The 72,089-nt window shown below is 47.9% G+C and overlaps 1 protein-coding gene across 1 annotated transcript; it reads left to right on the top strand.

Moving 5' to 3' along the window:
* Nucleotides 1–38,836: 38,836 nt before the first annotated feature.
* On the top strand, nucleotides 38,837–70,214 carry LOC146186515 (uncharacterized). The gene is made up of 4 exons (XM_084605700.1): nucleotides 38,837–39,314; nucleotides 58,835–58,897; nucleotides 64,757–64,792; nucleotides 69,852–70,214. The coding sequence occupies exons 1-4, from the start codon at nucleotides 39,236–39,238 to the stop codon at nucleotides 70,049–70,051; spliced, it is 378 nt and encodes a 125-aa protein (XP_084461826.1). The 5' UTR covers nucleotides 38,837–39,235; the 3' UTR covers nucleotides 70,052–70,214.
* The last annotated feature ends 1,875 nt before the right edge of the window (nucleotides 70,215–72,089 follow it).

Genomic DNA, 72,089 nt, shown 5'->3' with positions numbered 1-72,089 from the left:
TCTCCTCCACCTCCTGCAGACGGGCGAGGGCGGCGCACTCTCTCATGAGCTCCAGGCTTGGCCGGCGTTTGCACCCGCACGCACGCACACACATTTGGCGCGCGGCAGGATCACGTTGAGACTTGTCGGCGGGAGGAAACGTTGCGCGGCCGATGAACGGCGTCGAAATGGCCGATCCGCTCGCGGTTCTGCCTGTTGCTATGCGGTGGCCGCGTCAGCTGTCCCACTTGTCGGTGGAGAAACGTAACAGTGCTAGGCGTAGCTTCCTCGGAAGCAAAACATTCGGCGACTTCTTGCAGATTGTCAACCTAAGCGATCACAGTGCCACGGAACAGATGTCTATGTTCATTGGAGATATTGGTGACGAGCACCTCCGTCTCTCTGCCACGAAAGAAACAAAGACCTCTTGCCACAAACTCCCACGGCGAGTGAGAGGGACACATTAGGATCAACAACCCGGAGGCCGTGATGTGGCTGTCCCAGGTAACTCTGGCGAGGATGCTGGCGCGTGGTGGCACTGTGAGGCTATCATCGGCGACTCGCAGCATGAAGTGGGACCCACGGTACTCATGCTTTTTGGTGGCTAGTTTAGAGGAAAACGTCACCAAGCGATTTGGGAGATCTATAGTGGCACCGTGCTCACGAAGGAAGTCGATGCCAAGAATAACATCGCAAGAGCATTCGCGTAGAACAAAAAACGTTGCGACAAATGTGTAGCCTCGCACCGTAACCCAAGCCGTACACGTATCCAGTGGTGCAACCACATGTCCGCCTGCCGTACGTATGTCTGGTCCGTTCCATGGCGTCATCAATTTCCTCAGCGTCCTTGTAAGCCGCCCGCTAAGGATAGAATAATCAGCTCCCTTATCGACTAAAGCACTGACCTCCTTCGTGTCGACGATAACAGGGATTCCAGGGGGACACGGCCCCGACCAGGGCCTGTCGACGTCGGTTCGGAGTGAAGCGAGCGATGCGGCGGCGGAAGCTGGGCGGCAGTTGGGTGGTTGGCTTCGGGGTGGTTCAATGTTGACAGCGGGTTGGAGTGGAGCAAGTAGTGCGGCGGCGGAAGCTGAGCTGCAGTTGTGTGGTCTGCGTTGGGGCGATTCAGTCGACACGGCGGTGATAACTGGTCGGCGATGCGAACGACGTCGGGGTGATCTGGTCTGTGCGGCGAAAACTGGACGGGAATTTGGCGTTCGACGTCGGGGCGAATCGGTGTGCGGCGGCCTTGCCCCCAAAGGTCGCCGGAGCTATTTTTCCCGACGAGGGCTTGAGGAACCATGGTGTGCAGCGGTATAATGTGGCCAAGAGGGCGAAGAGCAGCGTGGCGAAGGCGATCGCGACTCAAGACGAGGAAAATGTGGCGTACTACGCTGGCGGGTGACGTACTCGGCGATGTCCTGAGCAGACATGGGCATCCTCACGAGGGTGAACCCTCATGAGGGCGTCCTCACCCTCACCTCGTGAGGATCTGACTCGGTGAGGTGAGGGCGAGGGAGGATCGGCGCTGAAAAATTCGTGAGGACGAGGGTGAGGGAGGGCAGAGGCGGTGAGGGGAGGGTGAGGGAGGGAAAGATAAAGAGTATGAGGGGCGAGGGCAAATGCTCTACGAAAGGTGTAGTTTCTGCAGTAAGAAAAAACACGCGGCGACCCGAAAGGCATGGGTGACAACACGCTTTCTCCTTCACTGGGCATATGTTGTATAGAAAACAGATGTAATGGAACGGGACACGGGCGCTGCAGCTATAGAAGAAGCAGGAACGAAAGCCACAAAATTTCCCCAGCTCTCGTGGTAAAGAAAAGTCTAAAAACGACCCTAGGAAGCTGCAGGAAGTCACCGAGAACGATGCCGCTGTTTCCAGCCTCACAGAACACTACAGGACCGGCAAAATACACAGGACCCCCGTTTCTAACTGCTAACGTTTCTTTGCCATTTAGGAAAAAACATGACCAGAAGAAAAAAAAAGCGCGTCTAAAGTAGAGGGGACGCGTAGAGAAAGTTGAACACAAAAGACCGAGGTGGGGTGATCTTATCTGCTGGGACCCTGCCACATGTTCGTTTTTCTCTCGTCCAGATAGCTTGCATGAGTAGCCGACGCATGCGAAATGTTTCTTCACAGTGTTACTTGACTGTTTGGTTAGCAAGGTTTTACATAAAACTTTCATAAGTTGTGTAAATTACAATTCGCAACAAAACCAACGGAAATAATTTGTGCTGATAATAGCTGCAATAAAATAAACCGCAGTTCAATATCTGTTGCAACCTTTGTCATGTGTTTGCAGAAACAAGAAATATTTTCTTATTTATTTTATCATTTTTCTCTGTTGTGAATAAGCAAAATTGTCAAATCGTGCATTAATATGTGCGGCTCGTAATTACAGCGCATTGTTTTTTTCTGCAATTTCTGTAGCATTAAGTTTTACTTTTTCTATTTTCCTAAGACAGTTTTCTTGAGATGAGTGTTAACATAGCATCGATTTGAAAGTAATAACTACAGCGTGTGAGCATTGAGCACAATTTCGCGCAAGAGTTGTTTCATTTCCAGTATCCAAAGTCTATAGAGTGTTCTCATTTCGTGTTAACCTGTTGAAGTCCTGCACTGGAGTAAGGTTCTTTAATGTTCTTTGATTTTAGCATCTGTTCTGTATTCAGAATAAGTTTAATGCATCGAAATGCCCAACGGTCGTAAGGCCGAATGCTGTCATAGACTCACGCATAAGGAAGGTATGACAATACTGTACCGGGTTTAATTCTTTGCCGAATGTGCTTTCGGATTGGGTGCGCAAGGGTGCTTGCAGTTCTTAGATACATGTGTTGCGTTTCGCAAAATCAAAGCATGCTGGAGGTATCAGCCTCGCTATAAAAAAAGAAGGCATTTTAAGCCACCACAGTTAGCTCATTCAAAGGTTCTTAAGAAGAGCATTGCTAAAAACTACCTGCATGCCGCTCTTGACAAATTTTGCCTACATTAAATGACACGTATAGCGTGAATGTCTGGCTGCAAACACTGACCAGTGCAGGATTTGCCTCTGAGGTGGTCACCTTTGTTTTAGAGGACCTTGCCAGGGATATTAGAGATGTAGAGCAGCACCGCTGCGCTGAAGAAGAGCAAGGTACAAGATACGTTGTCATTCCATATAACTATCAAATTTCCCACCGCTTAAAAATATGGCTCAGAAGGGTGACGTATTGGTAGTCATCACTGTACCCGAAAAACTGACTAGCTTGTGCAATATGGTGCAAGGAAAGCACAAGCAGCTAAGGATGCAGTATCAAACACTTAGGCAGGTTCGTGCCGAGGGAGAGTGCCGTCATTAACCATATACAGATCTCCCGTGTCAGAAGCTACACAGAACAAATTGGATGTTGCAGAAACGTCGCACTTCAGAGCTCCACGCAGGAGTAGACGCACTGGCGGGGTGGTGGGGAACTGGCAGTCTATGTCGTCAGTGTCGTGGTTCTGTTCCAAAAACGTGCTCCTCGATTCTGCGAAACGACAATCTTGAAGAAGTTTGCGTTCGAAACAAGCAGAAAAGTATACGAAGCATACTACATTAAGATGGAATTCACCACTTGTGTTAGCAATTGAAGCCTCCGTCGCCTTATCCGATAACTTAAGGAGTCGCACGTACGGCAACGGGCTAGTGTTCTTATTTTGCCATTACTTAATTTGCCAAGATCAGCTTCACTCTAGGGGTGGACCACGTTTATGTCGGCTTTAAACAACTTCTTATTCGAAGCATGGTTTACTGTGCTTGGTACGTCACGATATAAAGCGAATAAGTGATGTAGGCACAATGCTGCAGAATAAGGCTACCGCTAAACTGGAATTTTTAACTGACGTAAAGCAGGGTTTTAAATTCGAGAGAAGCTACAAAACATCAATTCACATTTGGTTATAAAGGTCCGCACTGAGTGCTTTTCACCTATAAGATGGGAGGGTGATGTCGAAGTCTAGCCCTCCAGGACGCTTAGACTTCGAGTAAGGCCCACTGCCTCAAAGCCAAAGCTTCGGACTTTATGAGAACGTTTTAATAAGTGTCCCTACATTTTCTTAACATAAAGATGACCAGCTGGGATACATGCCGCTAAGGCTAAAGTCGCACCAGAGAGCCCCTGTCTTGCATACTGTTAAAACGTCTACCAGGTCTGAAGAAGAGGAAGACTTTAGGGAAGAAGGCTTCAAGGGTTTGCGTGATACCTGCTCTCGAACGCTCAACACTACCTCCCAGCTTCAACGCCCCACATTCACTCTAAGACTGACTCAATATTAATAAACCAGACAGCTGAGATAAAAGTAAGCCCGATTCCGCGTAGTTATGGTATGTCCTAGGATCTCAAGCTGGCAAGTTGAAACTGTAACAGCCCTGATTTTTGTGCACCTGACTGTGCTTAGCCATTTCTGTGGAAGGAAAGAGGCCTCCTCTCTTCCGCGGATTTCCCATGTTGTGCTAGCTGTTGGTCGCTTCTCGTGTAAAGCAGTGGAATGATCAGCGAGATGCCTGCTACTTTTTCTGTCTCGTGCCAAACACACGCATACACCATCTGTGTGTTGCAAACTAAAAACGAAGCAACGAACGCCTCTACTAGTACTAGGCCGCGGGAAGATGTTTCATTCGGCAGGCTACAGTGTTCTACAAGGCTGTAAGCCGGAACATTGTTAGCCGGGGTGCACTTCAGCTTGCACACCCGAGAGCTTTGGTTAGCGGCGCTTCGTTTGAAGATCGCTTGGGAGGGCGACAGATAACGCACAAAACAGTGTGCGCCTAGCTTTGCACCCTGTGGCAATGCGCCGACGACAGGCGCTTGACGCCCCCCCCCTCCCCCTCCCATAGCGAGGGCAGCTGTCATTAGGAAAGCTGTTAAAAAAAAAGAAAAAAAATATCCGAGCGGTGGGCAGACCACGCACGCTGGTCCACGGCTGGGCTCAAAAGGCGGTTGTGGATCCTGAGGCACCGGGTGGAGACATGGATGGACGTGGCAGCATTGCTCTCGGAAGGATACACACGCGTCGATCACCGTGCGTTCCTTTCCCGCTCTCTGTCCAAAGAAAGGGTCTTCCTTCAGCTCAGTCCCCCCCCCCCCCCCAAAAAAAAACAAAAAAAAAAAAAAAAAACAGCGAACGGCAGGAATGGCTGGGGAAGCCCTTCAGTTTGTGTTACTGTGTCCTTTCGATCGGATCACTCAAGTTGTTGACGCTTGTTCAAACAACACTTTGGTGCGCTGTTGCAAATTCTATATGCTCAAGGACGTCCGTGTACTATGTGCGCGAATAAGTTTCCATTGTGGCAGTGTTCTCGGATATTATTGGGAAATGCGCGGTCCAATTGTGAAAGGTGTGTAGGACGTCATGCAGGTTCCGGGTGAGTTTCATATTTTGCCGCTCTTGCCTTCACAGTGCAGACAATCCGTTTTCCGGCTTTTGCATATGCGGGTTTGTCCGGAATGAAGCAGATCAGCTATGGAGATGTGAACTTAGGCGAATTAATGCAGAGTGCTGATTTCGGCCAGTTGGCGCATATGTTTTGCTCTTTTGTTCCCGTTCTGTAAGCGCTGTTTTTTTTTTCATAAGTGATCCTAGATGTAAGCACACTAGTCAGGGAGCATAATCAAACCTTATACATGAAATGCTGGCCTGTTCACTTTGCACATCGTACTGCTCTAGTTAGGCGCTGTCTCGTCCTGTTCTCGTATAACTTTAATAGAATTTGAAAAAAAAAAAAAAACGATTTTACGCAACACTGAGGCGGCGTTCGTGAAAATCAGAAGCGCAACAGAGTTACGTGTTTCACTTTGCGTTTTCGGTTTGTTCTTGGAGGAAGGCGGGATGCGATCGGGGCACATCGTCGGTGGCATTTACGGTGCCGTGTCCTAACAACCGCATTTTTACGCGATGTTTCCCAAATGACACTACATGTACATGTCGGAAATTGTCGCGCACGGCCCCAGGCTCGCATGCTATGTCCCCCCATTCCAACCCCCTCTGCGAAGCGATCGAGGGTCATGATCCCCTGACTCCCTCGAAATTTACGCTTCTGTGTGATAGCGTTTTTTCTGTTACTTGAATTAGATTACATTGTTCTGTTGTCTAATATGCCGTATATGCCTCATGCCTTCCGTCTGCGGCTGGTTAGAAGTTAGAACCTCCTCCTTCCTCATGCGCTGTGTAAATGTATTTGATCACTCTATCTCCTTCAAACACATGGCGTGTAAACCGGTGGACAGGTTTGCCTGGTAACTATGACAGTGGTTATTTTCCTTCCTCCTCGAAGTTTCGCCTTTGATTGGCATGCTTAGAGCACTGACAGAATTGTTCTTTGCACTTTTCATAGTCTGGTTTCCATGTGCAGTGCATATCTTATTCTCAGCAACTGTTGGAACAAGTACCAGATGGCTCTTGCCAGTGATACGCTACAGCATGAATGCAGCCCCGTCATTTATTTAAGTCCATTGTTAGCTTCGAGAAATTCGGATTGCTAAGTGATCAACGCAGCTTGACACATGCCGAAAACAGACGCAGATAAGAATAGTTTGCGCCTACTTAGACTCGCTGTAACGTTGTCACAGATCGAAAGTAATGAAAAAAAAAACTAAAATATTCAAACTGCTGGGCATGAGGTTGAGGGTGAGGGAGGGCAAATGAGATGAGGGTGAGGGTGAGTGAGGACCAGCAATATTTTTTAAGTGAGGATGAGGGCGAGGGAGGGCGAATAAATTTTTTTAAGTGAGGGTGAGGGTGAGGGAGGGTTGCCGATTAGAAATTGAGGGTGAGGGAGGAAAGGCCAAAAAAGAGGGCATTTGCCCACCTCTGGTCCTGAGGCCGTTGACCAGGTCGTGGACGAGGGCTGTTGGGAGCAAATCCTCTCAGGCCCATCTGGCGATAAGGGCAGTGCCGGTAGAGGTGACCAGCCTCACCACAATGGTAGCACAGAGGGCGGTTATCTAGAGCGCGCCAGATATCAGTTTTTCGGGGCACCTGGCGCCGATCTGCCCAGAGGGGCGGCGGTTCCGCAGCGTGTACAGCGACCTCGGGTGGATTGTAAGGCGAAGGAGTAGGAAGCAAGGCTGGGCGGCGTGTTACATCAGCTTAATTGTCACCGGCTGGGTGAGGCCCGGGTGCGGCGGTTGAACGACTGCACTTATCGGTGGCTTAAGTGCGTTCTGGACCTCCTCACGGATTATGCTGGCCAGAGAAGCCGGACCTGGGGCAAATATCCCATGAAGTTGCTCCAGCTCCTCGCGAACTACGGTGCGAATGAGGTCGCGAAGGGAGCTCAGGTCTGCCCCGGGATTGTAGTCGGCGCGATCAGTCGGCGGTGGTGCGGAGAGGGAATTCAGTGGCCGAGAATACTGACTGCATCGCTGCTGTAGCAGTTTCTCGATGATCACAGCTTCAGCCAAAAACGTCGCGACGGTGGCGGGGGGGGGTTCCACACGAGGCCGGAAAAAAAGCTTATCTTTGACGCCAAGCATCAGGTGCTGCGCCTTCTTCTCTTCACTCATGGACGGGTCGGCGCGATGGCAAAGGCGCATGACGTCTTCAACGTACATTGCGACCCCTTCGTTCGGGCGCTGAACTCGAGAGGTCAGGGCACGCTCCGCATTCTCCCGGCGGTCACTTTTGGGGTACGTACCGAGGAGCTGGCTTCGGAAGGCCGGCCACGTAGAGAATGTGGCCTCGCGGTTCTCGAACCCCGTCCGAGCAGCGTCTTCAAGGCTGAAGTAGACGTTTCGAATTTTTGCAGCGTCGTCCCGGCCGTTAAATGTCGCGACCCTTTCGTAGTGAGCTAGCCAGTCCTCGGCGTCTTTGAACTGCTCACCGTTGAATGGCTTAGGGGTACGTGGGGTCTGAAGGAAGGCACAGGACGAAGGGGTGGAAGGCACAGTCATGGTATGGGCGGCCGGTGTCGTTGCCATATCTAGGGTGGAAGATAGGGGCTTTTCGTCAAGAGGGAAGGTCTCGGGGGGGGGGGGGGGGGGGGGGGCAAGCCTCGGAGCCGCCGGCTTTCACGATGAACTGGAGTGGTCACGAGAAGCGGCCACGTCGGGTCGTCCGCAGGAGAAGGGATCATCAATGGCACCTCCACCAGTGTCACGACTCAAGCCACGACTCAAGACAGGGAGCCGTGAAGGTACACGGTACCGTGAAGGTAAGACCCGAGAGTCAGGTTTTCTTCTAGCTGCGATGACAGTGTCCAGCACCAGCGCGCCTCTCGAGCCAACCAACCCTTCGTCGTCATCGGCACCAAGCAGGGCGGTCGCGTGGCGCTAGTCACGTGGCAATATATTTATTGTATTTAGCTTCTTTTTATTTTTGTTTTTTTTTCTTATTTTCTTATTTTTTGTCTCTAGGCCTGCGAGGGACAAAACTTGTTCAATCCGGCCTGCACAGCAAATACTAGTTTTAGACCCCTGCTATTTTCCCTTAATGGCCCAAACCTTACAAAATATCGCTAGCTACAATAAAAAAGCTAGTGCATGCCATAACACACAATTGCACCAGCTGGTTGAGCACAAGCGCCTCCACTACAGCATTGGCCACGGCCTGTCTCGAGGAGGAGCGCGCTCCCCCCGAGATCGACCATGTCTTGACAGCTAGAGCACTGCACGGGCCGTAATTATCGGCCCGGGCCCGGCCGCCTTTTGCGTTACCCGCCCGAGCCCGGCCCAGCCTTCTCCGATACAAAACCCGGGCCCGGCCCGAGCCTGTGGAGACTATGACCTACCCGGACCGGCCCGGCCCGCCCTGTGGGCACACCTGGTCGAGGCCCGAAAAACGAATTTATGAGCTAAACGCGGTTCAGATGCAGATGTTCTTGTTATTCCCAATTTCCATGAAAAGATGCCCTCGTTTCTATAAGTGTGGCCTAAAACTCTTAATTCATAGTTCTGGTGGCGTTGGTTTCTGGTGGTGGTTTCTGTGTCTGCAGAAAGCATAGCGGCTTAGATTCCATGGATGCGAATTTCCCGAACTTAATGCTATCATAAGTTGGTTTTAGTTCTGCTACTGCTGGGTACAAATTTGAAAAGAATATGCAAAACAACTTCGGAGTTCAAAATCGATTCGCTGCTAGCGGTCACGCGATGATATGATCAAAGAAGTCTGCGAAGCCGCTCCTCAGTCAGACGTCTGCTCGATGGATTTCGGTGAGTATTTTTGGGGGGAAGGGGGCGGGGCTCTGCTGGAAGTCCTCGTTTTTATTGATTAACTTACTGAAAAACAAAGAAATTACTAAGGGGAAAAGCGCACCGAGTGCATCCAACATTTCAGTCACAGCCTCAATTGGGGTCCGGTCAAAATTCTAATAATATAATGTATTCCTCACTTCTACGCGCCTATAGTTGCTGCGTAAGTCCTCTGTTACTGTGATATGGGCTTCAATTATTCTGTGAGTCAGCAACAATTATCAAAAAGCACAACCTCGCTGATTCAGCTGTTAATGCGGTCTGCTGCTGTGAAAATATTAAATATGAAGCAGCTCAGTGTCACGCGATGAGCACGAACACCAATTCTCATAAAATTTATTTAGACATCTCCGCTGATCAACAACAAAGCAGCAGTACTTAAGAATACTCTGTTCAAAGGGCAGTTATTCAACTGCGGTAACTTGTAAGTGTAGAGGTTTTGTGCTCTGCGCATTCTTAAGGCGCAGTTCTTTAAAGCCGCCTGTACACGTATACTCCTATGAAGGTTTGTGTCTATCACGGTCTCGTCTTCGTAAGTGCTATTTGTAGCGCTCAGGAAATTTGATAGCCTATCAGATGTTCAATGGTCGATTAATGCAGATTTTTCTGCAAATCGCTTGCGGGTGAACTCAAACGCTCAATGTCGTGCCGTCTTCTGCAGAGCTATATTCAACTGGCACTGCCTTTCCTTGACAACCACGTAAAAGAAAAGCAGTGGGCATTCTGTTAAACTGGCCGGTCATTCGCAAGCCCGAGCCCGGCACAGGCCCATCCTCTCACAGGCCCGCGCCCGGCCCGGGCCCGAGGCTGTAAAGCCCGTGCCCGGCCCAGGCCCGCCAATAAAGTGCTCTACCCGGGCCGGCCCGGCCCGCGGGCCGGGTCGGACTCGGGCTTTCGGGTAAGCCCGAGCCCGTGCAGTGCACTTGGCCCACTCAGTAACGCGGAATCCGCCCCGGCGGTGTTGAGTCCGACGCTCTCCACAGCGCCCCCTGCTCACTGTGTGGAACCACAGCATGCTGCGCTGTCAAATGTTTGGGTCAGTGACAGGGACTCTTGTAAAGTTCGTTTGCGAAAATCTCGATCATTGCGGCCGACAGCAAAAATTGCTGCTAAGCAAGATCATTAATTTTTTTCAGTTATGCGAAATGGTGATCGCGGCGCTCCATCTTTTATTTTAAAAATTGGAGGGGAACGACGGATGCGCCACGGACCTGCCACCAATGACGTGTGCGACGGCTATGGCACGGTAGAAACTCTCGAACATCTACTGCACTGCGCCGCGCTAGCCGAACCACGACGTGAGTTTCTGGCGGCTTACAGAGCTCAGGGGGTGATCCCGGACGCGCATCCCGGACAGCGTAGCTGTGCTCCTGTGGCCGCCGGGCAGTGCGCGCGTCCGCGGCGGGCTTGATGACCCGCCTATTTCACCTCGCCAGATAGTGCGCGCTGTGACCGAACGCAGCCTACATACGCATACAGGATGCGGAACACGGGCCATACACCACCGGCTCGAGGGGAACACCTCAAGGCGCTGTCTTGTCTCCCCTCCTCTTCAATTTAGCCATGCTTCATCTTCCCTCCAAATTAGCTTCTTTTCCCGGGATACGTAACGCACTTTACGCGGATGATATCACAATCTGGGCCACGCAAGGTAACCTGGGCCACATGGAGTCCTGCCTACAGGCAGCGGCAACCGTAGTCGACGACTACGCGACCTACTGCGGACTCCAGTGCGCCCCAGTTAAATCTGAATTTGTTCACGTGCGTCCCTCGCGTCGAGACACAACTTCTGCCCTCACGACCGATCCGGGAGGCCAAGAGATCCGCGTCCTTGGCCTCTTCATACGTACACCATAAACGCAGGGTTGACACCACTCTGGCCAAACTTCGTATGGTGGGAGACCAAGTGGGTCGTATGGTCCGCCGGGTCTCCAACAAGCGGGGCGGATTACGAAGCAAGGATGCACTGCGGCTTGCCCATGCTTTTGTAACGAGCAGAACCCTGCCGTTGTAAGATGGGGAGGGGGATTGACACCCGGAAGTGCCGTGCCCCAGAGTCACACATAACTCATCAGCCCATCATCCATTCAAAACCTCCGGCGAGGTCCCCCCAGGGCCAAGTGGGGTCTGGGAGAGCTTTTTAGTTCGAGGTGAGGGCCCTACCCAGACAAGGGGGCCGCCGCGCGATGCCCCCACAAAAGTGAGGGGCATCTTACGCAAAGACGGCCTGCAGCGCCATCGTGGCATTGAGCCAACGAGGCGGACCTTCATGACAACGTAACGAGTGCCACTAAGGACGACCATTCCCTGTAATAGGATCACAGGGACACAGAGTGTTCCACCCTTAACCGAGAATATCACAGACGGCCCGCACCAAATGTTCGAGAACCTCCGCTCGCCAAGAATGCGACATTCCCGCGGTAGGCAGAACCAGACCTGGTCGCTCTGGGCCGCCGAGGAAGCCAGGTGTTGCGCCTTCGGATGTAGCAAAGAAAATGAGGCATAGCGCTATTTACTGTCCTGAGCTGAAAGTGATAAAGAACATTGTGACCGTCCGACCGCATCGCTTTTGCACAACAAATTTGTCCCAACGAAGGATACCCGTCTTTGTGAGTCAAGTATTTTGTGAAGTGATCAGCTGTTACTGGAGACACTAAACGTTCATTCTGCGATTTACTAGTTTGATGTCACTAGCGAGTCTCCATTGCATGTTTCGCTATAGATGTTTTAGGGTAGTTTGATGTCCCTAGCGAGTCTCAACTGCATGTTTCGCTATAGATTTTTTTATCTGTGAGCTACGTTTTCGGAGACGTTTCGCGTGCTTTTCGTTTCTGGAGGTCATTCATATTAGGTAATGAGTAATGAGTCTCGCAACAATATCTGTGCTTTGCTAATATATGTTGCTCATTTGAATTGTACAAAACAATTCCCTATACGACACACGGACCATGAAGGGTGCCGAACGTGATTGTTATGTGTCAAATTAAATAACCTTAAGTTCTGCAACGTGCGCTAACATTAGGAGCCGACAACAAGGAAAGGTCACGAGAGGGGGGCATCCACTACTTTTCGAGTACAATGGCTTGAGCGGTAAAAATAGCGTTGCGTTTTGTGGATAGCTGGCTGTGCGACTAATACCTTGCAAACATGCTGGTGAGCACGGGTCGCGCACCGGTCTCCCTAGTCACTTTGAGAACTCATCATATCCTCACGGTTTCTGGAGTCTTCCGTTAGCCTACCGTTTTCATTCGCACAACTTGTCTGCACGGCAAGACTTACCCAAATGTTCTCCTCGGCTTAGCACTTTATTCTTTACTACTAAGCAGCGCCTCTCCCCATTTTCTCCACCCCTTGTAAGTAGTCGCGAAAAGGTTCCTTCGAGCGGCAATCTAGCCGCGAATTCAGAGCGTTGGACTCACACCAGAATATCGCCTAAATTTCCGCATTCCTCCCATTCCCAAACGGATGCACCCGAAACACCACGCCTAGAGATGGGCCGACCGGGTTCGTCCATTCGAGAAACGATTCAGCGGACGTCCGGACGTCACGTATAAGGACGCCTCTTACCATTCATCGAGGCCAGAGATGGGGGCGGTAGCTCTCGGCCCTCATCGCAGCTGGTACACAGCCTGCAGCATTCGCAATGCAGAAACAGTCACAACAGCTGAGGAGGATGCCATTGCGCTAGCGCTAGCCGACCCTTATACCAAAGTCGTTCAGTGATTCTCAACAGGCTATTCGCAACTACGATGCTGGCCGTATCTCTTGCCAAGCGTTACACATTCTACGTTCTACAACACCCTCTTCCACATCTCGCTTACTTCTTTGGGCTCCAGCCCACGAGTCGCTCAGCGGAAACGCCCAGGCGCACACTCCCGCTCGAGATCTCAGGTGCCTAGATCAGCCACCCTGCCTCCGCTGACACTAATATCTCACGCGCTTGTCTACTCACCAGTTACACGGACATACTCCAGCACTACCGACTCCAAAGATGCACGTATCCTCCCGCACACCGCAATCGCGAGGCCGTCCAATGGAGCAAACTACAAACTGGCAGCTTCCCACACCCCATCTTATACAGCAGGATATTTCCGCAACAGATAGCCCCCATGCGTAAACACTGCTCAACTCCGGCTACTCTCATACACATGGCGTGGACTTGTACACACTACAACACAGACAACTCAAACACCCCAGAGACGTGGGAGCCTATCCTGCGCACTTCCGAGCCAGCAGACCAACGCTGGCTTATCCAGCGCGCGGTTGAGGCTGCGGCATCCCAAGGGATCCCCGCCGACCTCCTCTAAGCCAGCGCAACGGGTCCTTTGACTGGTCCCCTGTTTTTGGGCGCAATAAAAGAGTTCACCACCACCACCTTGCGCGCTAGCGTAGTTGGAACCGTTAACATGTCATTCCGACTGACGCGCTACATGACAAGAGAAGTACAGACGGGCATGAAACAAAAAGCGCTGAGAGAATATAAATAACTTGATATACGCATCACATTCTAGGCAAGCTCTCACGTGAACGCAGCATATATGACTGCTATAAACAGTTTGCCTGGTCTCGAAAACATGCGTTTGCGAGAGAATAACCTGCGCCGCAACAAATGAAGCACTATAGAACAAGCTTGCATCTTGCTGGGCGCGCACGCCCAGGTATTCTCTCCCCTGATGGGGCTGGGACAGGTAGGTCACCGCCGCTTATGGCGGGGGCTAGCCTGCCACCGAATTTTTCTGTTGTAGGCCTTCATAGCACCCGCCACCGCTTCGGTGGTGGACGACGGCTGTTGTTGCGGCGCGCGCCCCGCCGGGGTGGTGCAGACGCCCGACTACTGTGCCGGAGTACCGGGGTTCGATCCCGACCTCGGCGGCTGCGTTTCGATGGAGGCGAAATGAAGAGGCGTCCGTGTGCTGTGCGATGTCTGCGCGTTAAAGATCCCGAGGTGGTCGAAATTACTCCGTAGCCCTCCACTACGGCTCCTCTTTCTCTCCACTTTCACTCCCACCTTCCTCCCTTCCCTTACGGCGCGGTTGAGGCAACAGCACCTAGACGAACTTAAGGCCTCAGTGCTCTTCCAGTGACGTCACAGGGATGGGGCCTCACCGTTTTTCCGAGGAGCATGCGTGTTTCTTTTTTACTGCGCGAGGATGAGGCAGCAGCACAGTTGGCTGCAAAAGATTTTTATGCGAAGCATATTGCTAGAGGACTGATTTATTTATTTATAGGAAGGGAAAGGCACGGTAACTGTCTCACTTGATTTCTGATGGACACCGCAACCGCGCCGTAAGGGAAGGGAGGATTGTTGTTGTTGTTGTTGTGGCTGTAGGAAGAAGGAAAAGAAAATGCACGGGCCTGCTACTGGCTCTGTACTGAGCCACCGCCGCTGCCTCGTGCAGACAGCAGAGAAAATAGACGAGAAAGAAAAGAGAAGAGGGAGAGAAAGACGCGCGCCGCAACAACGACCGTCGTCCACCACCACAGAAGCGGTGGCGGGTGCAATGACAGCCTACAACAGATAAAAATTCAGTGACAAGCCATCCCCCGCCGCAAGCGGCGGTGACCTACCTGTCCCAGCCCCACCAGGGGAAGCTTCTGTATATTGCTAGAGGTAAACCACAGCCCTTCGTGGCGGTTACACGCCGTGCAAAGAATGTGGCGTGCTACGTCACATCACGTGATACGCTGACGTCACGACAGAGGAGAGACGAGGGTCCAGCTCGCGCCGTCGGCTGCGGTTGCACGCCGTGCGGATCACGTGGTATGGTGACGTCACACCACGTGATACGCTGACGTCCCGACAGAGGAGGAGGAGGAGGAGGAGGAAGAACATTTATTTCCGCCGAATATGGTGCAGCAGCCACCTACGAGTCCGCACGCAGGCGTCCGGGGAGGCAGTCTGTCACACCGCGGCCAGAGGACACCCGGCCTCGTCTAGGAGAAGAGGTCTTCAGCCTCGGCCGCCAGGCGGACGGCGAATCGCTGTGTTTTTTCGTCGGAGCTTCTTAGCGTGGTCTCCCATTCATCGCTAGTTTTAATCGCGTTGCGCACTGGGGCACGAACGCATCTCCATATTATATGATCTAATGTTGCCACGTGGCCGCAAAATTTACAAATTTTGGTTTCTGCACCGTCCCTCTTCCGCCCTCTGGCACCCGTCCAACTCCTCCACAGGGGCGAAAAGAAATTTCGAGCTTGGAGTCTTCTCCAGTCGTACGATTCCTTTTTACTCAGGGATCTAACCGGTGGCGGATATATCCTCCGGTCTTCAAGTTGTCGATTACATCCCTAAAGGTACCTATACATTCTTTGGTTTTAGATGTTGTGGAGGCGTCCGCAGCACCCCGAGGTAGCGAGGAGCGGGCGAGCATGTGGGCAGCCTCGTTGCCGGCGAGACCGGCGTGTGCTGGGGTCCAGATTATGGTCACGCTTTCGGCGAGAGACGACTCGTTCAGAAGTTTTGCAGCACGATTGCTGACTCTACCCTTGCTAAAATTTCTAACCGCCGCTTTGCTATCGCTGATGACGTGTTTCACGCCTGGTCGTGCAATGGCAATGGCTATTGCAATCTCCTCCGCCTCTACCGGCGGTAGATCTCTATTTCTTTCTATTCCTATGGCGATCCCAGTGTCCAATAGGGCGACCGAGGTTACGTCGCCTTCTTTCCCGACCGCTGCATCGGTGTAGGCGACCGATCCCGGCGGGAGTTTGTCCAATTTGTTAGCGAGGTGCTTAGCTCTGCTTTTCCTCCTCCCCTCGTCGTGTACGGGGTGCATGTTCTTCGGTATGGGCGAGACGTATAGATGCTTTCTGATTTCTCGATCTATGCTTTCTCTGACACTTTCGCCTTCCCCGGGCGCTAGTAGGTTTACCCAATCGAGGATTTGCCTACCCGCCGCCGTTCCTGCGAGTCGCTCTCTCTGGGACAGCCTGACCGCCGCAGCCAGCTCTTTCCACTCATTATGCAACCCCATTTTCTCTAGAATGTCGTTAGAAGTAGTTATGGGGAGTCCTAAAGCGCACTTCGTGCATCTCCTAATTATGGTGTTTAATTTGTGTTCTTCGGTCTTGTTGATATTTAGGAATGGAGTCGCGTAGCACATTCTGCTCGTGACAAAAGCTTGTACGAGTCTGAGTCTACTAGCCTCCGTGAGACCACTCCTTCTGTTGGACGTCTTCTTGAATACTCTGACTACGAGCTCCGCCTGATCTTTTAATTTCTTAATCAGGCTTTTGTTACTACCCCTCGGAGAGACGGGGGACCGGCCCGCGCCGTCGGCTGCGGTTGCACGCCGTGCGGACCACGTGGTATGGTGACGTCACACCACGTGATACGCTGACGTCCCGACAGAGGAGAGACGGGGGACCGGCCCGCGCCGTCGGCTACGGTTGCACGCCGTGCGGACCACGTGGTATAGCGCAGGTTTATATATAAAGGGGAGACGATTGAGGCATCGGGGGCTGGTGCAGGTGGGTCACCGCTGCTTGCGGCGGGGGCTGGCTTGGCACCGAATTTTTATCTGTTGTAGGCCGTCATTGCACACGCCACCGCTGGTGGTGGACAACGGCTGTTGTTGCGGCGCACGTCTTTCTTTCCCTCTTGCTTTTCTTTCTTCTCTATATTCTCTTCTATCTGCACGAGGCAGCGGAGGTGGCTCAGCTACAGAGCCAGTAGCAGGCCCGTGCATTTTCTTTTCCTTCTTCCTACAGCCACACGAACAACTCGCCTCCAGTAGACCCTCACAAAAGGTGGCGATGCCTCCAGGGAGTGCAGCCGAGCGGTGGAATGAAAAGCGAAGGCTGCGGCATGCTGCAGAGAGCCTAGAAGAGCGGGAAGAACGTTTGGCCAAGGAGCGTGTTCGGCATGCGGCTCGGCGACAACGATGCTCCAGTGATACGAGCAACGCTTCCACTAGTATGGACAGTGAGTCTATAGTAGTACGCCGACACGTTTGGAGCGTCAATATGCTTCGCATCAGACCAGGCTTAACCAAGCTAAGCCTCAGCCATTTTTTTACTCAAGTTGAGACATCAGTGGAGAGATTTACACGTACAAAACATTTATTTACATTTCGATTATTGTAGCACTGTTCTTGATGCGGAATAATATATACATTTAAAAGTCACCAGCAACAAACAAACAACTTTTCACTTCCTTGAAAGCGTTGCAGCTTTTCTCTCCTTAGCCTTCGCATTTGCATCGGCTACATCATCGTTGAGCTTGCGGCAGAAGTTTTTGAGCAGAATGTTTGTACTGCTCCACAACACATGCTTCAACAGAAGCTCAACTGTGTGCCCATCTTCGCAGGTGTCAAAATCTGATGACTCTTGATCTGCAAGCAGCTGTAATGTGAGTTCGCTGACTAGACGGCGCTGGTTCGGGCTCCTCAAGAACTTCGCTTTCTTGGACACTTGTTTAACAACAACATAGTTGTGTGTAACAGCATTTACAGCAGACAACGCTGGGAAAATGAGGCCACCTGGTCTATATCTTTCACCAAGTGATAGTATTTTTGAGCTGCAGAGACAGTGATAGTCTTGTCGACTGTCAATGCTGCCCGACATTTCGTGCAGTTTAATTTCTTGCATATCCTGCCACGTATACCAGGACGGGGATAATGTCTTCTATTTTTGACGAGGCATCTCTCGTAACTAGAACGTTGCAGTTAGGATGCGGTGTTTCTATCTGCTTTCGCAGATCTTCCCATTGCTCATTGAAGGAGCTATTCGTTCCGCAAGCACTTGCGATTGTGGGCAAAGTATTTTGTAGCCGTAATTTAGTTTAGCTCTCGTAAACTTGCCTAATAGAAACATGATATTGGGAGCCAGCAAGTTGCCTGTATTTCCCCCAGGATCCCCAGGTGGTAGAAATTACTCCGTAGCCCTGCCCTACGGCCCCTCTTTCTCTCTTTCCACTTTCTCTCCCACCTTCCTCCCTTCCCTTACGGTGCGGTTGAAGTGTCCACAGAAAACAAGCGAGACAGTTACCGCGCCTTTCCCTTCCTATAAATCAATCATTCTAGGGCGTAATTTCAGTTCCGCCTCGCGGCCACGTCGCGAAGTTATTCTCTAGAAGCGTAGCCTCCGAGATCCGAAGGCCATGCTAGCAGACGCTTCTCGCGCCAGCAGAGCAGCGGCTTGCAGGCAACTTCCGCTCATTTTAATGGTATTGAAGGTGTTTCAAACCAATAGAAAATAAAAAAAAAGGGCTACACATGCAAAAACGTGCCTGCATATTGCTACGAAGATGACGAAGCGGGCAGTGGAGCGGGGCGGAGTGCTCCGCGCTAGGCCCGCTGGCCATTAAAGCATATTTCATCGTCATGTCAGCACGTCGTTCTGTTTCTGTTGTGTCGCCGTGTTTCATCGCTTGTCACGCCACCACGTAAAATTTGGTTGGAGGTGCGGTTCATCCCCATCCTCGCATTGCCCCGTCGAAGCCAACCGCACGCCGGGTCCATCGGCCGAGAGCCCATGGAGATCGCTGCCCAGCTTTAACCCAGCCCTTTGTGCTCAGACCCGACTAGCTGCTCTCCCCAGCCCCGTCCCCAGCCTTGACCACATCACATGACGGCCAGGAAGAGCCCAAAGCCGACCCGACCGACCCCACGACGAAGCGACCTCACGACCACTGGAGCGAAGACAGCACCCCCGCCCAAGCTGTTCGGCGTGTCCATGAGCCTTGGCCTTCGGTAAACGGTGACGATTGGGCCTGATGCTCCGGGGCAAGCATTCATCCCATCTTTGCATTCATTGTGGTCTTCAGAGCTTCATGTCCTAATCCTGTGTCTGTGTTCAAGCGAAAGATATGCGCTGCGTTCGGCTCTGGACCATCTTGACAGCCGTCCTTTCACAGAGGAGAAAATCCTCGACCCATGGCCACAGAAGGCGTCTAACGGCAAAGCCTTCAAAGCACGTATGTGTTTTATGAGAGACACAAACTAGATTGAGAAACTGTGACTGTGCTCCTCGCCGCCTTACATTTCCTATCATTCTCTTCTATCTTTCTCCTTTAAACTCCTCATTCCCCTTCCCCAGTGCAGGGTAGCAAACCGGAAGCTTTCCTGGTTAACCTCTCTGCCTTCTCTCTCTCTCTCTCTCTCATCGTCACTTCATGTAATGGATTTCTAGCAGTCGATCGGGACGATCGCTCGGTGGCCCCGGGTAGTGCTACGAAGATGACGAAGCGGGCAGTGGAGCGGGGCGGAGTGCTCGCGCTAGGCCCGCTGGCCATTAAAGCATATTTCATCGTCATGTCAGCACGTCGTTCTGTTCCTGTTGTGTCGCCGTGTTTCATCGCTTGTCACGCCACCACGTAACATTATGTTTCGCGCACGCCTACCACATGTATTGATATAGGGCGTAACGTTAGCGCCACCACACAGGTCCTCGGCGAAACAGACCACCAATTTCATTACTATGGAGACAGGCGCGACGCTGCAGGCACTATTCTGCAGGAGGCACTGTTTTTCGCTCACAAGGAGGGTTGTATCTCCCGCAAGTGCAGCCACAGCAACTGATCCGAAGAATTTGTGCAGCAACCAACACACCACTGGGAGATCACGTCCAGCTGCGCATCCATCCAAGCAATAACACCTGCACGATGGCAACAACAAGCAAAGAGAAGGCACTTCAACTGGCCCAGGTGAAGAGCATCACGCACGCTAGCGAGGGGTACGCAGTCACCGCATACATAGCGCTAGCATCAGACGCTGTTCGAGGCGTCATTACGAACGTCTTTTGGAATGAAACAGACCAAGAAATTGTTCGAGATCTTCAAAGACGAAATCCAGACGCGGACAATGTGGCCGCTCGGCATATAGGACGCACTAAATCTATCCTAGTGACTTTTACACAAGGCGCAGTCCCCCGGAAACGAATTTACTTTGGAGGTGTACACCTGTGTACATCATACCGTTCAAGACCAGAGGGCTGCACCATCTGCCGCCAACCGGGCCGTACGTTACGATGTTTGCCCGCATCCGAAGCAATCGAAATGCCCAAGGTGTGGCGTCGACTATGGAGCGGACCACGAGGGATTGTGTATCCCCCCAGTGTATACTGTGCGGTGGTGAACACTTAATTGGAGCAGGATGGTGCAAGGCGAAACAACGAGTGTCACGACCCCAAGCACGGAGATTCCGGTGTACAGCCTCGCCGCAGCGGAAGCGCCTCCAGGGAACCCTCTTCACGACGGACGCGTCAAGACAACGTGATTGACGACAAACGCACGGAGCTCACGTGGGCAGAGAGAGTCGCCCGCACTTCAGACCGTCAGGCGGAGGAGATGGCCCGGCTCAGGGAGGAGGTAAGACGCCTACAGCAACACCTCTCTTAATCATCCTCGACCTTATCTCTCCATACCAACTGAAATGTTCCTCCTCCCACCATCCCAGGCTCCAACCACCCAAACTCTATCCCCTCCTACTACCCCACCGGAAAAAAAAAACGCATAGAGTCAAACAGCGACACCGATCCCCTAGCGGAATTGGAGGCCCGAATAGAGGCGAAATTTCAGGCAAAATTCGAACTCTTCCAGCAAAGAATGGAAGAATGATTCCAAACCCTAACGACCCAGCTAGAGGCGCGGCTAAGCACATTCTGTGACCATCTAACTATTAAAGTAGAAACGATGGTGGAGGCGGCAATTACCCGCATAATGCACGTGGTTGACGCCAAATTAGCTACACTGCCCCCCCCCATCCCCCACTTCTCTCTTCCTAAGTCATCCCTCTATCCAACCACCAATACCCCCTTCGTAGCACTCCAACTGCAACATGATGGCAGCTCATCCTCCATAACGGCAACAACCCACTAATATTCTGGCATTGGAACTGTCGGAGCATTAGGCGAAAGCGGGGTCCTCTAGTACAACTCATAACTAGCAACTTGTCACCCCCACCACTTTATACTACTACAAAAAACTCGTACAGCCCTCAGCATACCAGGATATACAGCATACCATGCACCGAGCGTGGACAAGCTCATGGTTACAACCTACATCAGGCGCACACTCTGACACACAGTACACGGCTACATACACGAGGTTGCACACGTAACCGTGGAAATCATACCGAATGGTGTTACTAAAGAACCATTAATAGTCCCTAATATATACAACGCCCCTAGTAGCCCCGCATCCCGTTGCGCGAATCTAAATAGGACAATAGCACAGGAGGCCAAGAAAACACCTTTATTAATAGCGGGGAACCTAAACTGCGCACACGCGGATGGATGGATGGACTAAACTTTAATGTCCAACAGATAAGGTGATCTACCCACCCCCCGACACGCAGGTCAAGGGGCGGGTGCCGCCGCCTCAGAGGCAGGCCGGGAGGTCTTGGGTCCCAGCAGCCTCTTCAGCCAGTTGGACGAGTAGGAGCTGGAGCTCAGGGTCCGAGCTGCACAGCAGGGTCTCCCAGGTGTCTCTACAGCCTATATTGTTCGTCCTCCTGGGAGAATACGGGCATTCCCATATTATGTGGTCGAGGGTCCCTCTCGCCCCACAAAGATTGCACTTGTCACTCCTAGCCTCAGGGAACATGTGGTTCGCCATAACCGGGTGCGGATATGTATAAGTTTGCAGTCGCCTCCACGCCACTGCTTGTCTGCTGTTTAATTTCGGGTCTGGTGGGGGTACCAGTCTACGATCCAATCTGTAGTGCTGCGTGATCTCCCCATATTTTAGCAAGCGCTCTCCGCTTCCTCGGTCATCAAGTGGCCCTGTAGCGGCTCGGCGGTAGAGATCTCGAGCCAGCTTGTGGGCCGCCTCGTTGCCGGGGAGTGCTTCGTGCGCAGGAGTCCAAATTATTTGAATTTTCCTATCCAACTTTTTCTGGCCTAGGATTCTGGCTGCTAAGGGCGAGATCCTGCCCTTGCTAAAATTTTGTATGGCAGTTTTGCTGTCACTTATGACAAACTTCGTTTCCGTTCCGACGCAAGCTAACGCGATCGCAGTTTCCTCGGCTATTTCTATGCTCCGCCCGCGCAAAGTAGCAGCTGTCACGGGATTGCCCCGGCCGCTGACGACCGTTGCTACCGTGAAACTGCCACCACCTCCCGCCGCGTCTACATAGGCCATTTCATGTTCCGAAATTTCGCCGAATCTAATTTCTAATGCTTCGGCTCGTTTTTTCCTCCTGTCTTTGTTATATTCCGGGTGCATGTTTTTTGGCAGCGGGGGAATCACCAAATTTTGACTGACTTCTCCAGCTACCTCCACCTTGACCGTGGGACCCCTATCCGGATTTATTCCAACTTTCGTCAAAATGACTCTTCCTGTTTTCGTGGTGCTAAGTCTCTCAATTTGAGAGGTTCGCACCGCTTCCACAAGTTCTGCCCATGTGTTGTGTACCCCTAGAGCCATCAGTCTCTCTGTGGATGTGCATATGGGCAGTCCCAGCGCTCTTTTTACGCATTTTCTCATTAGAGACTCAATTTTTTCTTTTTCCACCGGTTTCAAATCTAGATACGGCGTTGCGTAGCTCACTCGGCTGAAGATGTAGGCCTGTATCAGTTTCATCAAATTTTTTTCCCTTAACCCTCGGCCTCTGTTGGCCACCCTCCTAATTAGGCTCAGGGTCTGCATCGCGTGATTCTCCAGCCTCTTGATGGTCTCGCCATTATGTCCGTGTGACTGGAGAATCAAGCCCAAGATTCTGATTTGCTCGACTATTGGTACCTCGTTACCCGCCACTTTAATTTTGATCTCCGACGGTGCCTTGTACCTTAAGTGCTTCGGATTGTATATAAACAATTCTGATTTCTGCGGCGAGCACGCTAGGCCTCTCTCTGCCGCGTAATCGACTATAATGTCGGTGGCGGCTTGGAGCAGGTTTTCGACGCACGAATCACTTCCCCGGTTGACCCAAAGGGTGATATCATCCGCATATATACTAAATTTTAATCCTTCGAGCTTTGCCAATTGCTCGGGGAGTTCCCTCATAGCCACGTTGAAGAGTAGGGGGGACAGCACTGATCCCTGGGGCGTACCCTTACTCCCTAGCTCTATTGCGGGGGATTCCAGCGTCTGGAACTTCATGCAGGCCGTTCTACCCGTCAGAAAGTCCCTGATGTACCGATATGTCCTGGTACCTACATTAATCTTGTTCAGCCCTTCCAGGACCGCCTCATGTTTTACGTTGTCGAAAGCCTTCGTGAGATCGAGCCCCAAAATTGCTTTCGCATCTTTAGACTTTGAGTCTATTATGTCATGTTTGATTTGGAGCATGACGTCCTGCGTACACAAGTGAGGACGGAACCCGACCATCTCATGTGGCCACAGATCATCCTGCTCCATGAAATTCATCAGTCTGGTCTGGACGACGTGCTCCATCAATTTCCCCACGCATGAGGTTAAGGAAATTGGTCGTAAATTTGCTAGTTGAGGAGGCTTCCCTGGTTTCGGTATTAAAATAATGCTTGCCGTCTTCCACTGTTGTGGGAGCTCGCCTTTTTCCCAACATTCCTGCACATACTCCGTTAGATACCTAATGGAGTCATCATCTAGGTTCCTGAGCATTTTGTTCGTTAGTCCGTCAGGGCCTGGAGCCGACTTCGTTTTAAGTCTTACAATCTCCGCCCTCACTTCCGCTTCTGTGATGGGGGCGTCCAGCGCCTCGTTAGGCGCTCCACCATAGTCAGGAAGTGGGGTTCGTGAAGTTTCCCCCACATACGTCTCAATTAATTTGTTCATGAAATCGTCATCGTTCCCTTCGAAAGCGTGCCTCGCTTTTGCCAATCTTATACCAGATTGCGTCTTCGAGTTGTCTGGGTCCAACAAGTGCCAGAGGAAGCTCCACGTCTTGGAGAGGTTCATGCTCCCCTCCATTTCGTCACACTTGTTGTCCCAATTTTGTTCGCATAACTTGAAAGTATAGTCTTCGATTTCCTTATTATGTCGCGCAATCCTTCTTCTGAGGTTGCGGTTCCATTTCTGCTTTTTGAGACGACACTCCATGCTATGCTTAGCTTCCCACATATGCAGAAGACGGCTGTCCGCAATCTCCGAGGCGTTATCACCTTCGAGCAATTTTGTTGCCTCTCTAACGTCCGATTTGAGCGCCGTCGCCCATTCCTCGATGCTTCTGATGGGTTCTAGTTCCTGAGCCCTCCTCATATCTCTAAATTCATCCCACTCAACGACGGCCGGTGCGCGAGCCCGGCGTGTTTTAACGCCTTTCCTCAGTGTGGAGACAATTATGTAGTGGTCGCTGCCAAAATTTTGATCCGAATTATGCCATTCTAGACCTTTTACGTTTTTCGACAATGTTAGGTCTGGGGATGTATCCTTACTGACGCTATTGCGCACCCTCGTTGGGCTCTCGGGGTCCGTGTGCAAAGTGAGCCATAGGTCATGCGTATCCTCCCACAGCTGTCTACCTTTTGGGCACTGGTGCGGGTACCCCCATTCCTGGTGATGTGCATTAAAGTCCCCCACTATCAACAGTGGCTGGTTGTTTGAAATTTTGAGGGCCTTGCGAAGCAGAGCTCTGAACCTCACCTTCCTTTGCCTGGGTGAGCTATATAAATTTAGAATGAATAGACTAGGGTCTTTCTGTTTTCCAGTTAAAACTTCTACAAACACGTTCTCGATCTCTCTCGACTCTAGATCGTGTTCAATGGCTGCAATGTTTCTTTTCACGAGTGTTGTGACCGAGGATTTCTCTCCCCTGCCACTATGAAATGACTGATATCCCGACAATTTTGCGGGCCCCCCGGTTTCCTGGAGAGCAATTGCCAATGGAGTCTCATCTAATAGCAAAAGGTACTGTTGCAGAATCGGCCGCTTGCGCCGGAAGCCGCGACAGTTCCACTGCCAGATTTGATTTTCATTTGCGCGCCTTGCCATTTTGCAGTTGCGAGACGACCTGTTCTATATTTTGTTGCCACCCGTTTATGGCGGCCATCTCATTCCTTAACCTTTGGCATTCCTCGGCCTGTTTCTGAACTGCCCCGGGGACAGCTTGAATTTGGATGTTGATATGATTCATAAATTCACTCATCTTGGCATCTAACCTTTCCAAATTTTCCATCCTTTTCTCCATAGCCTGAATAGGGTCGGTGTCTTGAATTTTGCGTTTCACCGGTGGTGGGAGGGACGGCTCTGTGACCATCTTATCCTGTCCCTGCGGCTGTTGACGTACCGCTTGGGAGGTCGTTTGTCTAATGGGTTGTTGCGGAGGAGGTGTTGCCTGCCTCTGTGATTTCTTTAAGTTTTGGATCTCGGACCGCTGCGATTCGACTATCCCCGTTAAGTTTTCGATCATTTGCTTTAATTTCTCAATTTCCTCGTCTCGTTTACCCCTGTGATTATTTTCCTGGGAGACCTTGCCCGCAAAACTCACACCCTTACGTTCCATGCTCCTACCTCGTCTCCATGCGTTGGCAGTATCCCTTGAGCTTGAGCGTCCCCTGGACTGGCTCCTGGCACAAGAATCGGAGCGGTCTCTGGGCGGCGGCGGTGGTCTGCCTTGTTTCGTTTCCAGAATCGGGAAAGAGTCCTCGCGGAATTCGAAGTCTTCTTTTACTTTCGGTTCGCTTTTTCGACTCTGATGTCCCCCACCAGTCGTCGCTGCATGGTCCATCTTCTTCCAATGTCGCTTCTTCACTTCGTAGGGAGTGCGGAAAAGTTCTCGACACTTGGGGTCTCCTAGTGCATGGCCTTTGCCGCAGAGCTGGCATGTTGGTTCACATTTGTGTTCTCTTGACGGGTTCTCGAGGCCGCAGCCACGGCACTTGACGTTCGTCGGATCCGGGCACACGTCCTCGCGATGACCGAGTCGGCCACAGGCGACGCATACTTCGTATTTTTTTGCGGTACAGCTGGCACCTGTGCGGCGTCCCGTTCAGATAAATCCATCTTGGCACTTCTTTCTCCTTGAAGAGAATGAAGATCGACGTGGAATCTTTGCCCAGTCTGCGGACGCCTCGAATCTCGGGGTTGTCCTTGCGATCTAGGCGGTATAGAATTTCTTCAACAGAATATCCGAGCGGAACCCCGTGGATGACTCCCTTGCCGCAGTGCTCGGGGGTGGCCACGTAGGCAGAAGTGTCCACTTTTTCACCGTCGAACATGAGGTGTTTCACGCTCACGTACTTCAGCTTCCTCTCCGCACTTGTAGTGATGACCAGAACGGAGTGCTGCTTCATATTTGGAATTATTATATCTTCCTTCTCTTCGCGTGGATTGATCCCCGCCGACATTTTGATGATGTCAGTGAGATGTGCTGTTCCATAATTGGTAAGCCTAAGTAGGCCTCCACGAGGTCGGAGAACAATTTTCTCGGCGCCATCTGGAATGCGCGTCTGCTGACGCTCGATCGACTTGGCCGCCATTTTCCTGCGTGCTTGCTTTTCCTTGGCTCGCTGTTTCGCAGTTTTCTGCCTGCTCTTCTCTAGCGGCACGTACCTTCCTCCTTCGCTCGTGAACCATTGTCCTGGTTCCGAAAGTTCCTCCGGTGTAATCGTGGTTCCTTCCACAATATCCATGATTCACAGCTTTCGCACGACCACGAGCGGCAAACGATCCCCCGGTAGGGACGCCGTGGGCCCGGTCGGCCGTTTTAGGCTTAGCGCCGTTAAGCTCAATTCAGCTACGTGCTGCGTCGAACAAAGTCAAAAAATGGCAAAATAAAGTCCCACTTGCCGAAAAAATGGTATCCTCGTGGTCCTCTTCTCTTCTGCCGTCGATTGAGCACAAAAGCCAGGAAAGCAAGATCGACAAGGTATGGCACGGCCGGTCTCGAGGGAGAGAGCGCGCGCTCTTTCTTACGGCCTTCTCAATCGCCGCGGGAACAATGGGAACTTTTCTCCTTGAGTTACGCTCTCCGCCACCGCAAGGGGCGCGACCTGCTCACTGTTCGCTCCGCGTCTGCTTCAGCGGCGGCGGGTGGCTTTTGCCAGGTTTCGCGCTGTCGCTCGCGAGTTTCGTGGTGAATGCAGCCCCGAAATTAAAGAGCACAGAAGGTAGATGCTGCAGCGGCATGTCGTCAACGTACCCCACGTGAACGGATATAAAAAACACTGTCGTTCAGCAAACGTTCGACAAGCATGGTATACATTGCGGCACGGTAGCTACTTTTGTCCATTTTAATCCGAATTTTCCCCAAGCCTGTACAAGAATAGGAACAAAAAGAAAACTGAATGAGCAGTGATCACATCGAAGCTTCTTCAAGGCTAACATGACAGCAACTCGTCTGCAACAGCAAAACCGTCTTTCAGCGTGTCACGAAATCGGCGCTCATCTTCATCAAGCTGGTACGGCGCGAGGCCCGCACGGGTGGTGGTGGTGGTGACTATGGTTTATTTTTGGGGAGGGGGTACTGGTCACGTCTTATGTTAGCCATCTTTGTGGCATCACTCTTGGTGACCAGGGGGAAGGGGAAGTTGGGAGTAGGGGAAGGTTGGGGAGGGGAAGGTTGCTGACGCCGCCTATGTCGCCGCCATTTCCGCACGAAGCACTATAGGCCCATGCAGGCCTACAGAACAGAGCTGAGGCCAGACTCCTCCAGATAAATCAGGAGGAGCCGGTGAGCAGAAAGTTGGTTCCGAGCTGGGAAGAGCAATTGCCCTTCCGTATCAGCAGGGAGACCACGATTCCGATAGCCATTCAGAAGTTTCTGGCGATGGCCAGCGGAGGCTGGACACACGAGGAGCAAGTGTCCCAGTGTGCCAGTATTGCCGCAAGAGGGACAGGCTGGGCTGGGAGCTCGGCCACAGGCATACATGCGGGACGGAGTCTACGTGCAGCCTATTCGAAGTCGTAGGAGGAGGGATTTGTCCTTCCGTGAAAGTTTGTCAGAGAGCCGTTGGAGATGTTCACCAGTGGCAATACGACGGTCAGGATGGAAAGACCTTATCGACCTTCTCAAGAGGGGTCTTGAAAAGTCAAAAGGTGTGACAGCCTCAGTAACTGGGGCGCCGTTGTCGTGCGCCGCTTTGGCCAAGGCATCCGCCTCTTCATTGCCCTGGACTCCAGTATGTCCTGGAACCCAATGTAGGGCCAGTTGATACCCCGAGTCCTGAAGGGCTAGGAGACGGGCTCGGAGAATGTTCACCGAGAGGTTGGTGCCGTGGTAGATAGTCAGGAGCTGCAGAGCAGATCTGGAGTCGCACAGAACATTCACAGGTCCAGGAGGGACAACCCGCACGGCGTCGCGTGGAAGGCATGGAGAGAAAAGCCCCCTTCTCCGCGCGGGAGAGCGCGTAGCTTTGTACGCGTTGCCGTCACCCTCTTTCCCATTGCCCGGGGAGGACGGTGGTTCATCGGACTGGAATCAGCCAGAAATTTCCAGCATGTTCTATGGGACCTGGCCAATGGCGACGCGCGGCTCGACGGGAGGAAGAGAGAGCGCTATAACCAGCGAAGCTAAGTGTGTGTGCGCGCTAGCTTTGACGCGTGCTAACAAACAGACGCGGCGCGCCCTATTTAAAGAGACCGCGCCGTTTGATGAGTCAGTCAGTCTGTCAGTCAGTTCGTCAGTGCTTCGGCTGGACTCCCGGGGATCACCCGCTGCTAGCAAGCCCACGGACTTTCAAGGGAGCGGCGCTCGTCTCGTATGGCGGCCAGCCACATCGTGACTCTTGAGGCGTCGGACTGCAACAGTGCCCGGTGAACAATTTGGTGTTTGTTTATGTAACTCTCTCGTGTTTGATCTGTTGTAAAGCCTGAATCATTCTGTAGTTGCATGCTTAGCGTTTGTTATTCTGTGAACCTCTCGTCTGTTGTATTTCAAGTGACCTTGTGTATTCCTTTGTATCGTCTCTTGCTGTGCATAAATTGTGTTTTGTTTGTTACTTCCGACTCCTATCCTTACTCTGGTTTGAACCGGCGACAGCTGGGCACCAAACGACCACCCCCTTCTGTCACTACAAGGTAGTTGGATTCCGGCTGAGCTTGCCACGCAGGTCGAGGGCATCTCCTTTGCGACCGGAACAGCTACCCCCACTCACTCAAAGGGTGTCTGGGAGTGTGAGCACCGTTAAGGGCGCATCGTTAATAATACCCCCTAATTATTAACGGGTGACACAGCGCTAGATGCGAAACCATTCATGTAGCACCGAAGATGAAAATAATTTCATAAAAATGTAATGTAAATTGCAAAATGCTTGCATAATATAAAGTATTAGTATAACAGTCAAAGTAAACGTTGTAGGGTTGAGTTTTAAATGTTATTACAATTAATATATTACGCAATGTGTGGTATTATAAACATTATTTTAATTTTGGAAATAAACATTGTTTTAATGAAATTTTTACATGATATTATGCTTATTATGAAAACAAAAAATGGTTTGATATTCATGACACCACTAGTGCTCGAAGTGGTAAAAAAGGACAATAAATGATGAAGGTGATACTCGATGCAGTGACTTACAAATGAGTTCACCTGCTATATCGAAAGTATGCAAGAAACTTCTAAAGCGTTAAAGAAGGGCACTCTCACTGAAGACTCATTTCAAGCCTTATATAGCGACCCATTGAGGCTCTCTTCGGGAAAGTAAGGTTAATGTGCGGAAGAGAATGACATATGCTAGATGCGAGGGCCGTAACAGCTAGCGGCACATGACTACATTGTCAAGACGGACGTTTCATCTGGGAGCAAACTCAAGGCACTGAAGGAAGTGATGGCATCTCCTACCATCCCATTTCCCACTGTCACATATTCCGGTTCACCTTACGTCGCTGGATATATCGTTTAGTTAATCAACTTCGGGTGTGACGCTTGCGCTATTCTTCTTGGAACTAGTGAAAGAAGCAGCCCCATGCAGTACGCTCTTCTACGAGGACAATGTTCTAGTGAACTGCATTATCCGAAACCAGAGCTTGTTGCCCTATTGGAAAAGCTTTTTTTTTTTTTTTTGAAAAAGCTGCCGTGCACCTACTACACACAAATGTTTTCGAAGTACTGAAGATCCTGATTCAGTTAGCATTTCAGAACTCAACACTAAGTTGCCCGAAAGAAATTGACAACAGCTATGTTATCAGGTCCGCTTCTTTGATATTTGAAAAATTTCTCAGAATTCTTCTTCTCACTTAATTATACCAGGAAAGTGACAGAGAAGACCGAGAGGCCAACTCCTCATGGTGCACAAGCCGTGCAGAAAGATTTTGAGACTGAATTTTCTAGACGCAGGTCGCGTTTTGATGAATTTATGAAATATAGTGCAATGTGTAACTTTGAAGGATAATTTTTTTATAGTTTGCCGCTCTTTTCGATTCTGCTTAACTGTTTATGCCCATTTCCTTGATTAAAAGTAGTCGCGAGACTACATGTATATCTTCGGTGTTTCAACCGACTGATATGTTTTGAACAAAGCTAGAACCGCCTACTCCACTAGACAAGTGAAATTTTTATTATATGCGTACATTTTTGTTCTTTGCTCTGAATCTGAGACGTGCCATGAATTTTTGGCGGTGCCTCTTCTGATCTAAACGAAAACGGTAGCGGTTGACAGAATCTCCACCCAACAGTTCACCATGCACTCACGTCAGGTCGCGCTACACCTGCTTAAAACATTCAAAGGCACATTGCATAGCCTGGTAAATTTATTTTTGTACAAAACTTACGGGTAAAAAATGTTGAAGTGTACCCGAAGCTTCATTCGACCGTGCACGGCCGCACTGACGAAGGAGCGCGCGCGTGAGGGGATTGTTGACTGTATTTTATTCCTTGTACACAATAAATGTTCGATGTTGATGACGGACTTTGTATAAACCATAAGGGGCGAAATGTCAGGACCTGCCGATTGCAACTGGTGCGGGCGAAGCTAAAAGCGAGCGCGCGTTTCCCTTGCGCGTGAACGGCTGTAGCGGAGGAGCAGCAGTGGGGCGGTGGCGACCCCACCGAGGCGCGGCGGGCGGTGGAAACAGACCCCATTGGAGAGGCCATAAGAGAAGAGAAGCGCTCTCTCCCTCGAGACCGGTCGTGTGTATGATTGGAATGATGGATACTAACCCAGATCTCACGCTCGGCAGAAACATCCCGCACCTGAAATGGGAACGAACCGGACACACTAGGCAACGATCATTATATCATCGCCGTAACCCTTGAGGGACTACACTGCACGCCAACGTCATATAAGCATCGTTTGGTGAACTGGGAAGAATTCCGACAACAACGTCAAAACGCCCCTGCTGAAGACCACATATAAATAGGGTTCTGGGTGAAAAGACTCCTTCAGGACCAAGATAATAATACGCAGCTAGATCTTTGATACAAACGAAAAGGTGCCAATTTTAGATGCCAGAATGGCTCACTTACTTGAAGCCTACCGCAGTTTAACTAAACGATATTCCACACAGAAACACAACCGCAAACTTAAACAAAAGGTTAATGATCTGGCCACCCAAATTGAAGACCATGGTGCGCAACTGCTCCAGCGGAATTGGACACAAATATGTGAAGGGCTAAAAGAAAATCTTACCACAAAGCGTGCATGGCACCTACTTCGATACCTTCTGGACCCAACGCAGAGCAAGATATACACACGAAACATAATAGCTAGACTAACTCATCAACACAAACATGACACAGATGCCCTTCTAGCTACTCTAAAGCACATGCACACCAACCCGGGAAACCTTCCATCCCTTCCCCCCTATGCAGGAGGACCAAATGATGTATTAGATGGTGCAATAGCGACATCAGAAATACGGGCAGCACTCCACAAGCTCAAGAACACAACGCCAGGCGAAGACCAGGTTTAAAATGCGGTGCTGAAAAATCTAAATGACATTGGAGCAACTAACGGACCTCTATAACAAACACTGGGAAGAAGGTACACTCCCAGCAGAATGGACACACGGGAGAGTAATTCTAATACCAAAACCCTAGCAAGCAAATTTCCCCGGCGAATATGCGCCCAATATCGCTGACCTCCAACTTAGGAACTCTTTGAACAGGTTATACTAACCCGGCTAACTGCGTACATGGATGACACGGACCAATACCCGCACTCCATGATCGGTTTCAGGCCCCGTCTATCTAAGCAGGGCGCTACGCTGCAGCTAACATCAGCGGTGCTTGACCCACATATACCAACGCATACTAAGGCGATCCTAGCTCTAGACCTCAAAAAAGCTTTTGATAATGTACATCACACAGCAATCCTACAGGCACTCACAAACATTCAAAGTGGCCCTAGGGTCTACAACTACATAACAGCCTTCTAGCACAGGACAGCCACGCTTCACATAGAAAATCTCCACACCTCACCGTACACACTTGCCAACGTGGGCACGCCGCAATGTTCCGTTCTTTCCCCTTTTTGTTCGACATCACCCTTATCCCCTTAACCACAGAACTACAGAAAATCCCTCACCTCGGTTACACTCTATACGGTGATGACATCATACTCTGGCCAAAATAAGGATCAGATGGTCAAATCGAAGATACGTTACAAATGGCAGCAGATACGATAAGCTCACCGCAACAATCGGACTAAAATGCTCGCCAGAAAAATCGGAATTACTAGTTATACCCCCTAAAGGACGGACCTACCAAAGCGCCATAGAAGTCCGAATTCAGAGAAGATAGGTACCACAGGTCCATACCATCCGCATTCCAGGACTATACCGGCAACAGGATGGAAAAAATGTGGACACAATTAAGCGGCTCAAAAAGGCCGTTGCAAACACCACGCAACTCATAAAAAGAGCTAAAGGACGCGCACATGGGCTCCGAGAGGCGGAGACTCTGCGCGTAGTGCACGCCTATACCCTCAGCCGAATTCTTTATGCTACACCATACCTCAAACTATCATGCATGCTGTGAGGTCCAGCAAATAGACTGCTTAATTCGGCAAGCAACAAAGGCTGAACTTATATTACCAAAAAGCACAAGCAACTAGAGACTGCTCAAACTCGGAGTCCATAACACAATACATGAGCTTCGAGAGGCCCACTTACAAGCACAATACCTCAGATTGGCCTCTACAACTACCGGACGACACATACTCAGTAAGCTAGGCATCACTATTCCCGCAAACAATGCATTCCTAAGAACACTCTCTACCCACATTTACACCTCAATCTATGCCAAACCATTACAAGGGAACTTGCACCTCCGTCATGGCCAAGGTCACAGGAAGACGCGCATGGCAGCGCTCCACAAATGGTACGGGAGTGAGCCCGATGCAATTTGGGTGGATGCCGCCTGCGATGAGAACGGAGCTACTGCGGTTGTACATAACCCCCAAATTTCCCCCCTAACTTTCGAGCTTCCTTCAGACACCCCTGAGGACGCCGAGGAGACCGCTATAACTATTGCTCTAGCATACACAGATGCCAGTTATGTACATAGTGATTCAAAAACTGCCATTCTAAATTATGCCAGGGGCCGGGTTCATCCTCCGGTGCACCGCCTGTTGCACATGTCCACCCCTCCAACTCCCCCGTCGTGTTGAGTTCATCTGGTTGCCTGCGCACTCGGGAAATCCCGGCAACGAGGCCGCCGACTCCTTAGCCCGAGGGTCTAGAAACCGAGCACACAGGCGGACCTTGTGGGAGATTTCTCGAAGGAGCGTATGCACTCGTTTGCTGAGTTCACTGCAAACTCTCGCGCTGAGCGCCTCATCTATCCATTATCCCAGGGCCCACCCATCCCTCACTACGAGAAAACAGTCCATCTGGCGTCGCCTGCAGACACGAACGCTGCCGACACTATGGATACCAACACCAGCTCTACTTTCCAAATTTAAGCCGGTATCCCCCATATGCATTTTGTGCTCCCATCCCAAGGCTACCCTTACCTTTCTTATCCTGCCCAGCGTCTCATTCCTCCGCCGGGCCAGTGCCTTTCCGAACCCGGGAGGACTGGGAGACCACACTGCCACGGCCGCTCGATGGAAGCGCACTAGGTGCGGCCTGCTACATCGCCCGAAATCGGCGGGAGGCGCCTACTTCCAGTCGCCACTGTCGCGGCGCCACCGTTCGGGGACAGCCGCGCGCGGAGGGCTGCGCCTGGCTGCGCTTTGAGGGAGGCGTCATCGTGGTAGAAGCGCTTTATTTTAAGGATATAAGAGCTCCGCTACACACAATTTGGCAACAAGAATTAGTATATACTGTCATGTCTAGTGTGACCATGCCAGCACTTAGCGCTTGCTCGGCAAGGTTGTACACTGGAGTGTACCCCGAAAAACTTATAGTCACGGTGGTTGAAGGCCACTATAATGGAGAGCTCGCATTACCGTGATGTTGCATCGGATCCAGTTGTTCGTCACATTAAAATGTGACCCGGCTGTGAACAATTCGAAGCTGTTCAGCTGCCATGGTAGCCTAATGCATAACCACTTAACTGTGTCGCGAATTCCGTGTGTCATTTTCATACCATTTACTCATTCCTGCATACAGATTTTATACACAAATTGATGTCAACCTGTTCTAAGCTGCCAGCGCTATCCAATAAAAAAATGTCCTACTATGAGCAACCTCTGTGAAAATGCGACATGTAACCAACCTTTCTATCTCATTGTGACAAATTTTACGGTGGAAATATGAAGATGTTTACTAGGTTAAATCTAGATGATAACCTGGGATCTTCCACTCAGTTGGAGACCTTAAACTTTGCACGCCAGAACGCTATCCGTCATGGCTTCCCGCATTTTGCATGACCGGACAAAGTAAGCGCGCTTGAAAGAGCCGGTCTGCCTCAAGGTGCTACGTATATGCACCGAAAGTTTTTAATAATATTTTCATTGGCTGCTCACAAACCCATACAATTTTGCTGGTTTGTAATTTTCAATGGAAGAACGCGCATCGAGTGTTGCTGTTGTGAAACTATTATCTGTGATCACAAGAATGTTCACGCGTCAGAGTGCAGCTGCAGCAGAGATTCAGCGAGCAGTCAAGTACGCTTATTTAATCGCCACGCCAAAAAAGGAAGAAAATTACCAATCGCAGACTGAAAACCTTTCTTGAGAGAGGTTTATGCCATAGCCATACACATCGCTCCACTGTTGAGTTGACATTTCCAGCCCAGCTCGCTATCAGTGGGGGCAGCAACTTAAAAATATCTTGCATAGCACCTTAGCATGGGCACGATCATTGTTTTTATACATTAGCTGCAGGTACTGTGTACAGTGAGAAAACAATGATGAAACCAAAAGTTTACACAGCTTGCTATACTTCACCGGACCTCTTCAGACTTCGTCATCCTGCTAATGAAGGTGCTCGTAAGCTGACAAAGCTTGATTACTTCCTTTGCGGGGTATATCAAGCCTCCATTGTCCTTGGTTTTCATTAACCTGTAACTGGTCCAGTTGACTATATTTCCTGCAACAGGCTCTTGCTCGACTGACATGTCGCCTCAAAACCATTACCAAATATCGCATAAATTAAGCAACAACCTGGTAGTGATAAACAAAACTTGGGGTTCTTAAGTCTCCTTGAGGAGCCTTGTTAGAGTGACCGCACTTTGCTACCTGCTTATTCACCGTATCCCGTAATTGCTGCCTCTGTCTCATATCATTAGAATGCAGCCTTAAGCCACCGCATTATATGAAATAGCACCCTACACATATCTATATAAAGCTCCTCTTTACCGCAGCCGTACGAACGTGCCCTATAGGAGTATAGTGTGCCTGACTTGGGATCTAAGGGTCCCGCTTTCAATAATTCCCATTTCACCCTTACATCTTATTGACTCTCTCTGGTTTGGCAGCTCCTGCCACATTGAACATGTCATGTGTTCTCATTGCGCCAAACGTGTCTGGCCATATCACCAACTAAAGTGCCTCTTACCAGAGAGGTATTGTTCCGACTGTCCGCCGACAGAGCGGGCGCCGGATTTTCTGTGGAACGTGGCTTTTCATTTTATCGCATCGGCTCAAACAGTCTCAACAGTATAAACAAATGTTGTATGCACAAGCTCCTTTACTTGCAAGGCCACTCAGACTAGCGCGGCAAAATTTAGAACAAATTGCATGCTTATATATATATAAAAAAAAAACCTTCGTAGCTTTTTCTGATATGTCCTCGCAACATAACCTGCGAGAAAAGCTTCTGGTGCCCTCATTGTGTTCGTCTGCTTCACAACACATAGTTAAAAATCCTAGTTCACTGGCCAGCTCCCTGGTAACTTAATAGGCTAAACAACGTGACGGGAACACAGGAAAAGAGGACGACACAACTAGCGCAGTTATGCCGTCTTCTTCTCCTGTGTTCCCGCCGCGTTGTTTGCACGGTTAACCTATAATTAATCACCAGCAAGTCCAATCTGCTGTCCCTTGTAGCAAATTCAATGGCAGCTGATAGGGCATTATGCTTCAGCATCTGGACTTTTTAACCGCAGCGCCGCTTTCACTTCAGAGGAAGCGAGTGCATTTCCACTCCTCGCTGCTGTCTTTGCCTGAAGCGAGCTCAGCAGATAAAATTGCAGGGTCTCTTAGATGTCTCTTAAGCGCAGGACGGCGAAAGCCTACCCTTCTCCTAACATTTGCCTCTCGTCGTTTGCCACAGTTCGTCATTTCAAGTCGTCGTCTGATATATTGGTCGTTTCTCAGTCATGATGAGCCTGCCTGCGTAGTCATTGTAGCCCTTATCACTCATAACTAAGCAGGTTACTCATTTAGAATCAGCAGTGGTCATTACATGTCGTTTCACATATTGATCATTTAGTTGTCATTAACCGTGATGATGAGTCATGCCTAGCTATTATAGTCATTACCACACATTGCTAAGCACTTTTACTCATTTCTAATCAATTGCGGTCATTACATGTCGTAGTTTGATATACTGGTCATTACAAATCATTTTAGTCATTATTAACCATTATTAGTTATTAGCATTAGTCGTTATCTCTATCAATGTCTATAACTTTTATTGATTACCTATCACCATCACTCATTTTCATTTTTAATCTCCCTCCTTGCACGTCTGCTTTTGCGACTGGCACACCAGTGCACAGATGCGACGCACAGATAACAGGCATAGCTTCTGCGCATAGATTTTCGTTCCATGGGCCTAGAACGGCTTTCGTCTTAAAAAACAAACGCATCCAGTCTCAACGTTGACGTGCTTGCACACGCGCGCACAAAAAAGTTTGCGTTTACCACGCAGACGCGAGGCGAACGCGCTCAGAAAGGAAGCCGTCCAAAATGCCTGCCGCTGGAGCGCAGTGGCGATTGTGCATTAAACAGAGCTGCTATTCGAGTCAGCTGTTCCGAGTCGGTGACCCCTACTAACACAGCAGGATGGTAGTAAAGGTCATGTGACCAAGGTGGTTCCCACGTAAAGGTGGTGTTGTGTGTGTGGTGTTGTGGCTGTAGAAAGAAGGAAAAGAAAATGCACGGGCCTGCTAATTACTGGCTTTGTAGCTGAGCCACCTCCGCTGCCTCGTGCGGACAGAAGAGAAAATTGAGAAGAAAAAAAGAAGAGGGAGAGAAAGACGCGCGCCGCAACAACGGGCGTCGTCCACCACCACCGAAGCGGTGGCGTGCAATGACGGCCTACAACAGATAAAAATTCGGTGGCTGGCTAGCCCCCGCCGCAAGCGGCGTTGACCTACCGTCCTAACCCCATAGGACCAGGAACTGCCTTTATTCAGCAGAACATCTATATAGCAGCAGTTTCCTGTAAAAAAAAAAGAGAAAAATAAAAGGGAAGAACTCCAAGAACAATCTAAAGCAGGTAATGTTTGGAGAACTTAGATGTGTTGTGTACTGACTGCTTATAATTACAGATTGCTGAGCCCGATAGCAAATGAGCACCTTGTGTCCTTTGCGTTAAATGAATTTAAAGGAACCCTAGGAGTTTTCAAACATGCCCTTGTGAAGATGAGCAGAATAGTACGAGCTTTATTGCACGCTGGGAGCGTAAAACGTGAAATTCTGAACTTCTCAGCGTTTGCTTGTAACTTTGCGTGAAACGTGAACTGGATACTCACTGATTGTTTGTCACGTTTCGTCGTGTTGCTATTTTGTGACGACGACTACAAAATTCTGAGAAACTCGCGAAGTTTGAAAATATTTTTTCGATACTCTGACAATTCATTGCGTACATCACTCACAACTCTTAGGAAAACCTACAGGGACCGGCCATGGCAGTAAAAGCGTCATGAAAGCCAGCGATAAAGTGCTCTTAAATAACAATTTCGTTAATTGGGTACCTGAGTGGCTGACGCGAGGTCTATTTTAGGAACGCCGCCTATTTTTGCCGAGACGGCATAAAGGCATAGACTACCCCGTATGTACACACGAAGACACATTAAATAAAAAAGAAAGACAGTGATAAAGCATAAAAATTGCTGCGAAAAGGTGAAGCGACATACACAGCGTACCTTTCCCTTCTACTTCGTTCGCCTTAAGGAGAATAAACACAAGAAGACAAAGAAATATGCGCATGTATATGATATATTAATGTCTCGAAATATTGACCTGGTGGTGGCAACCCCATATTCATAGGTATATGCATCCAATCTAATTTACGATCGGCGGTCGGCAGTGAGGTTATATACGCCCACACAGATTTTATCGAACACAAGAACGTAAACGTTCCCTTCTGCGGTTGCAGGGCAAATTTCTTGTTTATGGTCCGTCGAACGGAGACCCCTTTTAGTATCCCAGCCGAAGAGTCCCCCCCCCCCCCCCCCTCCGTAGCCATGCCGCTGATTTCCAATTCATTATTGTAATACGCCCTCAGAACAGCATATGACGTGCGGCGAACCACGCTATAGTGCTTGAGAGGCCGGGAAGAAAACAAAAAGAGATAGGGATAAAGTGTTTGCTCTGATCTAAATAAGAGCGCGCCTTCATCATGTTAAGGATGACGGCTTCGGCGGTGCCGACGAGCCACTTGGCGTGATATCGCGTCCTGTTGACTTGCTTCCCCCGCAAGATCCACGTCCATCTTCGCCGTGGTGCGTCCGCCTCCTTGTATACGGTCCCTCGGCCGTTCGCTCCACTGGTCACCAAGCGACGTTCAAAGTACCTGAGTAATAACGGTAATGGACAGGCTCTGAGGAGGGAGCGATGCTTTAAAAGGACGGCCGCACCCGGCAGCCGGACGAAGTCGCCGGCTGCCCGGACAGAGCACCAGTTTCCTTGAGGATGTGTCTCCAGTCATCTCTGTCCGTCTGGTTGCTGTGCTTGGCTCTACTAGTGGCCAGCGCCTATGCGGCAGCGTTCGGTGAGTTATCCGAAGGTGTGCACTGTGCCCGCCGGCTAGAATAGAAGGTAAAAATGAACTCAGCTGTAGAGTTTGGAACGCGTGTATATAGGAATGTAAACGTTTTAGTCAAATAGGCAGACTGTTTAAGGAAAGACTACAGAGGATCGACAATCGTTGTGATGGTTTCTCTTGGTTTCTCTCAAGTTATCCCTTGCTGCGCTGTAAACTTCGACTCATGTCCTTCGCCCGGTTAGCGAACGGGTTACTTCAGTAGGGGCAAATACGAGTGCAGGCTGGATTCTGCGTCACGTGCTTGTTTTAGCGACCTTATGTCGCCTTGTCAATTTTTCAGAAGTTTCAAAGACAGCTGTTATTAGAATTAGAAGACAGATCTTGTTAGAACGATTACCTCACCAACCTTTCGCTGCACAGGCCCTGGGTGAAAAAGTTTATTGTGTATTTGGAGGTTTGTTTGACGCGGAGCCTTAAGGGCCTCGGCCTTACAATACTGGGTGGAGACCCTAGTCAGGGACCCCATTGGCGGTTGCCGCCGCCCGCGCACGCCGCGTTAAGGCTCTTTGGGCCTGTAGGTCGGAGCAGCCGAGCAGGGTCGCCTCCCAGTCCACCCGGGAAGGGTTAGGGATGGGGGGATGGGATGCGTTTCCTTGGCAGGCCCATACCATGTTCTATGTGTCAGCCACCTCCCCACAGTACTGGCACTGGCCAGTGAATTGGGAGTCAAAATGTTTAAGTACTGCCGGGCACAGCATCGGGTTAGTGAAGAGGCGCAGGAGCAGCCTCTCGTTCGCTTTTCCTAACCCTTTGCAGGTTAGGGTATTTGCGAGTTTTGATAAAAAAATTACAATATCTTTGAATGTGTAGGCCGGATTGGAATGGCGACGAATATAAGCAGAGTGTAGTCAAGTGGCATCTCATTTCGTACTTCGTAAGGCAGAAAGGTGCGTCTCTTGCTCACAGCGTTCTGGGAGGGATCATATTGAAGTTTCGACCCGCCTCGTATGGAACGACGTTATGCAGTTAATGTTACCGCATGAGTCGCTGGAAATTCCGATAGTGCAGAGGTCCCGTAGTAACCTTGCACTGCAGGAGGAGCAGTAGAGAGACCCACACGGATGTGTCGCAACGGGAACACGCACACCTGTCTTCTTATCATACTGTATGTCCAACTCGACAAATGATTTTTCAGTGGGGCTAACGATAACAAAACACACGAGGGAGGTCAGTGTCACAGACAGGCTTTGGTTATCTGCTGCTGCTGCTGCTGTTTCCACTACCATACTCATTCACATGTGACCTTGCTCGAAAACACTAGTGGCACAGCATATCTTTTTATTAAAAATGGCTCCGTCCTGGGTATATTATTGTCTCATAGGCAGCCACCCCCGTCCACCCCCTTCCCGCTGCTTCAGCGATTATACATAGATACACAATTATTTTTCTTCTTTTTTTTTTTTTTTTTTGCAGGATGACGATGCTCTAGCAGTGGCTCACATGTATTCTTCTCCACGCAGGATTTCGCACATACACCTAGTCGAACGCGCGTGTTAGCCCCAGTCACTCTTACAAGGCAGATCCTCTCGAAACGAACTATGAACGATCATAAATGTAGCTTCCCAGAGTATAGTACGTCCTGAACTTAATCCAAAGCCGCGAAGAAGACCAAAATAAAGAGTAAAAAGAGTAAAATAGGGAAGAACATTTTGCGATAAAGCTAGAAAGCTCGCAAACCGAGTAATGCGAATTCCGCCCGGCATCAAACAGTTCATCTTGTCAAGTGATAATATGTGAGCGCGGCTGAGCGCGTCTTTCCAGGAATGTGAAAGACTACCACGTAACTCCCCCCCCCCCCCCCCCCCTTTCACTTTTACTTTGCACAACTTCATAGTCGTCATGTTGACACATGGACTCGAGCCGTCTTCCAGAATGGCATTACTTTTTCCGTGTAACGCGGATTCCCAAGAAGATTCTCTCGAGTGGCCTTGCGGGTGCATTCCGGATCGGAAGATGGGAGCAACGAGTATTTACAAAGCATAAAAAAGAAGCCTATTCAAATAAAACCAAAAAACTCTGGTTGTTATCAGCACTTGGGCAACAGCCGCGTGTCATAGAGCAGCCTGTATTTCTCGCTAACGTTTCAATGAGATACTTAGTCCAATGTGACCGCTACAATTCGCAGAACGGGCAACTGTCGCTTACGTTATCGCATGTTTAACTTCTGAAGAAAGCCGAGAAATATAGTTGCGATGATTTCCGACGAAATTTGCGCGCCCTCGGGGCGACCAAATGTCAGCCGTTATTGCGTGAGTGCAGGCTGCGGGGCTAGGAACGATAACGCCCTTATCGTTGCAGCCGTGTTTACAGTTAGCGCTGCTGATTAGCGAGAAACACCACCGCACCCGAGCGGCCGGCTGCCGCCGCCGACTACGCAGCTTATAATCGAGAACTTGGTGAGAAATAGCGTAACTGCCAAAAATGACCGCTTAGTCAAGTCAACGCCTGGTTTCCCTTTCATAAGAAAAAGGAAAAGGAACACAATGAAGGAGTCGCTCAAGTTGTAGGCCATTGCATTCCTGAAAAATTAGCGCATTTCTATGGAGCTAGTGATATTAATTAGTTTTAATTAATTCGTGGCTCAGAGCTTTTAACGCGATATATTTAAAGGCCCCGCTCGCCGTATGATCCGTCAACAGCGTCGGCGTTTTTGACTTGATGCGTTCTCTGAGTTCTGAGCGATGCGCTTGCAGGATAGCTGGTAGCTGACATGGCCATGCACTGACTGGACACGTAGGGTTGCCTGGCGTTACGTTTGCCAGGAGCTGCCAACTGTGGCCTCTCCTTTCATATTGGAGGGTGCTATCAGAATTAGCCTTTTGATGGAGCTCGGTTAAAGCGGAGCTTTATATGTGGTCTGGTAGCCTGCGCTATTGCGTCATGCCCTTAAATGCAGACCTTAAATGTCCCCATGTTGTTGTTGTTTTTTTCTATCTACTCAAGAATGAATGTTGTGGTCACAAGAAATTCAGTTATTTGCCTGTTTTGGGAGACCTGGTGGCGTTCACTCGAGAACAAGGCAATTAACAGTTTCAAAGCGGAACGGTTTTAGTGGACGGACAGTTTTCGCTCATTAATTATTCCGTCTAAATCGTCAATCAGCTACTAGGCCCAAAGTTTATGAATGACTGGGTCCCTATCTCCATCTTTTTTTGCGTATCATGTCGTTGCCTTGCGACCGGAACATGAATATTTAACATCCAAGCGCCATCCCCATTCTAGCCTTGCAAGAGGCGCCGCTATGTCGTTTTCTCGTTTATCGCTGTTCGTGTTTAGTTCTTCATGAAGGCTGGTAATGAGTTCCTGCACTATTTAGGTTAGGTACGCGGATGGTATGACAGCGCAAATCGTATAGCTACACGTTACAGAGATCTGCAAACGCCGTCCAGGTTCAGCTGTTCGGCCGAAAAAATAAATAAAATAAAAGCGCGATGATGACATCACCTAACGGCACTTTAAAATTCTGTGTATTCATAAAATAAAATAAGAAACGAAGATCCTTAAAAGCTTGCTTATCTTGAAGTCGAATTTAATCAGCGTTATTCTTTTATGCGGAAAGAAATGCAAATCTCAAACCAAGAAGGTACTGCACGAACAGCTTGACAGGGCTTCTTCTTTTTTTTTTTTGTTCGCAGCGGGTAGCTTGTGCGTGAAGTGAAGACACTTAACATGAGTTCACAGCATATAAATGGATTTAGCATTTATACAACTGATGCACATATGCATGCCATCATCGTCATCGTCATCACGACCAGCCGGACTATACGCACTGCAAGCCCCGCCGGTGTGGCGCAGTAAGTCAGAGCACTCGACTTCTGAAACCAAGAAGACAGGATCGCATCCCGGCGGCGGTAGCCTCTTTTCGATGGAGGCGAAAAGCAGGGCGCCTGTGGGCCCTGTGATGTCGGTGCAGGTTAAGGAACACCATGTAGTCGACATTTTCGGAGTCCTCCATTCCGTCATAGCCTGAGTTTAACTTCTTCGAATCAAAGCAAACCCTCCCCCCCCCCCCCCCCCCCCCAACTTTAGATGTCGTGATTATGAAAAGGGGGGGGGGGGGGGGGGGGGGGGGCTTATAATCGAGTAGATACAATATTTAATGTAATATAATTTCATTTAATCTTATATATTTTATATGCACCTCAGAATATACACCTGTGTAAACAATTTCAGGCATCAGGCCCGCTCTTTCCGAACGAAAGCACTTCAAGTCACCGAGATGTCGGAACGTGTTGGACTGAGTCAAGTACTTTCTCGTAATCTATGAAGGTATTCCGCACATTTCTCTAATGCATTGTTGCATTGTGTATTAAAATGTATTTACGAAAGCCTTCGAAACAGTTCGGTTTATTGAAATCTGAAGTTGTCTTCATTCTGTTAGCGATTAGCTAAGTAAACACCTTGTAGGGAACGGACAGTAGGCTGATCGGTCTGTAATTTCCATTTCCTCGACATTCATTTTTATTACGGGTAACACATTATCAGCGCTTTCCAAGGTTTAGGTACACCCGAGGACAGGAGTCGTTGCGTTTGCAGGGCTGACAGTTTTTTTTTTTTTTTTTCACGAAATTCACATCGTTTTTCAGCAGACTTGTGGTTACCTGATCTTCCCCAGCTGCTTTCCTCCTTCAAAATGCATCTACGGCTTTCTTCCGCTTTCTTTTCGAGCGGAATGTCCCTTTGCTATACTGTACTGCCTCTCTCATTATCGTCTCTTATTTCCAATAAGCTCTGTCCTTTACTAACGGCGGCCATCATATCCCAGGAAGCCGTATATTTTCGCTCCCGTACACTCCACGTTGTGGTATGTTTTCCTCGTCTCAAAATTCATTTCGTTATCATAGCAAATCTACTGTCAGAATAAGTTCCAAGAGAAAGACAATGAAGACAGGGGGGGGGGGGGGGGGCAGGCTGCAACCAAACCACAGAAGAAAACCGGCAAATTGATTAAAAAAATCACCTCTTGCACGCCTCGCAATGCTAGAGCTATGCCAATCATAACTACTTTGCTTTGGATAGAAGCCTGTAGTTCCCGCGTATTTCTCGTTTTTTACATGCAGTGGACAGACTTCTTCATCGTTTCCGTCTTAGTGCGGCGAGCTCGACATCACATTCGGGGTTGAGACGAGCGGGGCGTATACACACCCTGCAGAGGATGTCAGACGCATTATACCGGAATTGTCATGTGTTAATGCGTAAGAAAACCCCGCCCAGAAAGAATGAATACACTGGCATACAAGACTCTCATTGTATCTCCCTTGGCTCCTGAATCTGTGACATGAAACGGTTCAGAATATTTGCTTGGTATACCTTTGAATCACGAAAATGTGCAGTCATTACTGAATGCCACCTGCTGTTCGTATGCATTGCGGACATCACGGCGGAAGTGCCACAAGAATATCTGCGTGATTTGGTTAATTATGGTGTGCACAGCGCCAGACCAGGTTCCGTTGTGTATAGAATCAATAGTTGATTTTACATGTCGTATGTCTGGACGACAGTAGGCCGGCAGCATCAAACTAAAGAAGCGAGCCGCCAGTCACAGAAATCACATGATAGCCGGTCCCGCCCCCGACAATAGCTATCGACACTCGCCGCACACACTGGCTAACCACTGGTTGCGTCATGCAGCTCATTTTAAGGTCAGGTCGCTAATTAGACAATTATTCGTTTGCTTCCCACGTATGCTTGAGATCGGCGTCTTCTTCACTCAACAAGAGTGACCTAGCGTCCAAAGACCAAATATATCTGAAATATAAAAAAAAAATCACAAGGGTTTGTTTAGAATATGGCCCCAGGGGTCTTTGAGTTTTCCAGCCAGACCACTGGATTAGAGATTTTCAGAGGTCGGCACCATAAGGAGGGGTTCACTCACATTCATGCTCGCTCACACTCACATCCACTCACTCGCTCTCACACTCGTGCCCGCTGCCATTCAGCGCCACTCACTCACACTCACGGTCACACCTGATCCACGTCCGCTCACTCACGCTCACACTCGTGCCCTCTCCCATTCATGGCCACTCACTCGCACTCACAGCGTGAATGTGAATGTGAGTGAGGCGATATGAGTGCACTCACGAGTGAGCACGCCGACCTATATGCAGATTTGTCACGGCGACTATTCATGGCCACGAAACACACACACACACACACACACACACACACACACACACACACACACACACACACACACACACACACACACACACACACACACACACACACACACACACACACACACATACACACACACACACACACACACACACACACACACACACACACACACACACACACACACACACACACACACACACACACACACACACACACACACACACACACACACACGCACGCACACACGCACGCACGCACGCACGCACGCACGCACGCACGCACACACACACACACACACACACACACACACACACACACACACACACACACACACACACACACACACACACACACACACACACACACACACACACACTGTCAAGCATCACATGCTTCAGGTATAAATGACTGTTCCTGCTTTTTTAACACTCTTATTAACTTGTCATGGCGAAATGTAAAGTTATGGTACAGAACGCTCTGCAGGATTGTGCATAAAGACATTTACATAGAATATAAAAACATTCAGTACAAAAAGGTGATGAACGTTTTCGCACACGATCTCTGGCACCTTGCAGTTATGATGACAGTTCTTAGGACATTTGGGATATTTACGAACCGCATTTGACGCCTCACCTGTAATTCTGCCCTGTCAACCAGGCCCCAGACAGGCGGCAGTTGGAAACTGATGGTGCTTGATTGTAAACGAGATTCTTGCAAATTAACTAACCTAAAACAGACATAGCTCGGTTTATGCGGATACATGAAAATTGCGAAGAATCACTCACGAGAACCATGACACGATTCCTGCGCTGGACGTGGCTTCATGGTGACGTCGGACAGGAAGCCTGAAGCAGTGGAGAGTTTGGGGCCGCTGTGTGCCATCGTGAGCCGGTCGGAATGACTACACAGGCCCCAGATTTGAGAGCCACGTGTACATTATGTGGACTGCAGCCACGTGGCTCAATGTGGACTGCAAGTTTTGTGAGCCTTTTCTTTTAACGTGAATGCGTTAAAGGCCCCGTCCACCACAAAATCAGGCGTTCGCGTAGTGAGTGAAAAATCACGAGGCGTGGCGCTGGCAGGCGGCAGCTGGCAGCTGACATGGCCGAGGTCTAACTGGACGTATAGGGTTGCCTTGTGTAACGTTTGGCAAGAGCTGCCAACTCGGGTCTCTACTTTCATGTGGGAGGGTAAATATCAGAACCAACCAGCCTGCCAAGACCCTTGCATTCACGTTATACCACTAGGACACGCAGGAATGTTCATACGACTCGGTTGAAGCAGAGCTTTATTTGTGGGCTCGCAGCACATACGCTACCGCATCATACCCTTAAAGGCGGAGTTTAAGTGCCCCATTAATTATTTTCGTATTTGGTTTCATTAAATAATAATTTGTAGTTATGGTTTCACTCGAGTTCTTTTATGCATTGCTAACGTCTGGGGGCTGGAGTACTCAATTCCTGGTAGTGAACTGTAGGTGCTCAACTCTTTTCAAAACAAATGTCGCGATGTTTTTTTTTTGTTTGTTTTTTAGAAGAACGGACAAAGCATTAAGAATTTTCGTTAGCCCTTGCTGGATCCGCATTTTTAGTTCACACCAGTTAAGACGCGGAAACTAAACTGGTGCAGATTCAATTTCATTTAAAGGTCATGAGATGACATGAAAGGAGCGACCAGAAAGACGCGAACTCACTGAAAATTTAGTGTCGGGTATTAGTCTCTCTGAGCTATAACATGATATTGATGATGTTGAGCAAGAAAGCCGCTTCGTGAGGAAGTGAAGACAATTAACCTATAAAGAGGCGGATGGTAGCCCGAAAGCACGGCATTATCTTGTGATTGTTGATCTTCGCAAAAAGGCTAAGATACTGTCGGAGCTCCATAGCTTCGTGCATAATTCAGCGCTAACACAGAGGAGGAATACGTGAACGCGATTATAAAGACTGACCTGTGAGCGGCAGACCTCTTTCAGGAAACCCTCCAGCCAATGACGTCTACCGATTCTCATGACGTCGCGGTTAAGTTTCTACCTATGAACATTCTGCAATGTCATGCTGCCAGATGATAACGGGATTAATCCAGACTTCATGATAATCGGCCGTCCCATCTGGCGACAGACCTATTAGTATGATCTTTTCCTGCTTCGTTTTTAAATTGTATGTGACTCTGTGTCGAACTATAGTTTATTATCTTCAAACTGCGTCGTCAGTTAAAAATAATTTTCGTCCTTTTCGTTATAAATATTCAGTGTGAGACACTCTCAACTTTTCTTACGCTAGAGTAGATGTTTTCAATACGTACTACGGAAGCTCTGGTGATGGTGATGATGATGATAAAATCAAGCTTCTCCTAATGTACAGTGCCCGACTAGGTGCTGCATCATTGTTTTAATATCATTGAGAAACATCACTCGACACACACGGTGGTGCCGGACCTTGACATAGATAGGTCTTTAAAACTTGTTTTAGACACATTACGTTTTGAAGCCAAAGACTTCCACGTCGCACGCTTGTGCCTTTTGAAAGCCCTTCGCAGGCGGGAGGGAGAATTAAATTGTTGCGCGCGTAAGGGATGATAGCAGAGCGCGCCCCTATTGAACAAGCTACAGTCTAGTACATACATACAGTACACTAAATGTTTACTAAAGTTTTATTAGCTACCCTGCCATTTGGTGCATGGGGAGCCGAACGACAAATATTCTCCTACAACATCTTAACTGTTTTCTTGTCCATAAGTAATTCATCAGATTTGATGTCACGCTGTCAGTTCTAAATTTTAGCCGCAGTGATATTTACCGCTTATAATAAAAAAATGCCAGCGAGCAGTTTTTATTATTGAAGTACATTGTGGGTTGTAAAAATAAAGAGGGTAATAAAACTAAATAAAACGGATGAAATATAACGAAAAGTTATTCCGTGTGAGGGAAATTAGGCTCTGGAAATGTCACCTTTCTTATCCTTTAAGTTATGAACGTAGCATATTTAATAAGATCGGTCTCTCACGCAGAGTTTATTCATTTTATTAAGTGCATTGAACAATTGACTCAGTAACGGACAGAACTAATTACTACGGCAGTGTGCAAGAAATAACAACACAGCGGAGCAACTTTCAGAATAAATACCTCATAAAAGCTGTTACCAGTTAACCAGTGTTCCTAAAGATGTGCCCTTATATAGAGGTGCTTGCCTCTAGGAGCTTATTTCCTTACTTTTTAAGCTGCAAGAACTTTCCTATTTACTATTCCCTGCTACTCAGTTTTCATTGCTAATATTTGTACACAATGCTTGGTTTCGTAACGCTCTCTGTAATTCGTACCTATAACCCCAGGTGGTCGAAATTTCCGGAGTCCTTCACTACGGCGTCTCTCATAGCCTTAGTCGCTTTGGGACGTTAAACCCCACAAACCAAACCAAACCTATTCTGCTTATACCTAAGTTGTCGTCACAAGACATGCACTATTTTGTCCTCGCATTTCTGCTTTTACTGGCGCCCTACTTTTTTAGAACCTACCCTGAGCTCGTTTCTGTGGTCTGCCTTGCAGTGGTCCTTGCGCATTAACATTTGCTTCAGTTTTGTGATTTCTTCTTGAGCTTGCTTTCATTGGGTGTTCGCGTGTGGTTTTCATCCACTTGCTATTTTGCTTTTGCTTCCCCCGGAACACACGCGTGTTCACCTTCGCGATGCGAGCTTTCGGAGGAAATAAATAAATGTAATAAAGGTTTTCGCAGACAGTTGCATGCTTTCTTTTTTTTTTTTTTGTCGCTGCACTTATTTGAAAGTGAATAAGCAGGGTTCGACCTCAATGTCTAAATTGTGCGTTAAATGTTGTTTCCAGGAAAACTTTTCTTGGTTCAATTTCTATTTTCTATCAAAATGTTATCCATCGGCAGAGCCAAGAAAGCGTCTGGAGGCGCTTAAAAAGAACTTTTCCGAATCGGGCTACCCTTAAGCAGCGGTACCCGGAGCAATTTTTAAATAGATGTAAACTATATCGGGATAGGGCAGATCTTATACATAGGGTATAAATAATGATAAGGTATGAACTCGTCAAGATATCCACAATATAGATAAACAGACAAAAACGGAATAATTTTGAGAGACTCCTGTTAAGCTCAAACACTGAGGTTCAGCTTAGTTTAATACGACTGGCCGAACACACCGCCCAAGTGAAAGGGCTCCAGGCTGCCGTCTAGGCTGACGCCTATCCTGCATCTGCTGGAAAATGGTTTCACCACTACCAAAAATTTAACACCCCTGAACGCAACCGCACTTCCAAAGGCGACCCATAGCTGAGCACTTGTGAGTGAACTAGCACGCGAGTGAGTGAATAGAGAGTGAGTGAGGTAGCGAGCGAGTGAACAAGCGAACGAGCGAGTGAGGGAGAAGGGACAGAGGTAGGTAGGGAGGAAGGGTGTGTAATTTTTTTATTGTTATATGGATGTCACGAAGACCTGGTTCAGGGTAGAAGTTTATCTTCCTATTTTCTTACACCAACTCAATTTGCCAGGAAAGCGCTTTTGCAAGTGTTTAATTGAGGTGCTGTAGCAGGAGCCGAACCCAGCCCTTAGACGTTCATATAACGAAGATCCTGACTATCAAGCTGCAACTCGATGTCCGCGAGAAATTTATTATACGTGCGTACACTGCGGCGCGGTCTGTGGCACGTTGGGAAAACGCCTAAGGTTGACGAACACTTCACAGAGCCACTACTCTGTCGAATAGTTTTAGTAAAACGCGATCTGCCATTGGCAGCGGAAAATGCTTACCACAGGCGGGTGGGCAAACTGATTTGAGGCACATATAACTGCTAAATGTTTTCCGCGAAGTGCGGTTCCTGCTCGAGCTACGGTTTATCGAGGAAACGAGCGCGATATCGGCCTCTAGTCGACGCACTGCTCTTGCTGTTCCTGGCTGAAGAGAAGGAGCCGCGGCCAGTGCGCGTGGAAGTAGCGGAATAGTCACCTTTGGTTTCTGCACACGGTACGTAAACCATTGTCTATTGGTCTTACCGCCTCCCCCATCGACATCTCCGCCCATAGCAACATTGTGCAACTGACCGTATCAGCATTGCAACCAATGATAGCGTATACCTGTGCATGGAGCAGTAACTCTCCCCCTTTACACATTTCTCCTGTAGTGAAACATGCGTTGAAACTGTATCACCACTCGAAAGCCGCGTGTCCGATTGTATGTCTAGGAAGAATATTAGGTGCGTAAGAACAGCTTACTAGCAAATCGTGGTGAAAGAATACTGAGGACATGTTTTTATATTTAAGCATAATACCCTGAGTAACACTCATTCCCAAGAAAATGTAGTGAAAGAAAAGTGAGGACATGCTTTTATATTTAAGCATAATACCCTTAGTAACACTCATTCCCAAGAAAATGCATCAGCTTTAACTTATTTCACGAAGGAAAGTAAAAAAAAAAAAAAAGAGAGAGAAGACAGTGCATATAGGGATAACATTTGACACGTACGAGCAAAGCCCGTTGATATGCGTATATTGGGTCTCCAATTTGAAATATTTCAGTGTAGTCTATCATTGAAAAAGTCGGTTGCTTCTTGAGCTCTTCTGTGTAAGAGCACAATTAATTTCTATTCACCTCGGCACGGAAAAGTTAATAGGCTTTGTGTGCTCGGAAGAAAACGTACTGATAATAAGGTCAGGCTTTAGAGAGAAGGCCACAGGTAAACATGCTGAGGTTGTCCTCTCATACCAGAGCTAGACAACCATGCCTAAGAAAAGAGTGAGGTCGAAGCCACCGCAAGGAAATCGGGACGCGTTTGCAAGTGAAGCGGCACTTTTCTGCGCGCGACCTTTTTGGAGTGGTGTTTTCTGCTTGCGGGTGTGACTGCGCTTGCCTTTCAGTGAACGGCGGCCCAACGGCAGTAAGTTTCGCATCATTAATATTCAAGCTTACTAATTGAAACGACTCGTAAAATTGTTTCTTTTTTTTTTTCTTTGTATAAGTCGACGAGCTGAAGGAGTCGTCGTTTGTCTGCTGCTGCTGCGTTGTAAATGGGGTATGTGGCCCTGTCAAGCTGTTTTCGACAGCTTTTTCTGCAGCTCCTCTTTCCATGTACTTTTGAGGAAGAAATGAATTTGAATTTATTATTATTATTATTATCATTATTATTATTATTATTATTATTATTATTATTATTATTATTATTATTATTATTATTATTATTATTATTATTATTATTATTATTATTATTATTATTATTATTATTATTATTATTATTATTATTATTATTATTATTATTATTTCTCCCTTGCGACGTGAAGACGACTACAGACTAGCGACGAAATTCCGGTTGCCAAGCTTTCCGCCACGCAGGATATCGCAGCTGTACGTAGCCAAGCTAAGACGAACTGTCCTAGCCAAATGAAGTCAACTGTAGTCTGCTAAGAGTCGCCTTGCCTAGTTTGCAGTATTTTCACTAAGTAAAGTTATTTAGTTAGCAAATGCATAGAAGCTAACTTGCAAATTATTGACTTGAGGAACAAATTGTCAAAAATTGCTTGCTGATCTGATTGCACCAAGACACCGTTCACACAGATTTATACACTGGCCTTAAAATAAAGCTCTCAGGTGAGCAGCTTCTGGCGGATACTTCTCGCCAAGTGTACACGCAGTCCAATCTGGAAAAATAGTTAGGAGGGCACTAAGCGTGCCCCTTAAGAGCAGACACGATTGCGCCGTCAACACCGCCTTTTCATTCTGCAAGTTTTCAGCATTGAGAGGCTGGCACAGAGTTTGGTATAATGTTGAACGTCTTTAGTGGTATTTTTTTTTTTTTTAGAAAAGAAGGCGTGGTATCTGCCTCACGTTTTGGCGGACACCTGAACTTACATTGAACGGCATTCAATTGGAGGTGCACAGGTCGTCGGTTCGAACCCCCATCGCAAACTAGCCTCCTATTTTACTATAGGGGGTATTCACATGACGTCACAGCTGACGTCAGTATGCAGCCGACGCCATCTTTGCGTCCTGTTTTGACTAGTACTAGTACGGGGCGGCGGTTAGGTTAGCTGTTCGTGCGCGTCCGTTTGCTCTGTCACTCTGCCTCATGCCAGCACCGTTGTTATGAAAACTCAATCGGTATCATGAGTGACAGTTCGATTTATCTGCAAAGTGGGCGCGATGCGGACAGAGACCTGTACGAAACAAAACTTTGGTACCAACCCGTGTGCAGTCAATATGCGTAACAGCACTGTAAGCGTCGGCCTGTGCCCACGCATAAATATGTGCGACATTCATGAATTCCTTGTCCTACAGACGAGCTTCATCACAAGAAACCAACCGCAAGCCTACTGACCACTCGAAGAACGCAACTACGTTACAAGCGGCTGGGTTAAGAGCCGCGGTTGAAGCAGACGAACTCGCTCTTTGTGCAATTACGTGCGTGCCGTCCAACGTTTATACCAACTAAACCGCTGAGTTTTTGTAGCTGATATTCTGCATATAAATGGTGTTTAGTAGCCAGTATCTTTTATACAAAACTTGTTTGGTGTACTTGCCTCAATCGATCAGAAGTCGGATGTTTGCATCGTCTGTGGCGGTAAGGAAGCAAAAGAAACCACTGCCACACGCCAGTGCGCCACAGCGATGACACCGGTAGCGCCACCTCGTTGCCTTGCGGGCTCGAAATAACTTTTTGCAACAAAACTCTTTAAATAAAGCGCAGTTTTGGCGAAGCTAAACTTGATTTGTTATTAGAGATAAATTTGTTTATAAAGTTCCTCAAACCTTCTGCAAAACAACTCTGCCCGCCTACGTTCCTTCGCCGAATCTGCATGCGGTCTGCTTTGATTAGCAGCCGACACAGACGATGCGAACATCCGACTTCTTCTGATCGAATGAGGCAAGTACGGCAACACAAAGTTTAGCGAGTCCTCTTTGAAGGATTTTATTGCAACAAAACACGACGAGGAGGTGTTGGCGGCGCGCTGAATGCATGCGCATGACTGCAAGCGATACATTGCCGCGCTGCTCTTTTACCGGGAATGTGTGTTCCGAGTGCGTGAAGAACAATCGTGCACACATAGTGACAAGAGCTGGCTGCTAGGGCACATCCAGAAGATTCCAGTCCAGCCCATTTTGACATACATTTCTCACATTCCATGATAATTGTGCGGTTGTGCCGTGCCAGCCATACGTGGCATCGCATTTCGGGGAAGTGTCTCGTTCGGGTGGAGTTGTTCGTGTGTACTTCCGGAACCTTAAAATGTCGAGGTCTTTCGCGCAGCTCTTCAGCTTCCGTTGTTTACACTGTGCACGCGTCTATTACAGTCTACGATAGCTCAATAAATAACATATAGCTGCGGATGCCACTGCTTGCAGAACCGTACGGCAGCACTTGATATACGTTCGCCCTGTTCGTTCCGTGGACACAAAAATGGCCGACTGCGCCTCAATTACCCACAATGCACAGCGCACAGCGCGTCAGTGAATACCCCCTATAGGAGATAGATAATAAATGGGAAGAGAAATGATATATGACACCCCCCTGAACGCTACATAAAGAACGGTTGCGTCTCAATTTCGATATGAAATACGTGCGTTATTTTTTTCTTTAAAACAAAAAGGGTGCGGCAACAGCGACGGAGACGCTTTTTTGACTGAACGAGCTGCTTACGCTGGCGTCTAAAAGCCCCAGAAAGAAGAGAAAGTTGTTCTCTCAGACGCGTCTTCGGATGTTGAAGTAGCACCGCTGCAAGGTAGAAGCTTTCAAACATTTCACTCAACCGTTTTTCAAGAGAGTCTAAAGCTTCTGAACTGTCACTTTGTTTCTGAGGGCAAGAATGAAAAGCTAACTCATTTTTCATGGCTAAATATATCTTTCCTAGTTCACACACACACACAAAAAGGTTAAACTGTTGAGTGGAGGTTTGCGGGATCAGCCCTGAGATAGACAGCGACGTGCCGAGAAAGTAGCAGTGTTACCGTATGTACGAACTCTGCGTAAGGTAATCAGGTTTGCTCCTCATTCGTATATGGGAAGCACTTGCCCCACCCTAAAGCCCCACAACTCTGTAAGAGGTAAAGAGAACTCCTGTGCTCACATTTCCGAAGATATTCATCTTCATGGAGTCGTAGTGATTCATATCAAAAGGAGTCTTAATGGAATCTCAACAATCTATTACATTCTTAAGAGCAAAGTAGTGAAGTTTGTTCGAGGATGAAATTCGTGCTGGGTGAAACAGGAGAATGGTTATGTACATTACATCATGAACATGGTTAATCGATTACTATTATCCTCTGGTATTTATATGCGGGGCAAACTGGTATCCGCATTAATGTACAATCCCGGGAGGACGAGAGGTCTTTAGATATTGGTAGAGATTCCAAACTTGTGGAGGGCAAGGTTTGTGAATGCTCCATGGTTTGCGGCTATGGACATTTTGACGATTCATTTATTTAACATTACGCTTGAAACCATCGAGGCTAGACATACCTCATGACTAGGCGATCGATGTCCCAGCGAGCTGTCCATCGCTTTAAAACACAGCGAGAAGGGCTTGTGTGATAAGTTCACGTGATCAGGACCATAGCGACATTACCTTCTGTAAGGTATTTTGTCATCGTGCAGTTTGTGGTGTTGCTTGGCTTGGCTATTCAATCAGCTTTTGATTCAATACACCTGCAGTTGCAAGTTAGCGTTCGTGGACGTTGCATTAATTGTCCCTGTCTGCACGTCCTGATATGGCTCAGAGCGAATTTCGTAAAGCGGGGGTGAAAGCACGCTGTAGCTTTTTGGAGAAGGCACAAGAACAGCAAAGGTCTTATTTTGAAGCAACTTTGGAGCAGCAAAAGTTCCATTTTGGCGCAGGTTTAGAGCAATATATGGACTAATTCGTGGCATTTTGGAGAGGCTGAGCTCATTTCTTGCTCGCTGCAATAGTCCAAAATAGAGATGGATTGATTCTCTCTCCCACAGACCAGAAGCATATACAAGCAGTGTAACGGTTCTAAATGTTTTTGCTCGAATTCATGAAAGAAAAAGGAAACGAAAAGGAGCTATACTACCAACAGATTGTGCGACATGTTAGCTGCTATTAATTGCAGTTAAGAATAAAAACAACGAATTCCCGAGCCACTACGGATAATAGAACGCGCGAACCGCGAAGCCTTGAGCACCACGCATAACACGCATATAGTTGACTACCCGATCTGCAATTGCGCTTGACGTAGGTATATCGCGAGCTGTGTGTGACGGCCCGCGGCCCGAGAGTCGCTTCCGTCTCAATCGCTTGTCGCTATACGCGCCTCAAGAACTTGCGGCGACGTGCGGCCCGCAAATCGCCGACATTGAGACCGCCAGTAGTGCTACACTTTTCTTTATTGTGCGATCAATTGCAGCGGCGTTCAACCTGCACAATGCTGACGTCACGATCTGCTGTCGACCTGTACATGTTGCTTGGAGTTTGCAGAGGTCCGAGGCTCGCACATCGTCATTGTTACGATCTGCTACGGGTCGCGATCGCCTGTGCTCCGCTAGTGGGGAGCTATGGCGGTTGCCTTCACATGTTTCTGGATGCCATTTTTGTTTCTTTTAATCATATGATTTTCATGATATATATTTGATGATACTAATATGAATGCGGCTACGTCTACACTGCGTTCATATTGTAGCGAGCGCTCAGTGCTGCTCAGCTGACGATAGCACTGAGTTAAACCTGACTTTGTATATATATATGTACTTGCAATGAGTAATTATCGCTTAAATTGCCGTTTAGGCGCAGCTTAGTGCAACAGGTCAGATTGGCACGGAATAGGGTAATTGGCGCAGCACTTCCGACTCTGATATTGTTCGGCTCTTTGGGTTTCGTCGATGGGTTAGCAGTAGGAGGCCCAAGGAAACGGGCACGGTTTAACGGCCACGCACTAAGCTAATGTGGACATTCGAAAAAGAAGTGCAAACAGCGTTCGAAAAATACGTTCTTGTACACTATATAGACACTTCTGTCGCTGTCGTGCACAGACGTTCGGTTCGCCGAACCTAAGCTGCCAGACACCAGGGGTGTATCTCGATAATCTTGTTATTAAAGGTCGAGTACTTTGGGTTACGCGGTAGAAGAACATTTTTCTTTCCTAGTTTTCTTTTAGGCCCTTAGTTCTTTAGCCCCGGTTGCTTTGCTGAAACGAACTGATTTCAACCGGAGCTGATATAGTCACACCCTCATACGCACATTCATGACGTCATTCAGGATTTAGGTACGAGGCAATGTAGGGCACGAACCGGATTGAAATCTATATCAGCACTCGTTGTCGTTCGATACGTCCACGTTCGATAGGCTACGCCCACTGGCCGGTGCGGATAACTGCACAGCGCCTACTAGCGCCGGGGCCATTCGTGCCTTCATAGTTTATCAGGCTACGCGTTATACCGGCGTTATGTAATTGGGCGTCGGTGTCTTAATCGCACGAGTTTACTTAGCGCAATCATTAAACATATTGTAAGCGTGCCTTGTGGATTCGTCTATACTGCCATAAAAAACGACTACAAGTTACCGATTCATGTCTTTAAAGCCACGACCAACCCCTTTCGAATTTGCGTGCTCCGTAGACCGAGCAGAAAGTTTGTTTGCAGCTCCTCGAGCGCAAGTAACCGATTTGTAAATTTTACAGAAAGGTTTTATAGGCAATAGTGCAATAATAATTTTCTTGTTATAGCCTTTTGAGTTCCGCTTGCCCTCTCTATACATCTTTTAAAATAGCACAATACTCCTGTTCTTACTACCGGTTCGTCTGACTGCAGCAGCTCATGCTCAGGCCACCGAATTTAAATTACTTCACTGTATACAAACATATTTTCCAGAAAAAACTTATACAGTTATTTACATCAACCGTTACGTCCCACTGCCTTTTTCACCGTAGCACACTGTAAATGATGCGAGCACTATACTCGATATACTCGCTTTATGCTACTTGACCATTTGCTCGACCGCATACTTGAAAACAGATAGCGTCCTTGAAACAAATAGGCTGCCAAGTAAACTTTCTCTGGATCCAGAAAAAAGAATGTAGCTATGCTGAACGAATTGAAGGGGGATGCACGGTACAGCTCATTTCTCACAAAAAACTGCAACAATCAATTTGTTTAAAACAATGCCTGATCTTCGGAAAGTTTCTTGATGCCAGGAAAAACGGCCGCAGTTATTCAAACGCCCAGAAATGCGGTTGCTCACAAATATTTTCTAGGGAAATGCGAATATAGTTGGACTCAGAAAAAAAAAAAAAAAAACGGTATATAGGTGGTTGATGGTGGGAACGAATTTCTCGAGCAGAGTTCCCATATTTTCTTTATGTGGCTGATGAAGAATTTTTTTCATTAGGCTGAGGTAACCCGCCGTGCTGAACACGTTTTTGTCCTACAAGCCTCATCATCAAAGTTTGACTTGTTTGTAGATGCGAAATTGGAATAAGACCAGAAAATGTCACCGCAAAATTCTGTTTGCACTTTACACTTTGTCAGAAGGATCCCACTGATAATGCAGAAGTGATAATGCAGAAGAACACCACGAATCATTCTCCTGAGCGTATGCCAACCTGACTATGCAATCAGTCAGTCAGTCAGTCAGTCAGTCAGTCAGTCAGTCAGTCAGTCAGTCAGTCAGTCAGTCAGTCAGTCAGTCAGTCAGTCAGTCAGTCAGTCAGTCAATCAGTCAATCAATCAATCAATCAATCAATCAATCAATCAATCAATCAATCAATCAATCAATCAATCAATCAATCAATCAATCAATCAAGCAAGCAAGCAAGCAAGCAAGCAAGCAAGCAAGCAAACAAAAACTTCCCAGGCAGCACAAATCATGCACCGAATATTGTGCTGTGTTGGCAATGTCTGGCCCAACATAGCACCAGTGCATTGACAACACAGTGTCAACATTGGGCCGATGGTTCGTACCTCTTTGGAATCTTTAACACATAAGCCAGTAACAGAGCTTCGGTCTTGGTGCCACACTCATAAGAAAGTAAGATAATATAAAAGGTCGGAAGCACATGGACTAACTGTATAAATTAGTTAAAGATGTACGAGCATCCAAAGCATAACATTTTTTTTTTATAAATTCAACATTGTAGTGAAGTCAGAGACGTGTGAGAAGCACGGAATCACCGGTAAATTTGATCAAATGAAATTCCTCAACGTGCTCGCGAAACTGGACGCTTTTTACTTCACCCCGAAAATCGTTTCCAAATAACTAGCAGTGCAGCTTTGTTCTAGCCGCCGCTTAACTGGACGAGTCTGAAGCGGCGCGACTGCTGCGCACATGGTTCGCAGCGCAGCCCACTCGTCCTAGAATGAATCAGAAACGTGACTTTCCGGTGTTTCGCAGGTGGTGACTCTGTCGAAGACGGGGTGCGGGACAAGAAAATCATCACGCTTCTGCGCCGGAACAGTAAGTATACCCACACTCTTGACGGCCGCACAAAACGACCGTCGTGGCAGCGTTGTAAAAGACAGATCTGGCACCAGAGGCCGCGTACGCAGTTGGCGAAGCCGTTCAGAACAAAGACTTCTTTTATGATTGCGCATCCTCAAAACCCTGATCATGAAGATGATCAGGCCTTGTACCAGATCAGATCAGGAAAATCTGAGCCGTAGTTGCCATCTCTGCTGCTCCTACAGCGCTACGCGGCCTCCGTATCCAATGTTTGGCAAAAAAGGAAACGATTAGGACGATTTGGCCCAACATGAGGCAAAAACAAACAAGTTCGCTGCACAAAAAGCCTCCGGAGTTTTCGAACCTGAACGCACTGGTTTAAGCGGGCGTGCTTCCTGTTGGAATAGTAACTGCAGTTCGCACTGCTGCAACCGTAGCAACCGTATATTACTGCCATTTCTTTCCTTGAAATGCTGCTGCTGCTTCTACTACTGCTGCTGCCGCTGTCGCTGCTGTCGACTACAGCGCAGCGAATGCTTAAGCGCTCCCGCGGTGGCCTAAGCTTGGCTCGTGTGTCTGTGCCCGTTCCTCCAGCCAAAGGACAGGACTCGTCCTCGGCGCAGGCGTCGACTGGTGAGTGTAAGGGACTGCATTAATACCACTCTCTACATGTACGTTCGTTGTGAGCACACACTGCATCTTGCGTATGACCTGCACCAGTCCAACGTTTCGTGGTACGACGTTTGTCCGTCCTGGTTTGTCCTTGAATGGAACTGCATCGGTCGAAAGGGAAGGAGCTGATTGAACACTATAGCGCTGCCGAGCAATGTACGGATTCTTGATGATTATTGATGCCGTGCTGTCATTCACTTCCGGGAATGATATGTTCTCGCTTTATACGAAGCTATGAAACGAATGTTTGAGCCTTCACTAAGCTGCGCATCTAGAACAATGCTCCCTTCGGGGGCGTGCCCGAAAATTAATGTTTGGCACAGACTTAAAAGCACGAAATCATGCTTCCTTATGGCCGTATTGTCGAGGAACAGGTGCAATCGACGAGGTGCAATAGTAAAAAAAAAAAAAAAATAAAAAGAACGGGCCCAAAACAGTTCTCTATCTTCACTCATAAAACTATAATAGCATGAGAGACATTCGAAAACATGAAGAACCTTCACCGGCTTCCTTCTTCCTCTCTTTCCTCTCCCGTGCCCATGGCTGAGAGCTGTCGACTTTGTAGCTGTGGTTTACGTTCCCTGACATCTTTCCTACTACGGTTTTTGTTTGATCCAGCATTTTGATCGATGTCTTGTTATGGACACATCTTATTATTTCTGGTTTCATTTGTTGGAGATTAAATGTACACTGTTTCCCTTTATGTATTCTCTGCTCTCAAGTAACAGCCTTTCTTATAATATTGTTACGGATGAGCAACGACGTAGAAGCGGGCAGTGGCGCGGGTAGGAGCGCTCGCGCTAGGCCCGCTAACATTTCATTATACGTCATCTACCATCGCCATCGGTCATGTTCTGTCGACTTTCTTCATCGTCTTGCCGCATCGTAACAATATTATCGATAAGTAATGCCTGAAGTAATTAATGCGTCCATTTATGTTGCAATTCCGGACAAACAGCAACAGGCAATGAAAACTACGCGAAATTATCCGAGTGCATGAGTGAATGAGTAAAAATGTAGTTTGCACGTTGCATTTTTAACACTACGAAAGCGTGACCCCAGTGGGTGCGTATATATGCATTTGCTTTTAAAACGCATGCTCGCTCATGTATATATGCTGACCATGCAGATTAGTTAAGAGAGTTCTTGTGAACAATTCTGGCTATTGAAGTTAATTCAACTTCAACTTCACTAGTTCCAGTGAAGTTAATTTACAAGTCCTGTATTAATACTATTTTTGATTTCATAGTTTCTGTCTACATTCCTCTTATATTTATCAAACCTCACGGCGTTATGTGCAAGGGTTCGCTGTGTGTACAACGCGAACTAGCAGCTTTTGCTAAAGGTGTGCCCCACTTGCCAGTGATTCCTTTTTTTTTCATGCAAATTCAAAACATTTTCGGCACTGGAAGAGTTAACCGAAATATTCCGTCGCCTCTGTGGTATTATGACAAAAAATTAAGCAGCAGCTTGACTTGGCTAAGCACGGATATACATGCAGAAGAAATGCTTAGTACCGCTTTAGCTTCGCTTATCTTTGCTTTTCCCGTCTTGCTATGATTAGCCAAGTTTAGCTTTGCTTACCTTCTTCTACTCATTCCTTCATGAAAGAGGCCTAAGATCTGACAGAACAGCTGAAAGACGATGAAAACCATAGGACTTCCCAAGCGCGCAGTGGAAGACTGGCAGCTTAGCGCATGAAGTGGCTCCGAGGTGGCGCAGTGGTCTGTAACTGCAGTGTTTCCTGGTGTCTTGAAACTATGGACTGAATAAGAACGGAATTCTTTTACGGCACGTTCTAAGAGCGTCATTGATTATACGATTACGAGCTTGGCGCAATCAATTTCTCTATCGGCGTGTAGAACTCCACTACGCACGTGTAGGCTTATGGGTGCTTATAATTTTTCCCCTGTTCTCTGTATGACACGTTTTGTAAACGATGGCTATGCTACAGTATGAGTCGCGAGCATGGTTTAGTAAAATGCATGCTGGGTGACCTATTTGCCTTTCCCTGCACATTCATTCACGAACGCTCCCGGATGCACTTGGAAAGCCCGTTTTTATGAGTGTACTGAGTGTTCCATGTCAAAGTGTATTGAACCGTATATCACGTCGTTGCTGTTTCCTAAGCAATCCGTAAATTGCGAGTGGCGTCAGGAAGAAACAGAATGCGATTCTACACAGTTCTTATAAAATGCGAAGAGCGCGGACGAGCGACATTGCAAAGCTTGGACTGTGTAGACTACTTTTACGTGAGCTTTTCAGTGCCATGTTTGTACAAAAACAAAATTAATTTTATTTCTGTCCAATACTGCTGAGGTCCGCGCGCAGTCCCGTCACGGAACCGCCACTCGTTCACTTCAGGCATGGCTGTAGTTCTTGTTCACTTTGTGCTCAAGATGACTACTATTATGAAAGCATTCACCCCATCTAGACAACTCTAATCCACCGGTTGTGACCTTTACGTGTAATTAATGATAGTCACTGCAGCATAATTTATTCATCTAAGACACAGCGAGATGAGCATGCCGAAAATCCCTTAAGTGTTCAAGCCGAGTAACTAGCCAATTTATTGGAAGTGTGCAGCCGCAAAATTTAAAGCTGCGCTATATGGTTGGAACAGTGTAGACAGATTGAAATGTAGCAACGACACCAGAACCTCGGTGAAGCTTCCCTAGGATTCCTGCATAAAATGAATACAATCACAAACAGTGAGCTGTCATCAATGACTCATTTCATTAAAATAAAACCACGTCATTCAGCCTATAACCATCACTGGATTTACTGTTTGTTACCAGCTATTAGTACAGCTTTTAGTCCCGACTCCTCCTTTCTAAAAAACGAATAAACTTGAATTTGAACTTTGCGCATCATAGATGTCTGAGCAGAACTTGCGTAGCATACCCCAGTTGATATTGAATTTCACGCAGCACATCTCCCAGAAGATCAAGGTTGGGCGAGTGCATACATCGGCATCCAATGTTTTCAGCGACATCTTGTCTCTGCATTTCCTTTTCGCACACGCAACTCGACTGACGACATTCTCCGTCGCTTCATTTGACACTGGACACGAAAGAGATGTCAGTGTATAAAATGGCAATTCTCCTTGCAGGGCTTAATTTTCACCCATCGCGTTTCATACTTAACAACGCAGACCCAGAATGTTGTAGAACCTGTGTAAATCTGCCTTCGAAGGTGGCCTCCTCACTCCAAAGATTCATAAGAATTATTTGTTCTGCACTTCAGTAATGACTTCCTTCGGTCAGGTACATGGAAGTGGAAGTTGCAAAACTGAAAGCCTTGCCTTTTGAGTCAACAATCGTGATGGGTGAAGGGTCCACTCATGCCGTAGATAATGGCTTGATTGGCAGGAAGATGCTTTCCATATTTATTTATTTATTTATTTTACGTTCGACAGCTAGCAGACAAATACAATGCTTGATCCAGGAACAAAAGCTAAAGGCGGTTAGTGCCTGACGAGGCCTCTGTCCCCATGGAGTTAATACTGATGCTTCAGCATAGATTTAAATAACAATCTTTATTCTTTCAGGACCAGGTATATAACACGACACTGTTCTAAAATTACAAGACATTTTCACACGTACAAAGTCTCAAAACAACAGACAAAACATTACATGGTATTCGCTTAATTTCCATCAACATATCACAAAAGTAGCTGTTGTGTAATAGCAGAAAAAAATATCTAAGGCGCATTGAATTTGAAGATTGTGAAAAGATTACACATAACGCTAAGTGGAAGCGAAAAGAAAACAAGAAAGGAGCAAGTCAACGAGAAAGGTTTGGCAGCGTTGCTTCAGCCCTTGCACGTTGGATTCATTCAGGTTGGGACTCCTAGCGTGGAGTAATTTTCTCCAGAAATCACGAGATTTCGTCTGCTGTAGCCGTTCGGGTACCTGGGCACCAGGAGTACTGAAATTTCGCCACATTTTCGAAATATGGTTGCGAATTTCACCTATCGGCTGCGCTGGTTTGAGCTTCACTGGGGAAGAAGGAAAAATACAATAACTATGAACGGAAGTATTCCTTTTAATAATATTACGTATTCGGTGTCTGGGGGAGAAGTTTTACGCGATAGCGTAAAGGCCACGTGTAGCAGAAAATTCGACATCGCCGTTGTTGTTTTTCTCTGTTGCTGGAAGGCAAAAGTCAGCGCCAGCATGCGGCGCTCAAAGGAGAACACGCGATCGCACTGTGCTGACACAGTACAGATGGCGCGCAAGCATTGTAATAGCTGCATGTAGTTAACTTAGCGTAATTCTTTACCGTGCAACTGTACGGTAGTGAACAGCTGTGCCATTAAAACGGAAATTCGCAGAATGAACAGGTGGTGTTAAACGCACTATCGCGTCTAGAGCCAAGCTTGAGCGTCCAGCTGTCGGTAAGGTTTAGAGCTGACAGTCGAGGTAACGTGGAGATTTACGCTCGAGTTCGACACATAAGATCGCCCAGTTTATATATCTTCGTACTAGCCTGGAGCCTAAGCATGCCTACTTGGGCATCTAACCGTATTCAGCCAACTTTTTGAATTTCACGCTCATTTCGAGCTGGTCAATGACACTACTGACTTATCATTATTCGGCGTCAGTGTTATGAAATCTTGTAAGCATCAATCTCACCTTAGCTTGGACACTCGGGTCGACGGGCTGCAAGCTGGATATCGACCTATTTGCCGGCTGTTCAACGATGTTAGTGAGGAAGAGGGAGCGCTCGTGTGGCCCTCTTGCAGTATTCCCTGCCCAAATTTTTTTTCAACGAGACGAAGTCAGTAATGAAGTCAAAACGTAAATAAAGGTGTACCGGTCACTGCAGATGCGTGACGTCGTTTTATTTCCACTTCGAGATAAAAGGTCTATCCTTTAGAACTGTGCTACTACACAATTCCGTTCGAAAGTCAATGCCCATCATAGAGTGAAAGAGGTACCGACGGACATGCGTGACGGCAGCCGGGTAAGGGGACATGATTTTTTTTTTTTTTTGCGTCACCTCTTGGCCGACGCGAGGACAGCATTAGGTGCAGCCATATCAATTCTTCCGCCGTGCTCTGCATCTCTGACTCCTGTCGCGTTGACGTAAACAGTTGATTTGCAGGGACTGCATGGCGCTCAACGTCATGACGCATCTGCTTGGTGCATTCTAACGAAGTTTTTCTTTCCTTTCTTTCCACCCCTTCTCTATCCACAGACAGCTGCAAGCTGTACGGCCACTCATGCCTAGGAGGTGAGTAAAGTACTTGTCATTTGCCTTTCCTACAGTGCGCCACATAAATAATGCGTTCACGGGCGACAAGAGGAAAATTTACAGTGGCCATCGGGCTGGGCTGGGTCGCTGACGCGACGGTAGTTTGCTGTGAAACCAGTTCATCCATCGGTCGGCGCAGAAAAAGAAAGAGAGGTGCCCTAATTTCGAGGTTGGTAACCTATGCCGTCTTTTATACTGGACACGAACGTAGCACACGCGCCAGCGGACCAGTTCGAACAAGTAAAAAGACCCACAAGAAGGCGTACTAGTAGGATCCGAACACTTTAGTCTGCTGAAAAAGTGACGGACGAGATAGATAGAGCCTGGTGAAATACGAACTTTGAAATATACACTGTGCTATCCGTGTTGCTTTAAAAGCTTTTCTTCGTCTCTACTATGCTATGCCACGTGACTAACTAGTCCAGTTTAGTAATTTGTATACTTCGCTCTTCGGTACTTCATTGTCTAGAAAACTGAAATCCGCATATCCGCACGTGGTCTTCATGTTTTTCAAGCCAAAAAGCAAGCGTGTTTTTATATGTGTTACAGCTCTTAACGCAATCCTACAGGAATTTTCATTTTTATGCTCACAATATCTCAAGAACTGATGCTTTGCTGAGAGTGGCATAACCAGCGGCAACCATTTGGAAACATTAATGACGCAATCTCACGTAAAGTGGCGTAACTAGAAAAAAAAAAAAAGAGGGACTCTAGCAGGTTTAGGCCAAATGCGAAATAATTGTGCTAGCACTTCAATTTTAATTTCCGCTTCCGGTTCCTCATGCTCATTGGCATACAGTGGTAATTTAACACAACACATGCCACACGACTTATATGTATAAAGCCACACCGTGATAAAGCCCCGCTACAACGACGCCATACAAACATGATGGCTTCGACTTTAATCTTAGCAGAACTGTCCGAGTTGGCTGTTACTGCTGATTCACTCATGACGTAGTCTTGTACCGTTACATTAACCGCCGACGCAAACACGAACATGTCGCAGGAACCTTGCTGGTAGCACGCTCTATTATCAGCAAATACCTGCTGATCATAAAACGGCTAGATACGAGAGTGAACCATTTAGTCTTGACGCGTTAAACACAAAATAATGAGGAAGATGAAGATGTGCTTTCCTTAGCTGACCTGTGCTCTACTGGGCGCAGACATTGACAACACGCCGCTTGAGAGGTTATACTTTCTGCATGATGAATACTTGTATTAGTCAAGATACCTGCATCAATAAAGGAAAACATATACATGGCAATAAAAAATTGGAGCAAGTAAACATGTATATGTATATACAGTGCAGCGGGGCGCAGGTGAAACTATCTGCATGTAGCCAGGACTGAGTGCCTGGCTGGAGGCCAGAGTCAACAAGTGCTCCTCAGACGCCTCTGGAACACAAAGAAAACAAGTTTATGCAAACACTCAAGACAAGGTTTATCATTCCAAGAATATCTCAACCGGCGTACTGGTGTTTCACAACGCTCCGTTGGAATCGGCCTATCTAGCGCCATTTGTGGTTATTATAGTATCACACAAACACGAGCCATAGTAGCAGTATGGAGAGAAAGTCTGTGTTTGTAATCAGGGACAAGTTGAAACGGCCTCTTATAGTACTAGAAAACCTGGCCACCCTATACACGCAATATCCGGTGGCATCGACGGTCATGGAATCATGGAAGAACGCTAACATTATCTTAACTCATAAGAAAGGAGAAGCTAAGGACATGAAAAATTACAGACCAATCAACGTACTATCCGTTACGTGCAAGGTATTTACTAAGGTAATCGCTAATAGAATCGCGGAAACTTTAGACTTAATAAACCAAAGAATCAAGCAGGGTTTCAAAATGGGTACTCTGCATCGACGATATCCATACTATCAACCAGGTGTCAGAAAAATGCTCGGAATATAACCTATAACCAGCCCTTATATATAGTATTCATTTATATATATATATATATATATATATATATATATATATATATATATATATATATATATATATATATATATATATATATATATATATATATATATATATATATATATATATATATATATATATATAAAAGGACATAAAGTAACATCCCCTACGCTTTCCTTGGCCTCGCCGACTGTTGGCTTCTTTCCTTCATGTATTATAACGAGCACCCTCATTTCCCCTTAATTGATCTGCTTGTAGCTTACGGGGGTCTCGGTTCTGGCAGTTTTGAAGCCATAGGTAGCGTAAGAGGGTTCTAGCACAGCTTTCGCCCTCGCTCTTGATCACGTTTTACTTGACGCTGGCGGTAACAAAAGGACGTTCTACGTCCGCCGCTGTGGTAGAGGGTGGCGCTGGTGAACACTCTCAGGGTTCGTATACAGACAAACATAAATACCCAAGCAAGTAGCGCGGGGGACAGCGGCCGATGTAGCTCAGTTGGAAGAGCACCGGACGCGATATTCGGAGGTCGTGGGTTCGGTTCCCACCATCGGCACGTTGTTTTTTCTGCTACTTTGTGTTTAATTATCTTCCCCTAAACATGATTACATTACTAGTTTCTTTGATTATACTAGTAAAAATTAAAAAAAAAGAAGGACATAAAGTAACATCCCCTACGCTTTCCTTGTCCTCGCCGACTGTTGGCTTCTTTCCTAAATATATATATATAAATATATATATATATATATATATATATATATATATATATATATATATATATATATATATATATATATATATATATAATGGCTGCACAGCAATCATAGTTCTGCATAAAGAAAGTAGTAAAACTCCCATAAAAAATGTATTAGGCGAGGGGGCACGATATCCGCTGTTTTATTCACAGCTTGCTTAGAGGAACTATTCAGAGACTTGGAATGGGAGCAGTTAGGGATAAGAGTCGATGGAGAATACTTCAGTAATCTGCGATTCGCTGATGACATTGGCTTGCTAAGTATCACAGGGTACGAATTGCAAATAGCGATTAGTGACATAGACAAGAAAAGCAGGGAGGTAGGTTCAAAGATCAAAATGCAGCAGGTTATAGTTCGATGTACAACAGCCTCAGGTAAGAACTACAGTTTACAATAGATAGCGAAGCACTGGAAGTGATAATCGAATTGTCTAGTTAGGACAGGTGGTAGCCACGGATCGGGAACATGAAAGGAAAATAACTAAGAGAATAAGATTGGGATGGAGCTTATTTGATAAGCACTCGCAGGCTATGACTAGCAACTTACCGGTATCACTCAAGAGCAAAGTATATAGCAGTCGTATCTTACCGGTACCCACCTATGGAGCTGAAAATTGGAGGTTAACCAAAAGGGTTCTATTTATATAGTTGAGGACAGCGCAGAGAGCTATGTAACGGAAAATGGTACATGTAACGTTAAGAGGCAGGAAGCGCGCAGAGTTGGTCAGAGAAAAAACCGGAGTTAATGATATTCTAGTGGAAAAACAAGAATAAATGGGAATGGGCAGGACATGTAATGTGGAGAACGGGCAACCGGTGTTCGTTAAGGATACGAAAGCGTAGCAGAGGGCGGAAGAAACAGGTAGGCAGATGAGGTTAAGAAGTCGTCAGGGGTCAAGTGAATCCAGCTAGCACAAGAACTGGTTAATTGAAGGAATATAGGAGAGGCTTCCGCAATGCAGTGGTATAGTCCGGCTGATGATGATGACGATCATGCTACGGAGAAAACAATCAGTCGCAGCTCCTTGATGTTTCAATGCATAACAGCTAACGATGGACAGCGTTTGGTTCGCAGCAATCACAACAGCCTACCAGATGACGCTTACTTCAGTAGCGAAAATTGTGGGCATGCCGTTGCCCTGGCCTTGCTTTCTCCTCTCCTTCCGACGCAGGAGCGCTGGGCAGTCGACGCTCGCGTAGCATTAATAAAAATCCCGAAGGCTTTAGGGTTTATATTTAAATAGGGTATATTATATTGAAATAGGTTGACTTCGAGTAAATTACGATGAATTAAGGATGATGTCCACTGGATTAGGGAGGGATAAGGAGGAATAAGATGGATCTAGTTTGACTATGGTCGATTGTGGTGGATTCTGGTAGATCACAGTGCATTGTGGATAATTAAAAGTGGATTATGGTGCATTGCATTGTATTGAGTTGGATACCGTGAAAACTTGTGGATTCAAGTGGACTACTGAGGGGTAAAATGTGAATGTTTTGCGTTAACACGTAAGTAGTCTGAAGTTCATACCATACCTTCTTTTACAGCCAGAAAGTTAGGAAGAAATCTTCAAAACTTATGAAGTGCGGACAGGTCGCCAGATAAAGTCAACCAGGACCTGCGACACTGCAATGTGCCACACTAGGGCAGAGAAGGATGGTGTGAGGGTGAAGATGATAGGTTACAGTAAGCTGCGCGTGGTGCTCAAGGAGTATTGCAGATAGCCGTAAAGCACCCCCCCCCCCCCCCCTCCCTTTCCCCTCCCCGCACACGCCAGCTGGCGCACCTAATAATACATGCAGTCTCAACTCCTGATGTGTGGCGGGGCTAGCCACAAACGACACACACTTCTTACAAATATGTTTCGGGATGCGCAAGGAAAAAAGCACGGGAGAGTGGTGTCATGATTCTGAAGTCTTTTCAGAAAAGCTAAAAAAAGACACGGGAGAGGCGTCATGATTCTGGAGTCTTTTCATAAAAGCTAAAAAAAGACACGGGAGAGTGGCGTCATGATTCTGGAGTCGTTTCATAAAAGCTAAAAAAAGACACGGGAGAGTGGCGTCATGATTATGAAGTCCTTTCATAAAAGCTAAAAAGACAAAGTCAGGGGAACGAGATGGCCCATCGTTGGCAGTCACGTGAGGCCATTGTGGGATCCTGGAAAGAAGACTGACAGAAAGGAATAGGTTCAAGGGAGCATGCAGTGTGACTGAAGGTCCTACACCCATCACCATGTTACCCTTTTAGTTTGTCGCTTACAACAGCTTTGCTTAACTTTTAGCCTAAATGGTTCGAGCTTTAGCAGTTGCTTCACTGACTTTGATCTTGCGATATTTCCCGGTGTTGCTGCAGGCCACGGCAAGCGTTCGGACGATGTGAATGGCAGTGGCGGACCCGCGATGTCACCGGACGTGATGCAAATGCTGCGAAAGTCGGCCGATGACGAAGCGGCTGCCGCAGGAGGGCCTTTCCAACCCCCCGCCAGGTTCGACAGGGTGGCCCTGCTCGAGAAGGCGCTCGTCCAGCTGCTCCGCAACAGGATGCTGATCTGAGGAGGACGCGTCTTTTCCCCATCTTCCGAACCTTCCAACACCGCCGCTCTTCGATGACGCGCATCGGTTACCCCGCGGCCTCAGTCCCGCACAGACAGGCGACGCTGGAAGCAAACGACGGCTATTGCGGCTCGGATTTTTGCAGTAATAAAAAAGAAGTCACTGACGGAGAAATTTCAATTGACGTAGTCTGGCTCAATTATTTTTCTTCTATATAAAACGGGTGGCAGTTTTTTTTGTTGTTGATCTTGTTGAAAGCTTTGTCGCAGCCTTCAGCTGCTGAGGGAATAAGTCTCTTACCAGACGCACGTGGCCAACAGTGGAGGAGATATGAGAACGTCGTGCCTTTACCCTGTTAGCTGGATAAAAAAAGTTCTGCATAAGCTTTTTTGGCGAGAAAACGTGTATTCGTCAAAGTCTAAGCACTTTAAGCAAAACAAAGCTGGCAAAAATTAGCGTATGAAAACAAACAAGGGGACAGTTACGGAGTTCTTAGGAGACGCGCGTACGGAAGAAGCCAACGATGGCATGGTTTCCTGCCGTGCGAAATAACGAAATAGAAAGGCTCGTTTACGCTAGCACCGACAGCTTTATCTTGGGTTTGGTTTGGTTTGTGGGGTTTAACGTCCCAAAGCAACTCAGGCTATGAGAGACGCCGTAGTGGAGGACTGCGGAAATTTCGACCACCTGGGGTTCTTTAACGTGCAATGACATCGCACAGCACACGGGTTCCTTGCTTTTCGCCTCCATCGAAAAGCGGCCGCCGAGGCCGGGATTCGATCCCGCGTCCTTGGGAACAGTAATCGAGCACCATAAGCACTGCGCCACCCCTGCTGGATGACAGCTTTATGTATCCACACGCAAATGTGAGAAGGCATTGAAGAATACCGAACGCGCTGCTGCAACCGCGCAGACCGAAGAGAGAACCAAGCGGTACTGTGCAAGAAGCAAAGAAAGCAGCGAGGGACAACAGCTGAAGAAGAAGACAATGGCGCCTTCAGCAGCCAAACGCCGTGACAGATAGCGTGCTGACATCTCCATCTATACGTACGGGCCGTACTATGTGATACGTTAATGTTACAATGCATTTCATGCTCACAGCTGTCCTCGGCGGCTAGAAAGACTCATTTTTATTTTCTACTTTCTTTCTCGCAACCATGCCAGTAGGCGATTTTATTATAAAACGGAATTACAGTTCATTAATTTACTTTTTTTTTTCGGCTAAAAAAGAGGAGCGTAAATTTCAGCGTTGAGTTAACGTGTGTAGAAAATGGCAGGTAAATGTTTATTAAGCACTAGTCTATACAGCTCACTCCCTCGAAAAGTGACCGTCGGAGGCGGCGTGGGGAGTCGTGAGAAAACAGCGCTGGGCACGCATCAAATTGTTACGGCCCGCTCGTTATGCAGCGTTTAGGGTGACGTCATACCATTTCGCTTCCCACGCGCATCTGCTGGTCAAGTTGAATGCTATAGTTTGAGATAGGAATTCGGACCGGAGATACATTTCCACGGTCCCAGCCCCTCCACTATCGTCACGACCCAAGAAGCCGCGAAGGTAGGCACAGGGCCGTGTGGACGTGCAAGCGGACTCAAAAGAGGTTTAAACCTCCGAGCCAGGTCTAGCCCGAGCGCTCCTCACGCGCCAACAACCGATCCCTTGTCGTTGCTGCTCAGCGTGGAGGCCTCGGGGTGCTAGGCACGTGTCAATACATATGTACTACTGGGGGCAAAAGTCTGTGGACCACGCGAACTACAATCAACGCGCATAACTTTCGTATCGGCTCATTAGTCTCGGACAATACATGTCGATGTGAAAGCTGGACTTCAGTTTTTTGATGTGTGCTAGAGAAATAAGGCGATAATTCATTTACATCGAACCTCTAGTCCAAGATCGCCAGACGTGCGGTCCAGAGACTTTTGTCCCCGATGGCATCTCCAATTCCTGCAGTACAGTGCATGTAAAGAGACAAAGTGGGTGCTAAAGCACGCAGAAATGCTTGCGACGGCGTTGGCTGTCAAGAAAAACACCAATCAACAA

Source organism: Amblyomma maculatum, chromosome 6 (genome assembly GCF_055883805.1).
Source record: "Amblyomma maculatum isolate TAMU_Amacu chromosome 6, ASM5588380v1, whole genome shotgun sequence".
Classification (NCBI taxonomy): domain Eukaryota; kingdom Metazoa; phylum Arthropoda; class Arachnida; order Ixodida; family Ixodidae; genus Amblyomma; species Amblyomma maculatum.
This window is presented reverse-complemented; position numbering and strand designations above follow the sequence as displayed.

Bases quoted from the DNA above. Each gene is read 5' to 3' on its own strand.
- LOC146186515 (XM_084605700.1), top strand. From the start codon at position 39,236: ATGTGTCTCCAGTCATCTCTGTCCGTCTGGTTGCTGTGCTTGGCTCTA. The intron at 39,315-58,834 runs GTGAGTTATCCG...GGTGTTTCGCAG, and splicing joins CGCCTATGCGGCAGCGTTCG to GTGGTGACTCTGTCGAAGAC. The intron at 58,898-64,756 runs GTAAGTATACCC...CTCTATCCACAG, and splicing joins CACGCTTCTGCGCCGGAACA to ACAGCTGCAAGCTGTACGGC.